The sequence below is a fragment of the Sturnus vulgaris genome, chromosome 5, assembly GCF_052056855.1.
Source record: "Sturnus vulgaris isolate bStuVul1 chromosome 5, bStuVul1.hap1, whole genome shotgun sequence".
Classification (NCBI taxonomy): Eukaryota; Metazoa; Chordata; class Aves; order Passeriformes; family Sturnidae; genus Sturnus; species Sturnus vulgaris.
This window is the reverse complement of record NC_142247.1, coordinates 32,039,812-32,111,900: the sequence shown is the minus strand read 5'-3', so window position 1 is coordinate 32,111,900 and position 72,089 is coordinate 32,039,812. Positions and strand designations below refer to the sequence as shown.

The window sequence follows — 72,089 nt, the reverse complement described above, 5'->3', positions numbered from 1 at the left end:
GCCTGAGATTTGAAGTGGCCTCTGGAGGTCATCTTGTCCCTGCTCTGGTTCAAGCAGGGCCACCTACATCAAGTTCCTTGAGACCATCTCCAGATGAGTTTCAAACATCTCCAATGGTGGAGACTCCACAGTCTCCCTGGACAACCTGTGCCAGTGCTTGGTCACCCTCATAGCAAAAAAGTGTTTTCTGATGTTTAGAGGGAGCCTCCTGTGTTTCAGTTTGTGCCCATTGTCCCTTGTCCTGTCACTTAATACCCCTGAAGAGAACTTGGCTCCATCTTCTTTGCACCTTCCTCATAGATACTTATATACAATAGTAAGATCCCCCTCCAAGCCTTCTCTTTTCTCTGCTGTACAGTCCCAGCTCTCCCAGCCTTTCCTCATTGTTAAAGTTTTGATTTGCCAATTTAAATATACTATTTTTTTCTGTTTTATGACAGAACCAGGAGCAAAAGAGCAAGGCAAGCCTGAAACTTAAAAGGAAAGAGACACAAAGAAAGAGAAAGAAAAAGCAAATTCAAAATAAGATTTACAGACCATTCCCTTCTTCCCTTTCCCAGCTTTCATAACAACAAAACAAACATACAAAAACTACTTCAGTCAGTTCTCAACTTAAATAGTCCTTTTTAGTTCATTTCCGAGAGAGAAGTTTCCTCTTGTCAGGCCATAAGGACTTTTTCACAAGGAGAGGAAAAAACCAGTTCTCTTTCACGATTTGCATCTGCCCGGGAGAAGAACTTATAAATGGTGAGGCTCCTCCCATCTTTCACAAAGCTGTGTTTATGGGCCATGTTAAACTCATGGGGTATTTTCTTTTAAGAATAAACTATTCCAAACCAAAAAATCTCTTAATCTCTCTTTTTCTCTGTTCATGCTTCATCTTTAGAAAAAGAGATTCTCTTTTTCTCTCAGGGCAAAGGATCTTTAACGCAGGTGCCTTTGGTCAACAATTTATCAAATGGAGCACTCTAACAGCCCCCATAGTTTATAGGAATATTCAGTGGAACATCAGTTCATTCCTACAACTTCACAAAAGAATTTTTAGCCAACCTTCATAGCATTTTTTCATTCTTCTTCTATCTAAACAAACTTAGCTCTTGCTTCACTGACTTTGTATCTTTTCTGTTTTTTCCCTTTCATTCAAAGGAAAATTGGAGGTCTATAGGTCTGATCCAAGCACTAAAGAGTTAAAGGTTCACACGGAAGTCACAGGAGCTGGGCCAGGCCCAGGCCGTGCTGGGTGAGGGATGGCTGAGATCTCCATCAGCCTTTCTGGGGCTTGGCTGCAGCACCCACTGCCTATGGCCACCCCTGCTCCCCACACAGGCCCGGCTGCCTCCCCCCCGGGCCATGCTGGGTGAGGGATGGCTGAGATCTCCATCAGCCTTTCTGGGGCTCAGCTCCAGCCCCCACTGCCCATGGCCACCCCTGCTCCCCACACAGGCCCGGCTGCCTCCCCCAGGCCGTGCGGGGCTGGGCGGGCTCGGCCCCTCCAAAGCTGCTCCGAGGCAGCAGCAGGAGCCGGAGCCCCCAGAGCCGCGGGCCCGCGGGGGAGGGAGCAGGGCTGAGGTTTTATCACTGAGCCTTTCCTCCCCACGGCCATCGGGTCCCCTGGTTTGCAAACGGGGCCCAGCGGCCTCTGAGCCCCCCAAGGGAGGGAGCCCGGGCTGGGCCGGTGTTACCTGCTCAGGTACTGGAAATAAAAAAGAGCTTTTCCCCAGGTTACCTCCTCCAAAATGTGTTTTCATGGAGCGAACTAACTGTCTCCAATTAGTTTCTCAGGCTGCAATAACCAAACCAGCCTTCATTGGTTCCATCAACTCACAGAGGAAGTTCTCATAGAGAAAAAACCTCTAAGTCTGTCCTTCCCCAGGTGAAACCAGCACACTCATATGTGTGGCTCCAGTCCCTTCATCATCATAGTGGACTTCACTGGATTCTCTCCAATGTGTCCTTGTCTCTCTTCTATTGGGGAGCCCAAAACTGGGCCCAGCACTCCAGATGTAGTCTCCCCAGTGGTGAGTAGAGGGGAAGGATCCCCTCCCTTGACCTGCTGGCAGTATTGCTCCTAATGCAGCCCAGGATGTCACTGGTCTTCTTTGCTGCAAGGGCACGCTGCTGACATATGCTCAACTCAATGTCCAACAGGATCCCAGGTGCTTTTCTATCGTGCTGCTTTCCAGCAGGACCATCTTCAGCATTTACTGGTGCCTAGGTTCCATTGCAGAATTTTATGAGGTTTCTGTCAGGTCATTTCTCCAGTCTGCCAAGGTCCCTCTGGATGTGAGCACAGCCCTCTGGAGTATCAGCCCCTAGCCCCAGTTTTGTGTCATTGGCAAACCTGCAGACAAGTACACTCTGCCTCATCCAAATCATTAATGAAGATGTTAATTGGAATCAGACCTGTTATTGGCCCCTAGGGCACGCTGCTAGTTACTGGCCTCCATGTAGACTTTGTGTCAGAGGGTCACCACTCTCTGGGCCCAGCTGTTCAGACAGTTTTTGATCACTTTCTGCTCATCCAGCCTATACTCTAACAACTTGTCTATGAGGATCTTATGGGATTAAGCCTTCCTTGATAGCCTTAGGAGGGCCCAGGTAGACAATGCCCACTACCAAGGCATTTCTTTCATCATTGACGTTTTCAGGCTGGTCAGGCAGCAGGTTGGAAATACTTTGAACACTGAACTAGAAATGACTGAAGTAGAACAGATTTTCAGAAAGCATCTGCTTAATACTTCCTGCAAGTCAGTCTTTTATAGGCATCTAAGATTGCGCATTTAAATTAAGCAGTTTAAATTTTATCTTAAATGAAGCTGGAAGCAAATAGCAATTCAAGATGTATGCCTGACTACTGCAGGCAACATCTTTACTTTTATGTTTAACAATCAGGGGAAGAAAAGAGCTGTTTAAGAAAAATCCCTCAATTTATGGTTTTCCTTATTAGCACAGATCTGAAAATTATGCCTTTCTGTGTGCTATTAAGTGCTGATTCTTAAGTGTTAGAGGTCTACATGAGGTCTGATTTAATTATTTAGTATTCCATAAAGGCCTAGTTTCAGCTCCTCCATAAGTCATTGGAAATGTTCCCTTGATCTCAGCGTGTAGGTCCCTCTGCTCAGGCTGAACGTTCAGCCTCTGGAAGGAAGAATTACTGCCTGCTGTGCATTGCTGGAGCTCTCCCAGCCCCCCTGTGAGCTGCCACAGCCTCTCCAAAAGGAGCAATCAGTCCAGAGGAAAACAGAGGAGACAGACCCATAGGGGAGGAATCTCTCCCACCATTATGGCCATATTTTAAGTTGCCTTTTCACTGAGTAAATCTATAGGCTGCAAGAACCTGGGTTTTTGGTAAATCTGTTTTTCAGCCTCTTCAGTTACCCCGTCTCCTTTATCTATCACCTTTAACCACCTGTCACCAACATTTGAGAAGGACTGTGAATAACACTCAGGCTTCTGTTTGTACTTCTCTGTGACCTTCTCCAGATCAAAGTCATTTCCTCATTGGGAGTATCTTCTATGTTGTGGATCTGTAGGAGATCAGATCAGCGCTGTGTTTCCTCTGTATTCAGGGCCCTCCTACTGACTCTGAAAGATTGTGAGGGTTGAATGATATCTCCTCTAAGAAGAAAGAAGGGTAAAAAGGGATGGGCTTCAAAGTTTAAAGGGGAACTTAAATCTTCAAAGATCTTCCATGTCTGGCCAACACCTTGCTGAGAACTGCAAGACAAACAAGTGGGAAACAAACATGAGGAAGGGGACTATAGCAGATGGCAAAGCTCATTTTATTCCCACAAAAGAAAACCCAAAAATGGAGACCCTAACTATTTTAGACCTGTGTGATTATGTCTATATACATATTGTTCTACCTGTACAAATGAATTTTGAGAGCTACAGTCACAAATTTTTGATATTTTGAGATGAAAGGTTGAATTTTTTTAGAACTGACAGCACATTGTTGTTTGGAGTTTCCGCAAAGTGAGTTGATAATATATAAGATACAGTAAGTTTTACTGGTTTTGCATTTGTGATTTGGATGCCAAAATATCAGACCAGAACCAAAAACTGCTTCAATACCTCTGAAAATTTAAGTAGTTCCTTAATATATCTATTCTGGAGAACACTTAATTGAGCACTTACATTTATGTGCATTTTAGTCCTATTGATTTCAAAATGGAATTTAAGCACACACCTAAATGCTTCACCGATTTTTGATATGGGGGAACAAAAGAATTGCATAGTGGAGCAGATTAGAGGTCCTTCTAATAAGGTGTCCAATACCCATCAATGGCCAATAATGCATTTTACTTTTTAGTGCTATACCATGGAGAAATTTCTTCCTGACCTCAGCAGGTAACCATGCCCTGAAGCATGAGAATTGATAGCCCTTGTAATTGTATTTAGCCAGTGTCCTTGGAGATGTTCTTGTTATTTATATAAATGCTGAACTACTTGAACACGGGGAGTGATCCTTCTCAATATCTAGACCAGCGAATATCATGGTTTAATTATACCTTTTGTAAACATCGCCTTTCATCCTCTCACAATGTGTTGCTTTGTAATTTCATTCAATGGCCACCGATTTACTTTTTATTATCAAAAAGGCTGATTAGTAGTGCTTTCTTGGTCTTCCTTTTATCATTTATAATTCTCCATACCTTAATCGTAGCTGCCTTTAGTTCTCAAGTTAGTACTTTCCTTTTTCTGAAGTGTCCTAAAGTGAACTACATTACAGTCACATCTTTGGCATAAACTCCAGCTCAGGAGCAATGCATGGAGAGGGAAATAAGAGGCCTTTGTTGTCAATTATTCTTCACTGTGTTGTTGTGAGCAGGTGGCACAGAGTAATAAAAGGACACTATTTCTTTCCTGTCTCATTTTTCTTTGTAAGTGTGGAGAATGACCACGTCTTTTTTGCCTGAGGCTGATTTCTGACATTCTCTCATATGTGTTATTACACAAGTAGGTTCACTGAAGTCAGTGGAGATCACATCTTGTGGAAGCATCTAAAATTCTCTGTGAGAGGTTTTCTGGATCTGGCTTCATATGGGTTCATCATGTAATGAAGGTACAAAAAGACAGGAGGATAGGAAAGGATAGGAAAGGAGAAAATCAGGTAATCAGACCCCGCAGAAACTTTTGAAATGGCTAAAAGGCAACATGAGGCATTTCCAATTCTTTACTCACTTCCTTCAGTTTTTAAAACAGTGGATAATCTGTAAAACAAGACTATTCTGTTTGATGGTGATATTGTGATAACTGTGGGTCTTAGTGGAATGATTGGGATACAGAAATATCAAAAGTTGGAGAACTTGCTTTGAAAAGGCTTCTGTGCTGGAAGGAGCTACTCACATGCACAGAAAGAAGACAGGCTGATGCTGCTTGGGGAGGAGCTGGGTCAGAGCAGGGACTTGCTAATGAAGTCTGGTCAAGGTCACTGGATGCAAGAAAAGCCTCTTCACATTCAAGGGGTGTTACCTAGTGAATGAGCCCAAGAGAAGAATGGGCTGAGACACTGGGAGACAGGTCTGGGGAGAAAACATCAAGACCCAGGCACAAAACAGATGGGAGAGGAAAAGTGCAGATGCCAGTGGGGCTACAAGGTTATAGGTCAAGCCAGCAGGGAAGAATCTGACTCAGAAAAGAGAAAGGAAAAGCATTTAAAAGGAAAAAAAAGTGTCTTCTTTCTGTTATGTTCAATATGACCAAATTAAATAATCTTAAGCATTTCTAATCTTCTTTTCAATGGAAACTCTCCAAGGCTTCCCTGGCCTCAGTAGGCAATCACTTTAGGCTCTGAAGCATGAGATATGATTACCATTATAATTATCTTAGCTTGTATAGATACACATGTTACTAATGGTCATGAAATTATCCAGTGTGGGCTCTTTTCCCCCTTCTTTTTAGATGGCCTTTGCATTAGTGTCCTTAGCTTCCTAGCACTGTGAATTTTTGAAGAGGAGTACACGCTGCACAAGTCAGTCCACTCTTCAGAGTACTTCTAAATACACAGCCTTTTACAATCCCTGGCCAGCAGCTTCCCTTGGGTTTCTAAAGGATTTTGAATAATGAAAAGTGAATTGGGAAATGAACTATTGTTATGGATGAATTTTATCAGATAGTTTTATGGAAATTGGTGGATTATTTATACATACTATAATTGTAACATGATTCACTAAATACATTTGAGCACTAAATGTACTGCTTATTAATTTACATTTTAAGAGTCCCCTTGTTCTTGCACTATGTGACAATATGAAAAGCACAGACTGATTAGTTTTCACTGTTTCTCATATAATTATGAATACCTCAATCAAATCTCTTCTAACTCCCTTCTTCTTTCAGGCAAAATAGAATAGGGTCTCTTAAATTTACAGATTTGACTTTTGACAAGTAGATAAGTTTGCCTCATTATCTGAAATATTGCTCTGTACTTTCCTAAATTGTTACTGGAAATTTCAACACACTGTTTAACTGCAGAGGCTTGCTTTGATCCTCAGGACACTCACACAGGATCAGTGCCACTAAATCCTGTGTGGGGCAATTAGGACAATGCCACCTCACTCCTCACTGCACAGGTCTTTGGTACAAGCAGATACACAGCCTGGGGCCTGATTTGGGAAACAGCCCAGACGAAGCCAAGGGTTTTCTTCAAATGATTTTGATGGTGATAAGCTTAAACAAAAGAAGGCTTAAATGCATTGAAAGAAGGCCTAAATGACTCCACAAAAATGGCCACTAAGCTTTTAGTGAGCTTTTTAGTGAGCTTTTGGGGAAGGACTGTCTTTTAGTCAGTGCTCCTATGGTTGGAGTGTAGCTAGTGCTGCTGATACCACCATAAATACCATGTTCTTACAGTAGCAGGATTATTAAAGCCTGCCTTAATAGCCCAGCTCCTATACAAGCCTCCCAATTCCTGTACAATTTATTGCTTACAGGACTTTTCATAGACTGCCCACTTCCTTGGCTGCATCATGGGACTTGTATCATCCTCCTGTGCCCCTAATTCAGGAGGAAAGATTGTTGTGCAACAGACCTGCATGGGCAGGCTGAGCAAAGCAGGTAACCACAGAGCTCACTCTGAAACCTTTCCTTCTATGGTGACACTGATTTGGATCTCTTTCCTCTATCCAGACCCGATTCTTACAAGGCTTAGGTGACTCAAATCTCTGAAAACTCCTCAAAGATTGGCTGAAAATAGGCAATGACTTTAGGAGGTGGGAAAGCAGCAGGCAGAAGAAGCATGATTGCATAAGGCTTGTTTCCTCAGGAAATGAGGGTAGTAAATAGTCAGGAGTCTGGCTGAAGGTATCTGTGATAGTGGTAGGAAGCTTAATATGTTTTTTTCCCCCATAGTAGCACTCATTGTAAGACCCTTGGTTTAGGCTTTTCATATGGCTCTAAGTATTTAATAAATCAGACTATCATAAGAATAGGGAGTTATCCTGGCAACTGTTGGATTTCTGCTTGCTATTTCCATGCTCTTTCACTCTTCCTGTAGTAAGGAAGTTTAGTTCTGGAGAGGAGAAATAAACAGGGTATGTGTGCCCAGCAGGGAGGAAAGATCAATGGGCTTTCACACACCTGTGATTCACAATGCAGGTCATGAATGCCACATGCTGGATCAACAATCTTTCTTTCTCAGCAGAGACTTATTCCCTTTGGTCCATCGGACCCTCTAGGCTGATAATGAGAAAATATTATTCCTGGCATAATGCAGCAGATTTCTGCTGAGGAAACTACACCACTGTTTTAGAGAAAGTGCTACAGGTGAAAATGGGCCCAGATGGGGAACCAGATGTGCTGTCCAGCTGGGCAGATGGAGACCCTGCTTTTGGCCCCTTCTGCTTTTAGCTTTGTCCTGGTTTCAGCCACCCCTGCAAATGCCTGTGTGGGCAGAGAAGGTCAGTTTCCACCATGACACTCATTAAAGCTGAAACTCCAACTGTAGAAAACAGGCTGTGAAGGGCTAAAGTTACAGCATTAGCCACCTGTGACTGTTAAATAGGTCTTGCTGCTTTCCTCCTCCCTTCTGCTAACCCTTTCAGAAGATAGGTTCTGTGTGTGCATACAAGAGTGATGGACACCTTGAACTGGACTCTTCCCTGCTGCTGACACCACACTTCTACCTCAGGAAGATGCTGCCCTGGCAGGAGCTGCCAGCCTTCCAGCAAAGCATCATCCGTCAGGTGGAGCATTAAGCTGCTCTCTATGGAAGCCAAGCCTATTAAAAGACAATCCATCTCAGGGATACAGTGGGAGATGCATTGACCAGTCTCAACATAAAGAATAGGAGCAGACTTCCTGTGCTCAGCATTTCCACCTGAAAACAAGCTTGGGAAATTATTCCTTTGCATGCTCCTTACTTTGTCTCCACAGGCCTCCCAGGCTGGTGTGTTTACTGTAACTCCTCACTGCATCCTTAGTCAATTTTCCCACTTGTTATAAAAGAAATAGAAGTTTACCAAACAGACGAATAATTCTGATTAACTATAAATGGCTGGATGCCAGGGGTGTCCCTATGGTGCAATTATTCGCTCCCTCTTTGCTGTAGCAGAAGAGCATCTCTTTAAAATATGTGTCAGCTGCTGCTGCTGCAGTAATCTAGTGCTCTGCAGGCAAACCCCATCCAAAGGCTCTGCCTCACCCACCTCCACATAACCTACTGTAGTGATTCACCTCACAGCTGGGATCTTAGGGCAAAGCATTATAAGCTATTTCCCCACACTGTTTGGTGAACAACCCACCAATCCCTACACTGAATTAAACTCAGAAACACCTCCCTGAAACTGTTGAGTTTCATAAAGACCAGAATATGTACATAGAGCCACAGCAGCTATGCTTCAGGACTTGAATTTTTAATGATGCTGCTCTGCTGGAGTGGTGCTGCTTACAGCTCACATTGCATCCCTAGTCAGCAATTCTCCTGCAAGCCAAAGGGCTTATGAGCACTAGGTAACCACAACCTGGCTTCCAGCCTCCATTCCCCTATCTCCACTTCCCATTTCCTCTATCAAGAGCTTGACTGTCTTTTTCACTGCACAAAGGCAGCTGTGCTGGCTCTTCCATACTATCCCGTTCATCACTAACAAATCTTCAGGAGAGCGTTGTTACTGATGTCTCTGCTATGGCAAAAGCTTCATTTGAGTAACAACTTTTCCTCCTGCATACTCAGATCCTTCTTTTTAGTTTCTTGTCTTTCATAGAAGGGTATTTCTAAAGGAAATTAATCTCAGGAACCTTCTCCACTCCCTCCTCAGATCAGGATGTTCAGCCCAGACCTTATCCCTGGGTTACAGGATACTCAATAATTATGCTCCCTCACAACCTCTTCTTGATTTGTTTCCTCTACTAGGACACACATTTAAATATTCACCAGAAAAAGATAACTCTCTGTTGTGGAATCCAGAAGCAATTGGAGTTTCAATTTCTGCTTCAGTGAGTTTTTACACAAAGCTCAGGTGAGAAAGAGAAAACACAAAACACAATATAAGCCTGAAAAGCATAAAAATAGCCCATACATAGGAGCAATCAACAGTCCTTATGCGCAGCCATATAAATGTGCATGCTGTCACATGAATTCACTAGAATTTGTTTCAGTAAAAATCTTCACAGAACCAAAATTCAGCATTTGACTTCTTCCATTCTTCCAAAGAAAATGTTTAGCGTTACTTAGGAGCTCCAAGTAAAACCCTCCATTAAAAGGTTTTATGCAAATTCAGGAGCAGAGATTCTCTTCCTTCCCCCAAAATGCTTATTCAAGCTTTTAATTTGAGGAAAATTTTATCTTGAAATTTATTTTGTTCTTAATGCAAGTTTAGTACATTTTAGCAAAAATCCTTTTGTCTAATTATTCAGAAAAGTAGGCTGTGTTTCTTCTTAAAAAACCCACGGACCTCAAATTAACTCTGGAGTGTTGTAGGAGGTTAAATTTAATACCATCTCTCTGACTTGCATCAATTGGCAATGCAGCTATTTCTGCTGTACGTTTTCTTTTTTTCTAATGTCATTATTATTTGTTTTTTTTTAAATGTGGGTGGATCTATCTATCCTACCTAATTCTGAACCAGGACTCTGCTGTGCTAAATGTCGTACAAACACAAAAGAATCGCATGGCTCTTTCCCTGAGCAGGCAGGGTTGCAAGACAGTGGTGAGGAGCTCAGTAACCACGGCCAGAGCACATGCAGCAAGTGCTCGGCCAGACTCAAGGTTTTTGGGGGGAGTGTCAACAGCTTTGATGGCCTTAATGTGACTTTGGAGGAAAATAATGCAAAGGTAATTGTGGGTTTTAGTGGGAACCTTTTGAAGGGTGAAGGTGCCATGCAGCGTAAAAAGTGCAAAGGTGTTTATCAGAAATAGTAACATAAGCAGAAAAAGCCCACTGAAATAGCAGAGACTGTTACCACGCTGCTCATTTCACTTTAACTCTGCCACTGCTGAAGGAAATGTTGTTCCTCCGATTAGCTCAGGCACATTGTAATTATTTCAAGAGTTGCCATGAGGATGCAACATCAGCACATAATGAATCTGATACATTACCTGAACCAGTATAGATAAGATAAATCTCAATATCTAGAGGTCAAAATCACCACTAATAGTAATAGCTGAAGCTTTATCTACATCAGAGACTCAGCACAGGCTCAGCAAAATCCCAGTTAAACCCTTGGATTTTACAGATGACGTGTAACTAGGAAGTGTAGTCATGCTCTAGGTAATTTTCATGCAAGTGTGTATAATTCTGAAGATATTAGCTCTCTGGGCTCCCAGTGCCCCAACATGTACTCTGCTTTCCTTGCTGATAAGCTGAGAAGCTACTCTGATACTGCAGACAGCAGAACGGCTGTATTTATATCCTGCTGGAGTAGTACTTCAGAGGTTTTGGGAACGCCTGTAAAATTTGCAGGTCAGCATTTCACAGTAATGAGTAGATGAAAAAATGTAAACCACTTCCCACACTCAAGTTATGACATCTGCCCTCTACAAGAGTTAATAGTCAGCTTTGTTAAAAAACAAAACAAAGCAAAAAAGCACCAAAGAAAAACAAAGCTACAGGAGTTTTTTACTTTACAGTTGCATGTGTACAATCCACTGATGCTTTCCCAAATTTGAAAAGGATGTTCAGGTTCAAGGGAGCAGATTGGAACAAATATCTGCTGGGAGACAGCAGCAAGCCTCCATTCAAAAGAACATGAGGAATAAACAGCAAAATAGTAACACAATGGGTAAAATCAATCCTGGCCTTTTTGAAATTGAGACTGTGGTAATTTGTACGATCATGCATGGAAATACCACTAGACACCCTGTGCTGGACATTGCTCTGCAACAACACACTTAGGAGATCCTTTGCTCTTCTCCTACACTTGTGCTCCTGGCCATGGGTACTTCCTAAGCTGGAGAAGCAGTTGACAATGAAAGGTCCTCACTGATGCTTAGAAGACACTTGGAGTGTTAGTGCTTCCAACTGATCCCAACAGGATCAGTTCCAAAGCTACAGTAATACCACCAAAAATGAAAAACCAAAAAAGCAACCAAACAAAACCTAAACACAAACAAAACAAAACACCCCCCCCCCCCCAAAAAAAAAAATAGCTGTAGTCACTTTGTAAGGTAAAGTAAGCCAGTTCAAATGATGCTCCCAATAGATATACTAAAACAAGAGGAAACATGCAGGAGCTCCTTATACTGCCTTCATCTCCGTGAATCAGGCCCAGTCTGTTTGTTTAGTTATTCCCCTGATTTATATACCATCTACTGCCGTGGCAGATGGGTGTTTATTTACACATACAAGAACATAAATTCTGATAAATTCCATAAAAGCTGGAGAACGAGAAAAGCTTAAGAAAAAAATCTCAAACCTCTAGCTAACACTAAACATATTGAATTGCGTTCTGAATTACTACACGGGGACAATTTTGAGCTCCAGGGTTTCTAACAGAGATGAGTGATATAAATAAAGAACTACATGCATTTATTTTAAGACATTGAAATAAAGGTCAATGGACAGTTTCTCAAAAGCACATATGTGATTTAGAAAATAAGGTCTTATTTTGAAAGACACCTAAGGATAGAATATTATCAGCACTTAGCATCTCATTGTGATGAAAACATTGAAAATTAGATAGTTCTTGTCTTGGGGGGGTCTGGGTCTATAAAGGTCTTGTGGCCTTTCAAAGTACTTTAGCTTTAAGACTTTAGGTCTAAATTAGTTTTATTATTAAGTTTTAGATTCCTCAATTATTTAGATTGTGTAAAACTTTATTGGAAAACCTAAATGCCTTTACAAATCTGAACCTTGGGAAATTAATGTCTCTTGACACTGAATGAGACTGCAGGTCTGCAGGGCACATTCACTGAGACTGAAGTGAGTGAAGTGCTTCAGCTCTGCAAAGGGCCTCAGGACCACTTGTCCAAGGAATACATTTTCAAAGGCACAGAGCATTCCCAGATCCTTAGTGTTGTCTGATATGAGTTAGGAGGTGAATTTCAGATGAAGTATATTAATATGAAACTTAGCTTTCTCAGAGGAGACAGAGGCTTCCAAATCAGACAAACTGTGTCTTCCAATTTCCGTCTGCTGTTAAGGAAGAATTTTAACTATGAGTTTACTCAGCCCTCAGTAAAGTTACAGGAGAGTTCTTTCCAAATCTCTTAGAGAACAGAATAGTTCTATGACAACTTGCAGTACAGAGGAATTCTATTGCAACTCTTTGCTATCCTTACTGCTAAAATTTCTCTAACACTATCTTGCTTTCAGTTTTTCACCATTATTTCCCACCTTATCCACCACGGACATAGACAAAACTTGATTCTTTCCTTTGCAGCAGTTTTATATTTCTTTCTAGAGACAGTTATGTTTTTGTTCATTTCTCTCTTTACAATACATAAATCAAATTGTTTCAATATATTCTTGAAGAAATTTAACTTTTCACCTTATCATCTGTGCCACAGATGATGGATACAAATCAGTTATAATGGGTATTTAAGATGGATGTCGTCTGCACTGGCTTGGGTTAACAACAATGTCCCTCAAAAAATGCAGTAAAAAACTGAAATGCAGACTGAGTGAGAATCAGTGGCTGAGGTAGAGCATTATTGTTCCTTTAGTCTGGTCTGCATGCCTAATGCTTTTGGCAGCAACACTTTTGGTAAACTTGCAAGTAAGGTGAACCTATGAGGCCTAATATTTATGTAAAGGGAACAAAGATAAGCAATGGATTTAATTTTTTCCCTGAGACTACGGAAGTGTGGGAGCTCATTCCCAGTTTCTTCACAAGCTGAACCTTGCTGCCTTCAAAAAACAGAGTGTCTGATTCCATCAGTATCATTATCAGACTTCTTGTGTCAAAAGGGATGGAACTGAGTTGAATCAGCTCTCACTATACAAGAGAGATGCAGTATGAGCTGTGTGCAAACCTTCAGGGAGGGTTTTGGTGAGGAGCTCTGCACTGTGAACTTGGGCTCAGTGTGTTGAGTTAGGGGTGAACAGCTGATAGTACTGGCTGTGGGCTGGATGACTTTGTCAACAACAACCGAAATAATCTTGGGGCGTAGGAAATGTGATTTAGTTTCAGCCCTGTGGTAAGTAGGGAAGTATACTTGAATGCAGTGTCTGAGAGATGTGGTAGCTTTGAACCTGTTCTAGTCAAACAATCGATGAGAAGAGAAAAATATTCATCATCATTTCAGGAAAGATGTGGAGTAGGAAGAGGACAATTAATGTATTGCTTGAAATACAAAGTTTTAAAACTGTGTATGTGCTTTAACAAAGAGAAAATATTATGTTCCATGATTATTTGAACAGGGAACATAATTTATTAGATGCCTTGCATTAAACTCTTATTTTGGCTAATAAATACATAATGCTTATGTAAAATATTATAGCACAAAAATATATTTATTGTTAGTGGGGAGGCTGTTTGTATTAGGAACAAAATTACTGCTTCAAAGCTGCCATTCAGTGAAGGTTATCAAATCTAAACGAAGTCTATGGTCCTGGAGATTTTCTAAAAGCACTGCTGGAATTTGGCACCTAGGTGGTACACATAGCTGCAGCTCTTGAGGTTGGCTTACAGATTCCTCTGAGTGAAGTGGAAGGATTATTTCCTGGACTTGGCAAACGATTCTTTTGTTTATCCAGCTCAGCAGGATATTTGCCTTCTCCACAGCAGCAGGACACTGTGGATTCTTGTTCAGTTCGTGATCTGCTGTAACTCCCACATCCTTTCCTACAGAGTTGTTGGATTTCTCTGTTCTGTATTCATTCATACTCCACACATGGCTGTTCACTTCCATGTGGCTTCCTCCCTCATATCCTGTTCTTGTTAACTTGTGATTTTGCCATGTGTTCACTAATCTATTGGATACTGTTCCTTTCTAGCAAAATGCACCAGTATACTGTGAAGAACTGTGAGGCTCTTGGGTATCATCAAATTGTTTTCCTCCTCCTGCCCTAAAAAATAGACTGTCTAATTTGGCAGAAGTGGGATCAGGAGAGAAGTCTTCCTTTATTGTCAGGATTGGACTACATCTGGCCCTTAGGAAAGTCCACAGAAGAGGCCGGGGATAGGAAGAATTGAAAGATATCTTTGTTCACATGTGATGTGGGCAGAATCAAGGCACAAATTGGTTTCCTGCCACAGACAACAATGGCTACTGCCTGTGTCCTCTCTGTTTGTGTTAGCAGGTCCAGAGATCTGCAAATCTGATCTGGCCATTCCTTGTGCCTTTCTAATCTGATAGCTTTATAATTTACCTGCCCACTAGACAGAGCATCTGCTACCACAAAAAAAAAAAAAAAAAAAAAAAAAAAAGGCATTAGGAAGAAAAAAAAAAGAAAAAAGAGAAAAAGAAAAAAAGAAAAAAAATCCTCCAACAGCCCCTCAATCTTAAATTTTTCTGAGGAAGACTGGAAAAGGTTTGAGGCCTCTCATGCCCTCTGACCATTCCATCCAAACTATTTCCTTATCTACAGTTCACTTATCTACAGTTTTTCAGGTTCAGAAGATACTTGTTAGGGAAGTATAGAAAATCACACTTTCAGATAGATTGGCATGAAAAAATTACCCAGAAAGACAAGCATCCAAGTGCCTTGAGACAGCACTGAGATGGAAAGAGGTTATAAATAAGGAGACTGGTGAGAGTGGCTTATTAAGAATTCTGTCCTGTGCCTCCATGTAGAAGGGCCATATTCCTGGCACCAAGGGGAGGGCTGCCTGCTGCTGCCATACCTCCTCACTAAATGTGTGATCACTCCTGTGAAGATATGCAGCCCTGCAAGTGCTCAGTGCCATGCTGCCATCCACAACACGTGTGCATCTGAGATGCAGCAGATTATGGGCTCACCATGGGTGCCAAAACCACCTGCAAACATTTTTTTCTCTTTAAGAATGAAAGTTTTATCCCAGATCAAGCAGAATGTTACATTGTGGAGTTAAACCTGTCGTTTTTTAGGAAAAAAAATGCTAGGAATTTTCCAAAAAGAGAATATTTTGGGGAAAAAGAAAGTTAAGAGTTTGGTTCACAAATTTGCCAAAACATACTGCTTCAGCTTTCTACTTCTGTGTTCATTTTCTCAAGTTATTTGGTGGACAGTGAAGTCAATTGAATCAAATCAACAGGGAAAAATAAGAGACGGTACAAATGAAAAATATGTCTGTCCTACTCCAAATGTAAGAATATATTTTCTACTTTATATACGGCTTACCTTGGGGCTGACATCAGTTTCCCTAGCAGGCCCAGCTCACCCCAAGTGTTTTACTGATTAGGTACCATTTTGCCTTTCCCTGGTACTCTCAAACACCTTTCTTGTGGCATAATTTTAGAGTAGATACAATCTTAAACCACCATAGGTCATACTGTTTTCTTTCTATTTGTCCCTTTTCACTGATTTTTCTTCCACTGCATCTATTTCCTACCTATATATGTTGGTTTTTTTCACATATTGCAAAAACATTTTTTCCTTCTCTCCTCCCCTCTATATCTGCTCTTTTTTTTTTTTTTTCCTGGTCCTCTTTCCTAGAGTCCTGGTGTTTTGTAAAGGAAGTCTCAGTAGTACATTTTTTAATGGTGCAGTGGTTTTACTCTCTCTTAAGTTCTTTCAGAAGCTCACTGCAAAACAGTGAGGGTGATAAACAGCCTCACCACCTTTTTATACAATGGCAGAAGTATTTCTGTCTCCTTACTGGGGATACTGCAACTGCTGTATCACAGAATCACATTTATTAGGCATGGTTACCCTGTGACTGATTTATCACATAGGTCTGCGTCATTTGCCATTGTTCCCAAGTGATGCATTTTCTACTTCATAGGAGATATTCCTCAATGATACTAAGTTGGGAAATATTGTCATATACAGGAGAAGAAAGCAATGCTACAGGGACAAGTGGCCAACGTTAAGGACTGAAATAACAGAAATAGGATGACAGTCACTACCTTAAACTACACCATCATGAGCCTGGGGACTAATATGAATTTCTGCTTCAGAGAGGAGTTTGTCAGTTGGAAACAATGTATTAAAGGCAACCCAAAATGAAAGCTTTTCATTAAAGAAAAAAGAACACATTTTCTCTGGAAAAGATAGTTTATATGAAAAAAATTAGCTTGTTTACTTGTATTTCTTGTTAAGAGGATTTGATTAACAGTGATTCTCTAGGCAAATATTCTGGCTGCAGTGAAAATAGTGCTTTCCATCAAAATTTTTCAATGATAAAGTTACCCTTCTCTATATGTATCTGCTACTTACAGCCCATTTTTTTACCAGACAGGTAGATGTCATTACATCATTAAATTAACTATTTATCTCATTTATTGGAGAAGAGGCAAAATATCTTTTCTAACTCTCAATAAGTTTCTGGCTACACAGAACATGATGAGGGGCCACAGGACATTCCCACAAAAGCTTCTCAAAGGGTTCTGCCATAACTTCAAGGCCAGAGAGTAGTGGCTTTAGCAAAACTGATCCTGAGCCCAGACAGCCAGACCCCAGGGAAGATTTGGGGTGAACTCCATGCAATAACAGCTTTTTCCATTTCCACCACACAGATGCTCATTTCTATCTTAGATTCTCAAAATCCTGTGCTTTCTTAACCTTTTAGTTTTTTTCTTTCTTTTTTTTTCCCCCTGAAGTTGTGTCTGCTTGTGTGGAGCTCACCCTTTTCCTTAAAATCTTCTTAATTTTCATTCCTTTTGCCAAATAAAAGAGCGTTAACTCCAGGAGAACAGAAGGGGGTAGTCTCTGTGGCTGTTCTGTTAAGCAGCCCACGAGAGATGGGTCAGTTCCATTGATCTTGCAAACTGTACTGCAGGATTTTTTAAGGCCTGACACACATTACAGCTCACAGAGGGCCAGGGGAGTAGAAGGGTACATCAAAAGCAGCTCAGAGGTGGGTGCTTCATAGGGCATCTCTCCATTTCTTTGTGGGTAGTGAGCTAGATCCTAGGTAGACCAGTGATAGTGGCTTCATTTCCCTGTGCTCCTTTCAGATAATCCACTAGCCAGACTCCATGGTTCTCCCTTCTACCTCTCCCTTTAAGTCATGTCATATATCCCTGCCCAAGACCTGTTTGAACTACTTGTGAACAGCACATTGCTCAAGGTCAACCAATTCACTACACTTGACTGATACTGCCCAGCAGCTCTTTGAACTGTAAGGTTAGGGAAGGAAATTTTGGAGTGGAAATGTCTCAGATGGATGAGTCGCGGTACAGATGAAATCTGTCTTTGAGGAAAAGGTACTATTTGCATGCCCCTCTGAACTCTTCAGCCTTTATTGAATTTTCTCCCTTGAGGCTCTTTCACCTTGGTGCTGAATTCCAGAAATTCAATAGCCAAGCCATTCCCATTAATATACTGTCTCTCTCCTTAAATGTGTTTCTTACACATCTCTATAAATAGATTTAGGCACTACACTTTCACTGTGTTCTTTAAAGATGTGAAATTCTGTTACCATAGAGATATTTTTAAAAATATTTAGCCATGAAAGTACCAATATTAGACTGTAGGTTCTTTGGGTAGGGAATTCCTTTCTGTCTGTGTATTGTCTTTTGCCAGACATATTATAAACAATAGATATTCTATAGGTAGATCTGTTTTACAAGCTATTTCATGGACATGAAACTTTTCCATCCTCTGAGCTTCTTTTTCTCTAAGGTAAATGAATCCTTTCTATAGTAACAGATAAACAGGTGGTTAGCTTTGCATCATTGCTTTTTCAACAGGCCCTTCTCTTACTGGAAGAACTGAGCCTTTGTCTGCATGGATCTTTTCTTTGCTTCTGTGAGAATTAGGTCCAGAAGAAGCCATTTTGCTTCCACATAGCACCAGTCTAATCTGAATGATGTAGGGATTTGCATACATTTACCTTTGGTGCTGTGAAAACCACTGCTATCATCCGCCTCTAGTATGGCAGGTCTCAAGAGAACTGGAAGACATCTGCATTATTAGGACTAAATTAAACATTGACTTCAATTGCTCCATCTTAATAAACCCTCCACTAATCATAAAGAGAGCCTTTATCAAGCTTGAGTTTGCCCTTAACTTCTGGAAGCAAAAGAAATAACTATGTTCACCCCTTTTTTACCCTCCTCCCTTTGAGGGGATGCTGGGAGGGGTATCTACACAAACTTTCAGACAACTCAGAAGTCAAATGAATCATTCTGTGGGCGTAAAGTTGGAAATCATCCTGTGTTTTAAAAGAAAATGTAATCGACAGGGTTTTAAACAAAGGAGACGCCACAGAAGCAAAGCTTGTCACACCATGTCAGCATCTGACTGGTCTCATGTGTTGTGACTTAAAATGCTCTGAGGCTTGGGCAGTGGATAGGGAAAGGACAAGTGAAAGAATAACTCTGCTGCTCTGCTAAGCTCAGTGACTCTAATGAAGCATTTTGTTGAAAGGGATCGAGCTGTTGAAGGGGAAATGTGTAAGATGTGCAATACTCAAACTTAGTGGGATTGGTGGCAGCTACATTTTTCACAGCTGGAAAAGTGCTTAAATCCTGAACAAGTTCAGAAAGCATGGGGAACTGATTTCCTTTCTCCTAGCTCCAATTACAGCTCCTCTGTCACAGCAGAGTTGGGTATATGTGGCCTTCTCTGACTCTAGAGAAGCCTTGAGTTGTTTTAACTGGAGAGTCTCTGAGGTTGTGTCATGAATTAGTGGTTTAGGTTGCTCAGAGAATCACCTGCAAAGGTATCAGCAAAAGCAGTTTTAATATGAAAGTTAAAGCACAACGAAGTTGTCTCAGTTTGAGGTCCAAGGATTTCACTTAGGACCGTTGTTTATGGGTTTGCAAGAGATTTGGCTTCAGTTGTAGCAATTTTCCATCCTGGTCACAACTCAGACCAGTAACTCTCTGAAAGTTCAAAATTGTTGTTCCTCTTGCATTGTTACTCAGGCAAGAAAAATAAGTTTCCAAGGCTGTTTGTTAAGAAATAAGAACTCATTGGACAGCAAAGTTCCTGGGAACAGACACTGTACGGATAAGCTCAAGAGGAGCTTGGCTCAAGTGCTGCTGTTGAAGGCTGAGGTCTAAGGAACATTTCTGAGATTGTAGTGTAGTGTGGGGGATGCACCACCTAATGAAATATTTCTTCACAAAAAAAAGTTCAACAGAGGCAGTGGCAGCATGCACAGCTCCACTGTGGACTCTGCAGCAGCCTTTGCTCTGAGGATGAGAAATGGCTGTGAGTGTGCAGATTAGGGTTTTATACATAAATAAGCTGAGGGACACAGAGGTTAAGGCCTGTGGGGTAGTAAGGAAGATTGATTGAGAGGTAGGCACAGGACTAAGACCTGGCTTCTCATCACCTTGGAGTCCTTCCAGTCAAAAGTAAGAGATGGATTGTCTGAATTCCCTCCTGGAGGTACTGTCTTGCTAGTCATTGATTACAGAGTGATTTTAAGGCAATAATATTCCAGGCTTTAGGGACCACAGCCAGCATCTAACTACCAGTGGGATTAATCTGTGCCTGGGAGGGAAGAAAAACATCAGTCCACTCTTACTCTTTTTTTCTGCCTATTTGCCTGTTTTACAAGGAACCAATTTTACTTGTTCTGCACTGCAAAACAATAAAAAGTGATGTGCTTTTTCTGTCTCAGTTGCTTTAGGTCTTTCTTTTCCTTCCCCTTACTTTTTCCCCTTCTTTGTATCTGTTGCCATTATATTCTATACAATTTCTTTCATATCCTACTGTTCTTGTATTTAATCTGATTTCCCTATGATACTAAACTGTTTGAACACATTTCTCTCAGTATCTTACAACTAGCAACCTGTCTATTTGGGCTGATTTTTTGCATTTTCTATTTCCAGATCTCTTTTGCTGCTTTGTTGTCTATTGTCTTTGTTTACTTTGTTTACTCTACTTTACCATTTTCACCTGCTCATCAGTTCAGACCTACACCTCAAATTAAAAAAAAAAAAATCCCTTTTCTTGATTGGAATCATACATGTTTGTAAATACATGCTGGAAAGGGTGAGGGGCAATTTTCAAAATCATGCACTCCAGTCCCTTCAGCTGGGATGACTGTGACTTTGCTTCCCAGCTTCAGAGAAATGAATGTGATGGACCTTTTCATCACAACACTTTACTCCTTGCCCCCAAGTCGGGAGAGCACCCAGGGAAACCTGGCAAATGATGTTAAGGTCTCCTGAAAGATGCCATTCAGCAAGAGCAGATGGCATTTTCCACAGTTAGGAATCAGTGTTAAGGAGAGCAGAACAATCTCCTCTCCACAAGCCTGCCATCCCAAGGTGACAGTGTGACTGCAGGACCACTGGATATGGTTAGTTCCTGTGACTGAACCCAGGACTTAGCTGACATATGGACAGCAGAGAGGAAAATACGAGCCTTCACTCCCAGGTGATGTAGATTCTGGGCACCTTCTCCTCCTTGTTCTGGTTTCTTGAGGACAAGTGTGCCGCAGGCTCCATCTGGCTCTGTAATAAAGGATAAATTATTAAAATAAATAAAATATTGATGAGATCTTCTATAAAACAGAGGGCCTTTAAAGTATTGATTAAGAATTGAGAAAGTCATAATGAGTTTTATCTGCAGAAATAATTGGGAAATAAGTTTTGTGTAGTACCTCTTTTGATGGAGCAGGTAAAAGGCAGTATTTAATCCCTGGACTTGACTGTCAACAGTACAGTTTATACACCAGCCAAACACAAATTTTTACAAGGTCATTGTCTTGTCCACCCAATAGCCTCGTGGCACCTCATACCAAGTAATAAAATATCACAATAGCACTAAGAAACAACTAATCACCACTATAGTAAGGGCAGGACCAAGTAGGAGGATCAACTTTCCACATCCTGCAGTGTATATTTCACCTGATGGCTTTCAAAACCACTTGGAATCAAGAGTGAAAGATGTGTAAAGGCAAAAATACTGATCTCTTAAATGTTAAGAACAGCTAAATAGTTCTTCCTTAAATAAAGAATAAATACCTCTTATTGGTTTTGGACTAGAAAGGTTTGACCTATTCTAGGTTAGTTCTTCAGAGTCAGCTGAAACACACATGCTTAGTAATAGCCATAAAACTGCCAAATGTACATGATGATTTTGGCATTCATGCAATCCTTGTAATCTGCTTCTAGTGGGAATCTCATCAGGCTGGTGTGTTTAGGTACTGCAAACTGACATCATGTGCTTCCCTCTGTTGAGATATAACTTCTCTGGAGCTTCCCTTATCATGACTTTGTCTCACAGGAAAGCACCACATACTCTGACTCCGCACCTCCACACAACCTTTCCCAGACTCCCATCATGCAGGCAACTTGTCCTCAGGCTCAGCTATTTGGGACAGGTTGCAGTAAAAATCGATTTTGGGTAGACCCAGTTCTCCCAGATGTCTTTTAGTCCCTTCTAAAAGACAGAAGGATCTCTCTACCACTTTTGGAGAAAGGCACCTTCAGGGAGTGAGTCAGTCTTACCTAAGATCTAAATCAAAATCTTGGCACTTCTAGGGGGTGAATCAGACCTTAGCTGGGCTGAATCACTCCCTGCAGCTGTCTATCAATCTGACTAGCTGGCTAACTATGGTGCCTCTGAACTGCCTCTAGACTGGCTTCTTTTGAGCTTAGTTAGTCTCACAGTTAATCAAAACTTCACCGATACATATAGTGCATATGCAAATGCATATACTGCATTTCTCCTTTCTGTCTCTCATCCAAAGCTTAGTGGTCTGCCTGTGAAGCACTTTGCTTTGTATATCCCACCATGGATTCCTGATTCTTTGTTTTACTGCTGAGGTTTTCCAGCTGCCTCATCCATCTGCATAGCCATGAAGGAACTTGTTCTCCTAGTAGGTTTCAGTCAAATAATTCTCTGAAGCTATTGCCAGTTGAATAGGTTAATGACTCACTATTGCCTTACCTGGTAGATCCATGGAAGGCCCTGACAATTTTTGGTATCTTTCTACATATTGTGGTGATTCCCAAAACAGCAGTTCTTTACTATGACCCACAAAATAAGCAGAGGCTCAATCTACGACTGATTTAAAACTTTAAGACTTTCTATGAACCTGATGTCTCTGCATTCACGTATAACATGTCAGAATTTACTTCACCCTCTTCTCTTTGTAATTCATTAGCTCCTTTCTGTGGGTCACTATCTAGAAATGTGTTAGAACATCTGTTAATAGTGGCATTAATACCCTCTCTATAACGTGAATGGGATATTCCATAAAGCAAGGTCTCAGATTTAGAGGTAATACAACACTCCTGAAATACTGGTGTGGAGGTGTCAAGATCCATGTAGCAGGATAGGTATGTCTAGTTAGGATTTTCTTTTTTTAGTGTTGCAAAGCCTGGGGCACAGATCCACGAAAGTATTTCCACTGCAAACACTGAACATTGCAGTGCCTGGCTTTCAAACCCTTCATTCCTGATTTAACGACACTTTGGAGGGTTGGGTGCTAAGGAACAGAATTCACTAGAGCCAGCATGCTGAGAAGAGAGCTACTTAAATTAGCCAATAGGAGAAAACAACAGGAGGGATGAGTTTTAAATCACATCTCTCTTGGGGATTGAATGCCTTAATTTGACTTCATGGAGATTAGTTTGCAGGCTGCATTGCCTATGCAGGGAGGAAAGTGTTTGAAGGCTCTTTAGCAAAGGCATGACGAAGCCCAATCGTTAGAAAACAGGAGTAAAAAATCAAACTGGAAGCAAAGTGCATGTTTTAAAGAATCAGGATAATTAACTGCTGAATTAGCTTATCAAGAGATATAAAATATTTTCCACCTACTGAGTGGCATCTTGCATTCTGAATTTCTCCGTCAATACCAAAAACAACTAAAATGCATGTGTATGGTTCAGGAATTACCGGGTGATAATGTTTGTCAGGAGCTTAGTGCATATCACCATAATCTACCATCTCCTGTCTTTTAAACAGATTAATCTGCTTTGACTGGGGCTAAATTTGGCCTCACTCCCATTGATGTGTGCTCAGTGATGTTTTGATACAGAATAACATGCGTTAGAGATTGTATCAGCTTGTCTTGTCATCCTTCTGCAGCCATTGCAGGATTGTCCTTTATTTTTCTGTTCATTAGTACTTTGACCTGGGCTTTTAAAAATATATTTCTGTTGTTTCCCCTGGTATTATTCAGCAGTATGTTGGAGCTCATTTCTAGAATATTTTCAACGTATAAATTGTCCTTCAAATCCTCTGCTCATTTGCCTGTGATTTCTTTAAAGACACACCCCATATGTATCCAGCTCTCCCTCTCTTTTTGCTGATTATGTTTTGATTATGTTGGTTAGAGATACACTAGCCACGGATAGTCAATCTACACCTTTTATGCAATTCAAATTCACCTCTCATTCTGGATCTGGGAGCCTGGTCCACATTCATTTTTGGGCTTGCAGTGCCACAACAGGATCCCTGGGAAACCCTACCACCAGCTGTCTGCCGTCCACTCTCAGCGCTTCCTCATTGAGAAGGTACATGTGCTGCTGACTGTGACCACCTGGAGCTTTGAGTTATGTGTAATAGAGGATCAAGAAAATTAACAATGCTTGGTGGATGCTACTTTCCCCACAGTTTAATCAAACTCTGTAAGTTGGGGCATGCATTTGGGACAAAATGAACCCCATCAAAATCAACAACCTGATTTTGGCCGAATTAGATCTTTTAATCTTTCCTGCATGATTGCATAACCTCAGGTGGAAGAAACTTAATCACATCAGCTTTTCTCTTCAGTGCATTGCATTGCAGACTCGTAACTCATTTATTCATTCCCACCATCCATCTCTCACCAGTCAGCTCTTCAAGTATTTCCCTTTCCTAAAAAAAATTTAGATTCAGAAGAGTTTTCCCCTGTGTACATTTCCCAGGCGGAATCTAATTTTGTTTTATTTTCAAACTCTATTTCTTTCTCAGCTTTGACAGTTATGGGGCAAGTAAAAGAAGCTACATGGAATTAAATGCAATCTACACTACTTCTCTGTTCTCCTTGGGATTTGCAACAATTTCTGGTTTTGTATCACCTGCGAATGTAATTAATCTTTATTTTGGATCAGGGTTATAACTGCTCAGTGAAGAAGTGGCCATGGTGAGATCTGAATAGATTTAATCCCTCAACTAAGGGAGGGATTATCTTTCTAATAGGAAATTGTTTTAGCAGTATGTTTGTTTATGTGAGATTCTTATGTCTATTTTTATGTCATACAACAAAATTTTCTGTGTGAGCTGAGAGCAAACTTTCTTCCTTTTATTTTTTTTCCAGTAATTTTGCCTTGAAGGGAGTAGTGATTAGATTTGCAAGGCTGATGCACACTGTAAAATGCTGTAACAATGATTTCTTGTGACTTTGTTATCAGATTTGTGCTTTCAGGGTTGCTGGTTTGTTGGGGGTTTTTTATTTCTCCCTGAAGTGGAGGGTGGGTACAATGCCAGTGATGCAAGCAGCTACTCCTGCAGCCATCCCCTGAGACACCAGCTGCGCTGAGCACTTTGCCCAGAGCCACCAGCAGCTTGGTTTTGCAGAGGTGCTGCTGAGCTGCCGTGTCAGAGCCAACAGAGGGAGCAAAAAACATTGTGTTCCGGAGCTGCACTTAGGGTTTTGTTCATTAAGTATCATCTGTTCAAGTGAAAAGTTTTCTTTTCTACTCTCAAACGGATCCTTTTCTTGTTTTTATACTTATACTAGAATTGTCTCACCAACGAACTTACTGCTCCTTCCATAGGACTGTCCAAACTTTTAAGGCTCTAGGCTGTAGAAAATGAATCAGCTGCCGTGTCCCGTCTCAGGTCTGCGGGAGCAACATGAAATGGAAACAGTGCTGCAGTACCAGTAATAAATCTTATATGGCAGCTGCTATGGAGCAAAAATACATGGAGATTGGGAAAGATGAAGACTGAGCGTACTGCAATGTGCAGCGACACGTCTCACGTTCTCTTTGAAGTTTCTTAGAACTTTGTGTACATCAAGTGAGCTGCACAGTGCTGAAGATTGCCGAGACTCCTTCTGCACACTCGACTTTCAGTAGCTGGGGACAGAGGCAGCCTGCCAGTGCAGCACTGGGCCATACCAGCAAACCGAGTGGATGTCCTGTGTTTATGCCTGCTGACACAGCCACGACAGCCTGGATTTGATCTTGTGCTCCCTACTGTGCATGTTGCAGCCACTTGTTTCACATCCTAGACAGCTCTCTGAGCAAAGGGTCACCTTGCTGCCTTAATGTGTCGTGCTGAAGGCAGCAAGATCCCTATACCTAATGGGGAAATAATTATTATAATTAAAGCATCCAATCACCATTTTGGTTACCCTATCAGTAGGTCAGCCTCTGAGCCCGAGAGTCATGGTGGTCTCGCTACTAAGTAAACTCATTTACTCAGTAAATATCTTCCCTTTGTTCTTCTACTCATTATGTGGCATGAGGCAATCACAAATATTTTTCCTCTAAACTTTTCAAAAAGTTCATTAAAGAAGCATGAAATCAAACCTGGTAAAGTGCAAGATGTGTAGAAGTCTGCAAATAATTACTTTAAAATTTATTATTTCCCATTCAGAATTCTGTATGCAAATGCTGTGTATATACTTTAAATTTATCGCCTTTCTTCTAAATGCCATATGCTATTGATTGGAGCCATAAACATAATAATTGGTCTAAACGGAACCAAACAGGCCGTTGGGATTCCCTCATGAACACAATTTCAGATTTTTTTCACAGAATTAAGAAAAGCCAAACATTTCATCAATAAGTTAAGGGGCCATTTTATTCATGGTGGAAGAATTTCTGGTAGAATTTAGGAAAGCTGACATTGGTTAAAATAGATATGCCTTAGAAAGGTATCCAGAAGAAAACCTGGCCTTCTGTATGAAAGGAGAAGAATAGGATGTCATAATAACACAATATTGAAAAAGGCTGTTTGCCTTCTAGTGATGACTTCCACTGTACAAATGAATTTCTAAACCTACACCTAATGAAGTTAGCAAGGATGCTGAAAGATGACTTGAAGAAGACTTCTGGAACCAAAGTGCTGGGTCCTGACTGCAAGTTCAGGTACCTAAGCAAGGTAAATGCCTATTTGATTACAGATCACCATCATCATCCACAAAAAGATTCTTTTCTACATCTGCAAGGCTCTGCAAAATGGCAGAGAAAAAGGGAAGATGAGGTAGAGATCCCTATATTTAGTTTTAAATTCTCTGGTTTTGTCACTGCTTTTCTGTTTTTCTCAGGATTACCCACTTCTCCTTTGCTGAAGAGGTGTATAAGGTGGAATATAAGATGAAGAATGCAAGGTGCTGTGAGAGAAGAGTGGTAATTGCCAGTCAAGCATGGCAGTTAGACATTATTTGCACAGAAACTGTATGGAATAATCTAGTCCCTGAACAGAGAGACAGCAATAGAAATAGCAAATGTGAAGTGAAATCCAAATGTAATAAAACTTTTGTCATCCTTCTTACATGTGGGCATTAAAAAATGTGCATATGCCCCACTTCAAGGAAAAGCTACATTAAATATGTCACAATCTTCAGCTTTCCAGCATGCATTTAAAGGATGGAACTGAATGAACATGGTCAAAGTACAGAGTGCTTGGCACAGAAGTGATTAAGGTAGGTTTTTCTTAGTTTCTGAAAATGTGAAATGTGTGAGAAAATAGGAAAATGAACACTTTAACCTCCACAGTCCTCCTGGAAAGCACTTCAAAAATTATAGTTGTAGTATTAATAAAATTGATCTAAGCTAGATCATGAGTAGACAAAATCAAATTAATAAGATGAAGATTTCTGCAGCCAGTCAGACCTCTGCATTTATAGAAATATGGATGAAGAAGGTTGAGGATCATTTCAATTATCTCTAAAACAGCTAGAAATCTTGACACAGTAACTGGAAAGAGAACAAAGGAGAAACAGCTGTAGCTTTCAGTCTTTGCCAAACATACCCAAAGCTTGATTCCTAAATTCATCTAATCCTGGTTACTGCTTAGAGATAAATAACACAGGAGAAAAACAATAATAAAATCATAGAGTAGTTCGGGTTAGAAGAGACCACCAAAGGCCAGTGCCTTGGTGCAATGCCCCTGGAATGACCAAGAATATCTTCAACTAGATCAGGTTTCTCAGAGCCCCATTCAACCTGACCTTGAATGTTTCTAGGGTGGGGTATCCATCCCTCTCTCTGGGCAACCTGTTTTAGTTCAGCTCCGGTACAACTTGGAGCTTCTGGATTCAGAAATTATCAAATTCAAAGCCAGCAAATCAGTTCCTGTGGCCCTGAGTGTGGAACTACTGTGGTCTGACCACAGCCACTAGCTCTTGAAAGTTTTCTGGGTTGCTGCCTGTCACCTTTCACAGCACTGCACTTTGGACTGGTGATGGTGAGATTTAAAAACCTGTGGTATGGGCCACCACGTGGAGTCTAATGGGATGAGGATTTCATTCACACTGTCTACACGGTGTTTACAAGCCTGACACCTGCTGAGCATGCTTGAGCAAGCTTTGATAGCGAGTATCAGAAATGACTGTGCCAAATAAACACACACCTTTGTGGTGACTGTTTCACACAGACACATTCCAGCAATGAGAGTCTCACTGCCTGATTCCCCAAGGTATTTAAGTGCCTTATTACCACTGATGTCAATGTGAATCAGAGGAGAGGACATTATGAGAGGACAGGGCTCTCCCTTCCTGCTGCTATGGAAGATGGAAAAAAAGACAGAAAGGATTTGGCAATGATGACTTCAAAATTATTTCCTGTGCCCTGTATCTGTAAAACTACTGAAGGTCTTCCTGAGACTCTGCTCTGTGATAGAGCAGATCTGTGGCTGGTCTTGCCTTCCCCGATAGAGATCATGAGACACAGGGGTGACCTGTAGCCCACAGTGAGCCATCCCCATTCCCTGACACTCAGGCTGGCAAACCTCCTTCCATATTAGCTCCAAGATACTTGTCAGGAAGTGTGTTTGGATTCCTGAGACCTGAAAGGTCAAAGCCATTCAGTGCAAGTGAGAACAGGCTGCAATGTGACACAGGCTTATCTCTGCATGGGCAACTAGGCGCAGCTCTGGGCTGCAAAGTCTGAATTTTGAATCTAAATTCTTCAATATTTGAAATATGTCTTCATACCCCATCACCTACCACAATTGTGGCACTGATGAACATTTCCACTTGATTTTTGATGTTTATATCCCTGCTGTGTGCCACTTTTATGATTATTTTCCTGTGCAAGCCTTTTCTCCTTTCAGCATTAAGTCTCTCATCATGCCAAGCCCTTGGGCTGCCTGTGTGTGTTGGACAGTTAAAATTCCTGTCAGCCTCTTGCCTTCTAACCTTTGCTGTGGAGTGCCACAACAGCAACAGGCCCTGTGATTTAATCTTTACACTTGCTTAAAATTCACATGGGCTAAACCTAGTCACAATGCAAGGTTTTGTCTTCAAATATATTAAAATATTTAAAGCCACCATTGCTGCTAAACTTCTCAAATTTCTGGAATATGTAATTCCAGTTGAATGAAATGATTTAAACAGACTGTGCTTTGGGATTGTGGCCCATAAACTTTTAAAGAATTAGAAATCACTACAAAGCCGTGGGCTCTCCCAGGGATGCACACACATATCAACTCACGCACATGCTCAACCAAGCCTGTGCTACCAAGGGAAAGGAAAATTTGAAAAAGCTTTAAAAGCTTGTTCTTGGAGCTGGTATAGAAGGTCATGAATGGGAGGCAGAACAGAAAACCCGTGGTAGAGATTAAAGTTCATTATAAAACCTGCCTCTGATTCTTGCAAGAGGCTCAATGCACATCACCATCCACTGCTCAGCTACTCTCTCATGAGCTGAAAACCAAGTACTCTAAAGCCAGGAGGAAGCAAGAGGTTACAAGGATTATTTACCTTAACTAGACTTTCTAATTTCCATAATTTCTGCTGCTTAGATAACCGACCCCTAACTCTTTTTCTTTACCAGGATTGAGTGTCATTATCTCTGCAAGTAAAGAAGCTACAGAGGTACATTTGGAATGCAGGTTCCTTTGAATTATTGCTAACAGAAATATTGAGGAGCTCTGCTAGCTTTGATCTCTTATCAAATTGTGCACAGAGCTCACTCTTGTCTCTTTCTCCCTCCCTCTCCCTCTCCAAGCATGGCTACTCCCAGCGTCTCTGTGTGTAATCAGATGTGTCACACCTCCACAGAGGTAAATTTGGTTTACGTAAAAAGGAAAATTAAATTAAAACTGGTTAGGTATATTAATTGTGACTGCCTTGGATTAATCTATCATATTATACTATTGTTGGCACATCAGGGCAAAATATCAGCTAACTCAGTTTTTAGAATGTAAGGGGGAGGGAGCAGATTCACCTGCACCTAAAGAGACAGCAGTAACTTTTTGGAGAGATGTTATTTACTCTAACAAAGTTCTTATTCTTTTGAAATAGTGAAATGTGTTTCATCAGCTGATCCTTTCAACAGCAAAATCTGTCATTTCACTTATGGAAGGACGCACCACATTTCATCTATGCCAGCAAAAGGACGTTATAAATTGCACATCTGGCAAACCCATGTGAACTTAGATAAAGTGGTCAACGTGCCCAAGTCAAGGAGTTAACTATCTCCACTAAAAGTAAAACCCACCAAATCACCGGTTATAATAAATAGATATAAGATAAATAATGTTCCGTCAAAGTGTTGTGAAGGAAAACACCCCCGTTATTTCTGACAAAATGGTTGCTGCAAAAAGAAAAATATTTTATCCTCATAAAGGCATCTCCTTTCTATGCCATAGCCAGGGTCTTTATGATACACTTTTTAATGACAGATGAAAAATTGTCACTTCATGGGGAAATGTAACAGCTCAGGGGAAACTCAAATTCACAACTGGATAACAAAATATTTGGTGAAGTAATGAGAAAATGAAGTCAACATACAGTCCTTAGGGTGGAAATTGTTAAAACTTAAGATCAGCCTTACTGCTTTAATTTGAAAATCATCTGTTCAATGTATCCCAGTTCCAAAACTCAGAATCCTGACAGGAAAAAAGTCATAGTCCCTTGGTTAAACATATTTTCCAGAGTCTAATCCCTTTGACCTAGTTTGTGTGGTCTTAAACAAGTCACCTTTCCAGATATCAACTTCCACACCTGAAAAGCAGATTTGATATGCTTGCAGTGACACCACAAGCATGAATTCACTGCCGTGTCCCTGGCTTGCTCCAGATATCATTGCCACATAAATACAGAGCTCTGCCTGAAATACTGATGCTACTCTGGAAATGGCAACACCAGCCACTTTCTCAGCCTCTTGTATCCATAAGTACCTGGATCGGAGCAGGGATTTTAGGGTGGTGGTAACAGCCCCGTACTCAGTGACCAAATGCTGAGCAATGATTTGGAAGGACTGTCTTAATTACAGCTGAAGCACAATCTCCATCCCCTCCAGGTGACAGAATTACCAGAGCATGGTGAGTGGCAGAATATCAGCAAAGAACTTTTCTATTATTAGTGAGGCTATAATAGAATAAAGCAGCCTTTATTCATGACAGACAATAGGCAGACACTTTTGTTCTAGGGAGAGGATAAGTCTCTTTTTTCCACATAGGAAAATGACATTTTAGCTGCAGCCTTTAGTCTGGAAACAATAGTCTACAGCAATGAGAAATAAGAAAATGATTGTACGGAATGTCTTCAAAATTCTCTGCAGCCCAAGTGAAATTCTTATATAAAGCTTAGGAAAGCGAGACAGGAAGAAGCCACTGGAAAGAAAGAACATAATTTAATGCCATTTAGAACAAACATAAGAGGTCATGTTGTAGATACTCACTCATGTAGTCCAGCTACTGATAATCTATATCTCTCTAACAATTGAGTGTGGAGGTACCCACACAACCCACCTTTGGAAAATTAGGTCTGTGTGTGTATGTTGGTGGGATTAGAAGTTTTGGACTAGTAGTAAAAAAATGTTTAGAAATGTGTAGGTGTACAAAGCTTTAAGGTGTAAGAGTTTAGTCTTACTGTTTATCAGCTGGTTTATTGCTGACATTATGTCCCGAATGTTTATTTTGCTGACTGGCATTTAAGTACCTGTCATTAATAAATCAACAAAATACTTCAATCCTGATCTGCCCTAACAATTTGAACTGTACAATTCTTCCCTGCTACAGCAGATGTCTTGTGATTGGGGGATTTATTATACACAAAAATTGCAATCTGTGTAGATAAATAAGGGTTAGTTCTTGCAATGAGAGAATTTTTGTCTTTAGGAAAATCTGTCAATTAAATCTGAATAAACTGAACCACAAAAAGAACAGAATGAGCTTCTTAATAAAGTCTGGATGTACATTGATGTAGTTATCCAAATTTAAAAGAATATTATAAACTTTGCTTTGAATCTGACTGAGCTAAACTTGAATGTGACTGTGACAAATTAACTTTGGATACAGTCCCAGAAAAGAGTCAAAATTGAATTAGGGTCTCATACCTGATTAAAATGGATTTAATGTCACCCTTGAAAAGAAGATAAAAAAAGCTGGCCTCTGGGCTTAGCTGGAAGAGATGAAGATACTTATGCATCCATGAGCCTCAGTAACCTCGAACTAAAATTCATGATATTTTCAAAATAAGGCAAACCAATAGAATTAGTGAGTGTTCCCCTTTAAGATACCAGCTGAGTTATATTCTTGGTCCTCTGCCACATCAGGTCACACGAGATGTTGATCCTGGCCAAGGGGAATAAGTAGAAAGAATGGATGAAATTAGAAGGGGCTAATGACACAACTCATTTTGAGATCAGTTCAGATCAGCTGAGGGGGCTGGATCAGCATTTTTTGACCAGAGGCAATCAGGGTATCTGCTAGAAGAAGGTAATTAGACATCCTACAATCATGAGTTGCCCAGCTGGAAGCTAATGAGTTATGGAACCCAAATGAAGGAGAAACAGCCTAATTAGGCTAAATAGGAATTCCTGGAGGAGCAGGGAAATGTCAATGAGTAGACAGAAAAACTTCTTCCAGTAGTTTTTAACCAAATCTTGATAGAAAAATAATTAGGGTGCTTTTTTAGAATTATTATTTCTACTTTTATTGCAAAATTGAAATCACCTTCTCTTTCTGTTTCCCTCAGCTTCTGTGGCTAAGTCAGTGCTCTCTTCTTAATGCAGAAGGTTTGTCAGTAGTTTTGCAGTTGAAGAAGGCACTCTCTTACCATGGAGGCAGGAAGGAGAGCAATGCTGGCAGTATCAGAAAGGTGTGGCTTTACTTGAGTGCACAAACCTGAACTTTATTACCCCTGAAGGGGGTCCCATACTAAACCATGAAAAACATCTTACTTGGAACTATAATTCTGCCTCCACACTTGATAGCGTCTTGGACTCTCACCACACCCGCTCCATCACTATTCACTGCATAAATCTAGACGGCTGTGAAACTTGGAGGAATTTTGTTCCAAATGGCTTAAAGAGGAGATCCAGGGGCCCAAATAAATCTTCCAGATGCACGTTGAGTTTTGTATTTGGATCAAAATTACCTCCAGTCCATGCATATATTTAAATAAAGAAGCCTAAAGCAGAAGCTGCACTCTTTGGGAATCTACCCACTGTTCTCAAGCAACAGTTTTTTTAGTAGACAGTGTCATCAATCTGTGCACAGTGGTTACCTGGGCTATAACTGCATAGGAAGAAAGAGGAGAGCTGAGAAGCCTCTTAGAATGCTGCCAGAGATGCTTTCAGCTGTGTTGTTGTGATGTATCAGGCTGAAAGAAGGTTGAGAGACAATGGCAAGAGAGTAGCAGCTGTGTCAACAGACAACACTTGTATTCAAGGATGCTGAGATTTTCAAACTGGTTGCTTAAAGTGAAATATATAAATAAGTGGCCTTGATTCACTTCTTCAGTAACAGATGTTCTCTCCTATGTGATGTATTTATTGAGTTAGAGTGACTGGAATTAAGAGCTAAAATTTGGTCACTGGCTTTTGAAAGGTAAAGATTTTCCCTGTAAGACAGTATGGCAGAGCAAATGAAGAGTATCTGGTATTGTGTATTACAGCCTGTCTCACCAAGACAGGATCAGGGAGCAACCTGGGTCAGAAGTGACTCTTGAATACTGCCTGATCCAAGACCCTGCTCAAGGAAGAGCTAGTTTCCAAAGTAGATCAAACACAAACCATAAAGGGGTGGCTTCTGCTCCCCTCCCCAAAGGCACACATGTCTTTCGTGTGGGCACAGTGCAGTGCCATGGCTGCTGCTCTGATTTGCAAGGAGTGGATGAGAGATTGAAGAGAGCTGGACTTTTTCAGTGAAATTGGTAAACAGCACAGACAAATGGAAAATGACAAAGCTTGCATACAAGAGAAGACAAATCCTTTCTCAGAGCTGACCTTGCTAAAAACACAGACATAAGGCAGCCCAAACTGTGAGAAATTTCATGTTGCATATACACCTCCAGATGACTCTTTAGACATTCTTGACAACAAAGAAAAAAACCAAAACAAAGACAAAAATTAACAAGAGAAGCTGCCAAGAAAGTATTTTGAAATCCACAGTGCTCTGGGGGAATGATGAGGAAGGAAAGGTTAAGAGGGACAAGAGAGAAAACTGAGATCATAATTCCCTACCAGATAAAGCCCATACTGGCAGCCAGTACCTTCCTCCAAAAGTTTACAGCCTAACTGGACAAGACAGACCAATCTTGGACTGCCTTTCCAGTGTTTCCTCCCACCAAGAGGAAATATTTGGCTAGACTGCCTTCATGGCTACCCTCAGACAGATATTTTGGCATTTCTGCTTGCTGTTCCACAGGTTCAAAGCTGGAGGAGGAGTGATTGCATCTCTTGGGCCTACCCATGCACACAGTCCCATTGAATCAAGGAAGAAAGGGGTGTTCCTATTTTCCATTTTACAGTTCGAAAATGGAAACCAAAGGAAACTCCGCAGCTTTTAGCAGACTTGAGTACTCAGCCTATCCTCCTGGATTAGCAGTGCCGTGACTTAAATTCAGGGTCAGTCATGTTATCCTCTTGGTGGGATAGCGTTAAGACATACAAGTGGATACTTGTATCATTGGACTTGTAGGGAAGACCTGCAGTAAATGTGAGACCTATATAAGAGCTGTTCTGTTATACAGCTTAGGAAGGGTGATAAGAATCTCCTAATGGAGGCAGGAAAGAGATTTGCTCTGCTCTGTGATGTGCAAACTCAAAAGGATGTTCTTCCATATGAAAGTCAAATGTAATTTCTTTCCTGGGGGGGTGTGTGGGGGGGTGTGGGGTGTGGTAAGGAGGAAGTGCAAAGCTCATAGCAGTCATCTTTGGTGAGGAAGAGACTACTTTGTGGCTTTTCTTCATTCTTCTTCCTTGAATTATCCCACTAATGTCTCTCTTTTCCAGTGGCTATTCATTCTATTCATCTTTCTTTGCCTCCCCTTCATGCATCTCAGTACTCCCATGCACCAAATTCAAACTCTTGACTGGCCCCATTGCCTCCTCAAGGCTCATGGGCTGAAGCCTATTTTGGTTGCTCCTCACCCACCAAATCTATTCTCTCTTCTGCCTTCACATGTGAGATATCATCAGTATTTCTTGGATGCCCACTGTGTGTACAAACCTGTCAATCCCCAAACATGGCTCAGTCACAACGCCCCTCTGGAGTTTCCAAACAGCAAGGAAGCCATCCATGAGCGGCAGTGGGAAGAAATGTCAGCCTGGCAGTGGGCTGTTGGAAATCACACGTGGGAAGGAAAAAGTCAAAGCAGAGCTCAGGGCTGGATGACACTGTAGTGTGAACTACAGAACTGTTCCTACACTTATCCAGGAGGCACCAGCTGTCTCCTGTGGGAGCAATAACACTTCCATGTCTGCCTGGGCTCATAAACTTATATCTGCCCCATCACCAGTCTGCTAAGTGACTATTTGAACACTATTTTCTCCCTAGGAATCCCAGCCTCATACTGCAGAGAGGTCCCTAGGTGTCATTTGCCAGATGGGAACATTGCACAAATTGGGCTTTACCCCTGTGAATGAACCAGCATTGAGACTGACTTAACATCAGTGATGCAGATGAATACCACTCATATTCCAACCTGCAACCAACGTGGTCTATTCAGCCTGGGGCAAAGGACACTGAGGGGAGACCTCACTGCAGTTACAACTTCCCTGAGAGGGGATGAGGAGGGGCAGACACTGATCTTTTCTCTGTGGTGATCAGTGACAGAACCCGGGAAACGGCTGAAATTGTGTCAAGGAAGGTTTAGGTTGGATATTAAAAAAGGTTCCTCAGCCAGAGGGTGACTGGGCTCTGTAAAGCTCCCCAGGGAAGTGGTCACAGCATGAAGTCTGACAGAGTCCAAGAAGCATTTTGACAATATTCTTGGGCACATTGTGAGACTCTTGGGGTGTCTTGTGCAAGATCAGGAGTTGGACTCAATGATCTTTATGGGTCCTTTCCAACTCAGCATACTCTGTGATTTTGTGATTTTGTAAATGGAAAGATGCACTTCCTTTGCCAAAAGCAAATGCTGATAGGCCAAATGGGGACCTGAAACATTTTGGGAAAGCTTAGCTAGCTTCTGCTATCAGATTTGCTCTAGGTAGCTCTGTGTTTCACCATCATCAAATGCAGACATGCCCATAACCACACATTAATTTATTTTCAGTTGCTCCCTTATCCTACTTAATTTTTCCTGGATATGCCATAAAGGAAAAGAAAAAAGAAAAAAGAGTGAAAACACTGTAGAAAGACAGAGATAAAAAGGGAAGAAATTACAGAAGGTGTGAAATATTTGAGCCCATTTTCTCAACCACCATTTGCTTTGGACCTATTTTTGTCAGAACAAAAGGTAACAGCAAAGGAAACATGACCTACTAAATTTGAAATAAAACTCTGGCAATTGAATGTCAGTGGGCAGTCAAAACAATAACAGTTAAGCAAACATGCAGGGATATCTCTGGGTTCATATCTCTGGAACTACACACATTTCATATGGCACTCTGTCTCCCTCTCATGGTATGCCTTTCTTTCTAATCAGAGAAATCCATAGACTGGCTGACATAAGGGGTCCATTGCTCCTAATGTGATGTGCCTAGAAGGATCAGAACGACCTGGGACCAGTATAGCACCAGCTCAGCAGCCTAAGTTAACACACTGAGATGGTACCCCGGGTTATGTTGGATCCAGCAGCATCTTAACTGTATATAGGAGCTGCTGCTAGAGGTGCTCTGAGCAGCACCAGGAGCTGTTAGCACTGTGTGGGGCACACCTCTTCTTTTTCCATGAACCCTGCAGACTGCTGAAGTCATATTCTCCCCACCCAGGTGCAACCACATCTTCAGTACCCTTATTCCTCAGGATAAGGATAATGTGATTTTGCACATCTTTTCTACATTTTTTGATTAAAGATAGCAAATGCAACATCAAACATTTTCATTCCTACTGTTTTTTCCATCCTTTCTTTCCCTATCTGTACTCTACTTTTCTCCTTCTCTTTTTTCCTCAGGTAAAGCCTGCTCTTTCATCTTCAGTGTCACAATAAGAATCCAAAGTAAAACTGCAGTCAGTGAGCAATGGATGTACAGCACACAGGGTCTGTAGGGCAGAGCCTCCCTTCTGCACGAACTTTTTCTATTACAAGCTTTATATCAAAGTTTTAAATGCAACCACATAGGTAAGCAGTGAATCTGCTAAGTGAAGATACAAGGATTCTTTCTTTTTCTTAAGCATACAGACTTCCCACCAGAGTTATTATACACTTTTCTTCTTACAGAAATTCAGGAACACCTCTACATATTTTGAAAAAGGCCCAGTGAAACTTTGAATTTTATATTCTATGTATTTAGGGATAAAAGTATTAATGCAAGTGATTTATGGATTTTGAACATTGAACATTGTTTTTCCATTCTCAATTGAAAAGATGAGCCTAACGTATGCAAAGAGCAGCAACATTTTCCCACTCAAGTTGTATGAATATTTAACTGTAAGAGGTTTCTTTTTGTGTAATCTGGAAAAGCAATAGAGGCAGGGGGGAATCTACAAGGACTTGCGACTCCTGAGCATGATCATGCAGTGCATTCACTCACAGGATGCTCCTCCCACCAATCCCTTGAGAATTATCCCTGGAGATGCCAATCTGGGGGCAGGTCTGGGGAGGGCCAGTTGCATGCTGAACACAGAGAGTCTGAGGTAAGTGTGATGTTACAGCTCTGCAGTTATCCCAGAACTGCACTGAATATGAGATGACATTGAACAGGTTATCTGCTGAAATTGCCAATACTGTATGAAATCTTAGTACTGTTCAGGATATACTGAACACGTTCACAGAAACAGTCTGTTCCTACCTGTGCTGGCCACTGGCTGGGAAGTGTGGAAATATGAGCCTCAGCCACCTCTGCTTTTCTACAGAGTTTCTCTTCCCCTTTTCTAATTCCTGTAGCTACCTCTGTCATTTCCATCCTTCTCTTCAAGCCCTGCAAAAGGGCCCAAGGTTTTGGAAGTATGTCCTGTTAGGTGATGAAGAACAAGACTCAAAATACAAAATGCATTAGAGAGTGTGGAGTTGGAAAGCTTCCTGCCCTGTCAGGCCACAGGCAGCTGTTTTGAAACAACTCTCAGACCCAGATTTTACTGCTGATGACATTGACAGCTAATGCTGATGACACAAGGGCTGGTTATTACTGGACAACAAGGAGCGAGGCTACTGCTGTGGTCCAAACAATTAACATCTCAGAGGATTCCAGAGATCAAGCAAGCTTATTAAAGTACCAGGGAACCAGGAGTTGGTGGCAGTGGCACACACAGACATCACATGAAGCTTGCACAGTCCTTTGATAAAGTCTGAACAATATAATCTTAGGTTTGGCATGTTCATTTTTTTAACCACACAAGCTACCTTTGATATTCTCTGTGTTTTATGTCAGATGATCAAGTTCAGCTGTGACAGTTCATCTTAATTCAAATTACCAGAACTTCTTTTGTTATGCTGGCCTCTAACTTAATATACTGTTCCCTATCTGATATTAAGTTGCTTATGCCAAGCCAGTCTTGTGTCTCTTCTGTGTGTAGCACTGTTTCTGAAGCTCCTCAAGCTCAAGTGCCAGATACAACTGTACTCCAGAGACCTTGTTAATAAATATCTGTCCCTTTGCTGTTCTAGTCTTCTGACTCTGTCAAACAAAGCTGCTTATTGAAAAAAACAATTTTGTGATTTGTTCTAGTGTTCAAAACTTTTGATTATGTAACTGAAAGGAGGAAACTACAAAGGAAAATAGCTTGAAACTAATAAAGAAAATATTCTTGTCAAAACATACTTGAAATTTTCCTCTGCACCGAGACAAAACATTCAGTAATGATGATTTTATTTGAACCTGAAATGGAAAATGGGGAAATAATAAAAATTTTGTTCTACTTGATCTCAAAGCACTCTTCAAGATTAAAACAAACAAAAATCAAACTTCTGTTAAAAATGTTGAATTGAAACCCTTTAATTTTACCCACCCTCCCCCTTACCTATTTCTTTTATTAATTTTGGCTGAAACAGTCTGCAAATCCAACCTGGATTTGCAAAAAACTTGAGTAATTTTCAAACTGCAATTTTAGTTATCAAATAATTATCCATTTGAGAAATGCCTATGGCTCAGGCTTTGTAAAGAAAGACTAAACAGGAGACACCAAGATCATGTTTATTTATGACAAAAATCTTTCCTTGGGATTCTTGGCTGCTGTGGTCAGTATGCTTCTCTGGGCCTTCTTTACTCTTCTGCCTTTTCTGGCTACTTCTGAATGAAAGGAAAAGGGAAGAACAAGCCTTTTAGTGAATTGGGTGCTCTTGTTGCACTTCTTATAGCACATTCTCTTTTGTGTTGAAGACCAGACTGTTCTCAGGATTTCTTACTGCTTCTGTTTCATAGCCTATCAGTTTCTTTTGTTTGTCTCAGCATTAAAAACTATCAAAGTGTTTGGTGCCTTTTTTAAAGGATGAAAAGGAAATAAACCCTAGAGTATCAAGGAAAAACAGTGTTGGGAAGATAGGAATATTCAGTTTGAATGTTACGAGTTTAGGCATTTGATTAAAAACCATCAGAATCTACAAAAGGAGATGGGACTGGGAAGTGGAATGCAGAAGCAATGGCTGCCATCCATGGTGCTAGTGGGGAAAGAGGCAGGTGCAGATGGGAATTCATCTCTGGAAGGTGACAGAGAACCAGCTGCCTGCCATTCACGTGTGAACGAGGCTTCTGTGTGCAGAGCTGGTGCAGGAAGGCTGTGGTGCCTGCACACAGTGCTGGGTGCTCTGCAGCAGGGATTTGGGAGCAGACACTGTCTTGGCAGGATTATAGCCCACCCAAAGCAGAATGGGAGCCAGGAGACTGCAATACTGTCCTTGTTAGGCACAAGATCACATCTACTTCTTAAGTATCCTAAATAGACTTTTTGTTGTGTGTGTCAGTGTACACAAGGATGTAGGCAATGTTTTAATAGATCTGAAAAACATCTGCAGGTCAAGCTAAAACAGGGACATTTACCTTGGCCTTTGGAGCACAGAAGGGTCCCTACTGTAACTGACCAAAGGCTGGATGGTCCCAGTACTTTTTCACAATAAAAACTAGTGGGTGTTAAACAGATGGACCAGTGGTGATTATCACATGAGATTGGGCACAATCAAATCCTCATAATTGGTTAAGGAGGCTTACCTGCTGGATTAAACACAAAAACTTTTTAATTTGTTTATCTGCCTCTAATAACTTTAAGAGAGATGTGTGGAGGTCTCCAGAGCAGGTGGAATATCCTCTTGGTACCAGCCTAACATTCAAACAACTAGACAGATGTAATGCTGGAGTATACAAGGCAGTTTGGGCATAGTAAACTAGGAGCTGAGCTGTCCCAGAATAATGTTCTTACAGAGCCATTCCCATTTAACAATTATAAGCTGGGAAGGATGGCAGGAGAAGGAATTCATTCTCCATTTTGCATCTAAAATTATTTCACTGCCTTGTCAGGGTCAGGAGAGCACAAGATGAAACATGTATAAAATACAGTGATATAAGTTTGAGTCTCTAAAGCCCAGTTTGTGAGGACTTGAAAAAACAAATACAGCCTTTTCAACCCATCTTGTGAGAGAATTAAAATAATGCTTTCCAGAGTGACTGTCAAAACCAGAAAAGACTGATTAACTGACAAAAAGGTAGTAGAAATCCATAAAAGACCAAACCATGCAAGAATAAAATTATGCTGGGGTGCAAATTGATATTTTACTATAATGGTTGATCTTTTTTGTAACACTTACTTGTTATCTGCTGTACCACATATTTAAGAGCTTGCAAATTCTCTGTGATCATGTAACCAATATAATACATAGCTATGTTTTTTTTCTTGATCACCAAAATGTTCAATTTGCATGTTGAATCCTGGAAGCAGTGCTTTGGTATAGCTGCCAAAACTAGATCCAGAAGAATAAATAAAGCCCACAAGGGGTAATGGGCTCAGCTGCAGTACTGGTGTGGAAAGGCTGACACTAACAACTATTTTTCTGCTTATTTTTCCCTATTGACAAATGGGAGCTACCTTAACTCATCTAATCCTCAGCATAATGCAGTGGTTACATAGGTTAATATTCATTACACATTCAAGGGATGTAGAGTATATCAAGCTCAGGTCTGGAAGCTTCTGGGAACAGTGTTTGTCTTTCTGTTGTGTGGCAGCACAACACGCAGCAGCAGCAGAACTCCAGGAACAGGGCTGGGTTGCTAGGCAGTGTGTCCATATAGATATTGAGTCCTAATGATATATCAGCAACATATGTCTCTGCATGTTTAGAATGCATTTGTTTCAGCGTGCGCTTAAGTGCTTTGCTGAACTGAAGCCATAACTGCTAAATGGTGAATTTGAATGGAAAAATGCCACAGGAGAATGGTCTTCAAAGAATAAAATCAAATTATTCTTGGGAATTATAAACAAGCATATATAAAATGAGCCACAAAACCAGTTGTTTAAGGCTGTGAGTGGAGTGCAGATAAAGGATAGGAAGTTATAAGCACTAATGCAAGCTCTGCTAAACTCAGTGGATATGAATTTATTATCTATGAGGATTTGCTTAGATCTGGACCTCCTTTTCCACTGATAAAAATGATTCAATACTCATGGGGCACCAGATACCACACTGCTGAGAGCAGCAACAGAAATCCATCCCTTTCTAAGCTGAGTGCAGAATGCAGAGCTGTTAGGATGGGAATCCAAGAGTTTAACCAGGATGGCCAGGTGTAACTCAGGGAAAGTCCAGGGAGATCGACCTGGCTGTGTGTCTCATGGATAATTAAATGTTGTGGGGAAGGTAAAATCCCATTATCACTTCTATTTCCATTAAGTGTTGCTCTGCCAAGGTGTGGGGATAGAATGGGGGATGCAGAGCTACTGTTCAGGATATAAAAAGGAGGGAAGTAAAAGGCAGCCCCAGATGAAATGGATAAGCAGCAGCAGAATCCTGACTTTGACTTCACTGGCAAAGACCTATAGCTATTGCCTACACCAAATCACTCTTTCAAATTTGCAAAAAGACTAAATAATATTAGATTATAGATAGTACTTCATTCCTAATATGCACTTTAAACCAACTCTTCTTTCCATCTTTTTGCCGCTTCCATCTTTTTTTTCTCCTTTTCATCAACACTAGAAACTCAAAGAGGGGTAGCTACTACTGAAAATTAACCAGAATAGAAAGGAGGTCTGACAGAAACAAAAAAGTCTCTTAACCCTTACCATCCCCATCCAGTCCTAAGCTTATTCATTGTTCCAGTCTGAAAATTAATTGCAAAATGTAAATGAAGCAAAAAAAAAAGATTATGGAGATGACTGAAGTATCTTCAGGAACCAAAAAATAATCTCCAGAAAGTGGGGTTTTGACAGTGATTGAACCTGCAAAAACGAGAAAGCTGAAAGGCTCACAGGAAGTTGTTAACTACATCCTAATTACAGTATGAATTTCTATCTCAAGCTTAGTAGGAGGTCAGGGAAAAAACCTCAAATGCTTATTATTTTGATTAAATACATAGAAAAAAAGACAAACATCTGATGTTTGTGCTTTTATTGGACCAGGATAAGGATGTGCAGTGAGAGCAGTGAATACCTAAGCAGAATGCAATTAACAGCCAAGGACAATTCAGTAACTACCTTTAGTGGATTGCTCTCCTTGCCCTGCAGCATGATCAGATGTCTTTAAGCACAGGTATGATGTAGAATACCTTGCACAAAACTGTTAACTCTCTAATTGGGCAAGCAAAAAACAAGGGAGGTAACACTGATAATGATAATTGTAAGAAGTCACAAAAGCCATTGACATCTCCCAAGAATGTGGCCAAAATTCCAAGATCTACTCCTTCAGACATCTTTCCCTGCCAACCTGCTTGTCAGTTGAGGGAAGTGGTAGGAGAACACATATCAGGCTTATTTTTTCTTGGTTCTCAGGCCCTAATGAGTATGAAATAGCAAGAGTCGATGACACAGAGTTTTGGAACTGCAGTGTAAAATCATGTGTCAGGAAGGAATGAAAGTCAGTGAAATGTAGAACTTGCTCCTATGCCTTGAGCAGCAGTCATATTCTAAAATCAGCAAATATTTAGATATTGAAGGGCTTTTTTAAAGAATTCTGAAAGTTATCTAAAATTAATTTATATTAATTTTACTTCCTAGATATGAGTGCACTAGAACTTACTTTTACAAATCATTAGTTTTACATTTTTGTGGAAGGATACAAAACAGGTCCATTTTAGTAGCACTTCTGCAGAGTGTATATTTTCTCTGGGTATTGGCAACAGTCTTCAGAAAATATACAATTTCTTCTAAGATGGTTAGCAGAATTTGCTCTCAGATCCACTGTATTATGAATTGTCAAACATTTATGCCACTAAGATACAATCATTATCTTGTATTTTTGTGTATCTTTCACTTTGACCCTACACAGAAGAAACCCTGAGTTGGAGGTGGCAGCTGGGGCAGGGTTCATTCTCTGTCCCACACTGGAAAGCACTCATAGTACATGTTTGTCTCTCTCAAATTTCACCTTACTTTCATCCTCAATTCAGTCTATCTGCTTTCTGCCACTTAGAGAGCTCTTCACAACCTTTGCTGATATTTCTATTTCTATGGAAACAGTCTTTCTTACTTATTCTGTGGCAAATTTCAAGCTTTTTCTTTTTTTTTTTTTCTTTTAATTTTAGGTCTCCTTTCCTTTGCCTCTTCTCTCTGCTCCTTCAGTACTTGCCTACTTTACTTTTCTCTCAAATTTATGCGTCTTTATATTTCCTACTCCTTGTGGCCTCTGAATAGTCTGCTATAATTTTTTCCTTCCACTCTTTTTCTTTCCAAAATCTCTTTCTATTCCATTTTGTCTTCACCCTTTCTATTGTTTCATTGTACCCTCTTGTCTCTCAGATGTTTCACCTTTTTCTCCCTACATCATACATCATCACTCCCTACATTCATAAAGTAAAAGATTTTTTACATGTCCCTTTCTCAACACGTGTCTATTCCTTCATTTCATCTTCCACATTTCTATGAGGTTCCAGACAATCATTTCCCCTTGTCCTCAGCATCACTGCCAGTTTTTGCAAAGGGGGAAGACTTTTCTAAATTCAGTTGTGGATTTAAAAAACTGTGAAGAATGTCCCACAGAAATTAATGAACACAGTTCATGGAGGGGCAGAGGTGCCATGGGCTTCTTGTGGATATCTGTGTAAGTCCAGGAGTTAGTCTAGCAGGTGGGGCTGATGCTTAGAGCTGCAAACTAAAATTTTACATTAACAAAACTCTAAAATCCTGTGTGTCATGGTGTCATCCTTTCCATTTTGTCAACAGCAGTAGGTTAATGATGGATATTGTAAACCTTAATATCTTCTCTGAACTCCAGAAAATTTTAGCTCAATCTGTCTCTTCACCTATTCTAATAAGGAACTTACTCTTATTTATAGTAAGGCACTTCCAGAGCATTCCTGCAGTTGTTTTGAGACCCTCCTGTAAATGACAGTCATTATCATTAGTGGATAATTAGGACCTAAACACTCTTGCTGCAATTTCATCCTGCATCCCAGGACATTGCAGACTATTTTATGAATGGTTAAAATATCGCAGAAACAATAAATTTAGAAAAGACCTTTTAGATCTTTGAGTCCAAAGATTAAGCCAGCACTGCCAAGTCTACCACTAAACCATGTCCATAAGTACCACATCTACACATCTTTTGAATGATTCCTGGGATGGTGATCCTGTCACTTCACTGGGCAGCCTGCTCCAATATTTGGTCACCTTTTCAGTGACGAATTTTTTACTAATATCCAATCTAATGATATTTCTTTCTGTTCTTTTAGGACATTCTTTGAGTAGACCTACATTATAGAAAAATTGAGACTATATTAAATGCTTGGTTTTCTTTCTACATTAGACTATTTTGGAGAGCTCTCTCCTATCTGTGATTTTGTTGGCTGGGATAGACAATTTTCTTCACAGTAGCTGGTATGGGACTCTAGTTTTGTACTGGAAACAGTGTTGATAGTTCAGGGATGCTTTAGGCACTGCTGAGCAGTTCTTACACAGAGCCAAAGCCTTTTCTGCTTCACCCCACCAGTGAGAAGGAGGCTGGGGGTGACAACAAGAAGTTGGGAGGTGACACAGCCAGAACAGCTGACCCCAACTGACCCAAGGGATATCCTACAGCACATGGCATCATGCTCTGCCTATAAAACTGAAGGAAGAAGAAGGAAGAAGGGCATTTGGAGTGAGCGATTTTGTTTATCTTCCCAAGTCACTGTTATGCATGCTAGAGCCCTGCTTTCCTTGGGGTGGCTGAACACCTGCCTGCCCGTGGGAAGTGGTGAATGAATTCCTTGCTTTGTTTTCTTTGTGTGTGTGCAAACCTTTTGCTTTACCTGTTTAGCTGACTTCATCTCTGCCCATGAGTTTCCTCACCTTTACTCTCCCCCTGTCCCACTGGGGAGGAATGAGCAATTGCCTACATGGGGCTGAGTTGCCAGTTGGACTTAAACCATGGCATTATCACTTCCCTCCTAACCAAATTAATGGATCTAATTCTTTTCTGTTTCATCCCTATTTGAAATATTCTCCTGTGATTCTAATAAGTTTCATATCCCTTTCTCAAAATAATTTTTGTTTTCTCTCATGGTCTCTTTAATTGAATTGACCAAAAATAAATGTAGTATTCAAAGAAAGGACATGCTGTAGAGCCAGTTATATACAATGGCATTTTATATAATTTTTTCTTTGCTATTCACCATCTCCTTTCCCATGCAGCCAAACATCTTATTTGCTACTTCTTCATGCACAGCAGATGTCTTCACTGAATGATCTGTAATGATGCCTGGAACTATTTTCCTAAGAAATAACAGCTTATTCTGAATCCATCAGTATATATCAGTATTTTAAACTGTTCCTTCCAGTGCTGGTTACCTTGCACTTGTCTAAAATAAATCTAATCTGTTATTGTGTTGCAAATTTCTCTAGTTTGATTGATCTTAGATTTTCTCCCTTCATTTCCACTGCAAGATTTTATTCCTCTAGGCAATACTGCAGCTTTCTTTGGTCATGCTCTGTTCCTCTTATTTAATATTGTTTAATATTTACACAGTGGGATTGATTCATCTCCTGATCAACACCTGACATACAAAGGCCTGTTTGGAGGTGGTGTGAGAAGTAAACCAGTCTTTTCTGCCACCCTAGATAGTGAAGGGATGTCTGTAATCACACAAAGACAGTGCAGCTGCCTCAGGAAATGTAATTAGGAACAATTCTCTAATTAATCTCTTCTCTTAACTGAACTGCTCCTGCATTATCTTCACGAAATCCAGAGCAGCTCTGCCCTGGAACAGCTCTGCTCAGTCCCTCAGGGCTGAAAGTGTGAGGGAGCTGCAGTATCTGTAGCCTGGGTCTCTGTGCTGTGCCATTTCCTGAGTGTTGACAATTCTGATTTTCTGATTTTCTCCTGTAAATTTTGACCCCAGAAGAACTCTGTTCCACGGAAACTGTCTTCTCGTTTCCTCATGTGAAGATCAAAACCGGCCAACAAACTGCTGTAAGAGCTTCATCTCCAAGATAGTAATGATCCCATCCTCTCATTGGGCATCAATAACAGGACAAGCACATACAGAGATGGATTTTACCCGTGAGACCCTATGGAGAGCATAGCCATAAGGCAGCACAGGTCCTGGCTGCCAAGGCCCATCCACAGCTCCATTCAGAGCAAGACTCTGAGGACAGCCCAGCTCCAGACATTTGGCATCAAACAGGGACCAGGGATGGGCAAGGCTGGGCACTCAAATGGGATACAAAACTGTGTTTGGGGTATATTCTGGTACAGTTATAGCCTAAAAGCACCTGAAAAGTTCCTACACAAGAAATAGGACTGTACATTGTTAAATGATGGAAAATAAAAAAATGCATTATTTTATAACTGATCAAGTTCCTGACACTGGGATTTTTTACAGAATATTTATGGCAATATGAAAGTCTTGATGTCCTATTATCTGGGACATTTAAAATTAAGCTGATCAAAACCTCAGCACACATTCACTGTGGGAAACACTCCAAAGATAGATAGGTAACGCAGCGCATATATGGGGTTTTCAATCTCTTATTATGATGAAATTATAGCTTGAATTGCCCAGCAAGAAAACGTTGCACAGATTCATCACATGCAATTTAAATCTTTCAGTTTTGTTACACACACAAGGAACAAATTAAATCCCAACACAATATCACCATACTGTGCCCATGCCATACAGCTAAGGATGTATGAACAGCATGTAGTCATGTTCATAATGAATAAGAAATGGAACCAAAGCCTGTCACTTCTGCTATATTGGCCTTTCTGACAGCCAGAATGACATATGCCACTATTACTTTAGACATTTTAACCTGTTTATCCACAAGAAAGAAAAAAAAAATCTCTTGGTGGACTATTAATTACAAATGGGCTTAAAATACTTGTTATCACTAGTAATATAGGGCAAAACCTTGCCCTGGGACATGCAGCAAAAATCCTGTTGTCTTCAGAGTGACTTGCAAGTGTATATCCAAGGGCAATGATTAGACTATTATTATTTGCTCAAAGAAATAAGCCAGGTAATAATGAAGAAGGACATTCTTAGTCTTCATCCATAACACTGCAACCTCGAGCCACATATACTTTCAGATTTAATCTGGAATCTTTTACAGCATGCAATTAGCCTGACACAATACTGTTTCAAGTCTCATTCATTAAGAGATTCCTGAGGGCCTTGGTATTTTGCTTTAAAAAAAAAATTCAGAAAGTACAAAGTAACTTTTCAACTGAGAGTAGACCCTGAAAAATGAGAGCGGAGGGAGGGAGGGAGGGAGGGAAGGAAGGAAGGAAGGAAGGAAGGAAGGAAGGAAGGAAGGAAGGAAGGAAGGAAGGAAGGAAGGAAGGAAGGAAGGAAGGAAGGAAGACAAAACATGCATTGAGGTTTGTAAAGCTGAATCTCTGTTTTTATTTGCATCAGTGAAATGCACTCTTGAAGTCACACACGAATTATACTGAGAAACTGGAAGGCTCTTATTTCTAGGGTGATCTCTTGGTTTCATTTAGGGGAAGAGGCCTCCCAGATCTACTTGAAGATTATGTGAACCAAGAAATTTGTGAACTAGGCAACTTACTAAGATGTTGAAATATTAATGTAAAACAGGCCTTAGAGTGTAGGTATTAAGACTTGAGAAATGCAAATGCTTTTGGAATAGTTTCTAATCCCTGAATAAACAAATCTAACTCTTGGAATCTGAGATTATATTTTCAGAAGGAAAACATCTTAAAGCATTTCTGACAAGACCCGAGCGCTGGTGATTTGGAAAACTGGGCCCTTTAAGGCATCTTAAGTTGGACACACATTATGATTCTGCCTGTTGAAAATTTACTTGCTTGAAGTTTACACAGCTAAGAATATTAAAGACAGTGCAAATATGTTAATTTTCAGCAACATTCCTTCCAGTACAAGTGTTTATAAGGTATTTGCAAACGATCCATTGCATATTTATAGTATCATTGATTATGATATCAATGCCACTATTAATATTATTATTTATAATAATAGTCTCAATTTATTTGTTTGGAATAACCTTTTTGTGTTCTGTCCAGGTCTGCTGAACAAGAATCCAAGCGGACTCTGGCATGCTTTTACATCAGGCCCAGTGTTCCTGGTCTGAACTGTAAAACTCCTCTTGTCTTCAAGGTTTGAGGAAACTATTTCCACAGTACACAAAAATATCTCTGGCAACAATAGTAGCAGTCACTCCTTTGCTCATCTGCAAGATTAAATGTTCTTCTGTAAAATACCAGGTAATGGTAATGCAGCTTTTGACCTTCATCAGGGAAACTCTCATTGCTGAGTCTTGATCTTGGGTCTACATGCTCTATTTCCTTTGAGAATGCCTAGATACTTACTGGAAGCTATCACCACAATGACTGCTTTGAATATGAGACAGCTGCACTTTTGCTAATAGCTCTGCCCTGCTGCAGTTCCCTCACATATGGTTTTTCCTATGCAGGATTATTATCAGCAAGAAATCTGGCCTCATTGTCTCAGGTAGATTGCATTTGCTTGTTCAGTCTTTGTTGAACAGTCTTCAATTGCCATCTTTCAATCTGAATTATTTTTTTTTACCTGCTATGTCATGTTCTGTTGTGTTCAAAAGATTCTAATAGCTATTACAGGAAAGCCACAATAGCATATTAGATAATCGCTCATTACATTTTATGGAACGTGTCTAAATTACTACAAAATATTTCTTCACTATGCAACCTACTTGGATTCTAGTACTGTGAGGATTTACTTATGTGCTAATTTGTGCCTGGTGGTTTGAAGTTCCTCAACAACAACAACAGAAAAAATAAGCCCATCTTAAGTATTTCCAGAAGGGCACTGAGAAACAGAGCAACTTAAAATCATTATTATTCATCTTTTTTTTCCTTTCTCCTCTTAAACATTAAAAGACCTGATTCCTGAGGGATTAGTTAAGTACTTGCTTAATTCCAGTTAAGTTGCTGTCAGACCTGTTCTTAGCATATGAAGTAAAGAAGTTAAAGACAGCTGTGGTGTCGGTACAGAGTAGCACAATAAAAATAAAGATAAAAATGTATCATATAGACTCCAGAAAAAAAGCACTGCTTTCCTAATTACCTCTGAAGTCTGAGATTGACAAGAAAATATATCACACAGGTCTTTGTTGAATGTGGAAAAAGACAGCCTTCACATGAAAAGAACAGAGGAAACCTCCTGCAGCATCTTCCCATCTTTCTGTCCTCAGATATGAATGTTATATTATTATAGATCACCAGGTCTTACTTCATTTATTAGAGACCTGATGCCAGGCACTGCATAGTAGGTGCCATCTGCTGTATGTGTAAGTCTTAATTTTCCTTTAAACTCTAAGGAAGATGCCAAATCATCTGGACCTCACTATACTCGACTTGTTCAAGAATTTGTTATGTCTGAAAAGCTCTGATCCCAGCTTCACTAGCTCTGGATGTTACCTGTGAAACCCCACAGCTCAGACTGAGACATATTGACAGAACACAAAAATCAAAGAGTAACATGCCCATTGTCAGCTTTTCTGCAAAATTATTCTTTCTAATTTTCTTCTCTTTTTGCAGTAGTGCTTTGGAAAAGTCACAAACTCTCCTTCCCCCTTCTGACTTCTGATGTTCTTTTTTGGTCAACATAACCCCCACCTCTCTTTTTGTGAGTTTCTCAATGCAGACCTATCATATACACAGGTCACAATGAATGATGAAAATTGATGCATAGACACCATATGGAAAATCTTCAATAGGCACTAGAATTCTATGACACTTCAAACATTGTTCCCTGAATAATCCTATCCTAATTCCTAGCTGGAGGTGTTTCTCAGACATCAGGCAGGTGAGAGCATAAGTATAATAAGGGATTCAAAATCTAAAGAGTATTTTGAATCTTAAAACCATTTAACTGTCTGAAGCTATTTCATCTCCTCACAATTTCTTGAATTTTGCAATTTCTTGATTTCCCCCAATTTTAGTGAACTAAGAGATAATGAAAAGGAAGGCTTTCCCTCAGGTTGCTGCTGGGGTTATGTTTTCACACCTCCCATTTCTGATGAAGTGCTCGTGAAGCTTATCATGAGCCATTGCAGTTTATAGCTTGATTTTGCTCTGCCATAAAATGTCAGGCTTTAGGCTGTGCCTATAAATGGCAGGAAAAACTCAGTTGTCCATTCTGCCAACCCAGAGCAGAAAGCTTGGCAGCCCCTCCAGTGTTACTGACAAACACAGAATTTCTCATCATTTTGTTTTCGTGAGAAAAGCAAGAAAAGATAATGTCAGTGTACCCTTAAGACTCCAAAGACCTAAAATGACTCAAATGGTATAAAAAGCAAATCAGGATTTATAAGGTAACCATGTCATTTTAGTGTGTGTTTTTTTGATTTACAGGACTGGCAGCTGGGGTTAGGCACAGTTTGCATATGAGACTCAGACTGATGGATTTCACAGACACAGGAAAATCCAGTGTTCTGGAGTTTGGCTGGTATGTACCTGGCAGGACTCTGCACAGACAGAGTCACTGCTGTCTGTGGGCAGGTGAGGACCCCTAACTAAGCCTTGCTCTTTTTCTGGGGCTGGGCTCACACAGCTACAAGCTGGTTTGAAATCATGAAGACGGCACTAATGGAGGTTTTTTTCCCAGTGGCAGCAAACTGCTTTGGCTCAGATTCCTGCTGTCCCAGTGGGGTGGTTATAAAGCACTTTCATGCTTTGTTTCTGGTTCAGATAGCCCCTGGCATCGATGTGAGCACCCTCCAGGGCAGGATGAACTGCTGTGACCCCCTTCTCACATGCATGCCAGAGTGTGAGAGGCAGTCAGGGTAATGAGTAACATGGCATGAGCTGTATCTGTGGGAAAAGTCAGCTTGCCTTTCCAAGGGGAATTTCCCAGGGTTTTCTTCATTTTAAATGCAAGCACTAATGCATAAAGGGAAGTGGTGGGGAGAGCAAAACTGTACACCAGTGCACACTGCTGAATATAAGAGAGGGAGCTATGGAGAACACCTTTAAACTTGGAACATTAAGACTCTTAGAATAAAGATATTTTCAAGGTGGAAAACCTATTTTATTTTACTTTCTGTTGAGAGGAGTGAAATCACAATGCAGTTTTCACTGCACAGTTAGGGACTAGCAGCCTTTATACACTGTACAGCCTATGGGATAGCAGAGGAAAAAGGTGCTTTCTTTTTTCTGAGGTTTCAGAAAATAAATTTGAAACAAATTACCAAGAATGAGCCTTCATGACATCAATCACATGTCTCCAAAAAAGATGTGTGCCAGCAGACACCCAGCTATCTAAAAGGCTAGAGAAGGTGACAAAGACATGTAACTTATATAGACTTGCTGATGAAATATGTCATGAACCTTGTCCACAGAATTATTAGATATCACAAAACAGTTTTGATATGCCTTTTCTGACAACTTAATTTTTAAACCTTAGGGTCAATGTGAGTATTATTTGATGACCATAAAGACTTGTTGAAAGCTTGGCTTTTTAAGGAAATGTGACTGAAATCTATGTCCATCAGTCTCTTTGCTTGCTCTTTGCTCTCTCACCCTCTTGACCAAGCTGGCTGGTCCTACCAGAATCAGCAAAAGGGCAAAATGTCTCAAAGTTACAAAGGTCTGACAAGTTTCACAAAAAATGACAGCTGAGAAAAAATGGAAGACTCAAATTAATACTGTCACTGAGGCAAAAGCTTCTGCAAAAACACAAGAGTCTTCAGCATGGACTGAAGTAACCACAGTAGATGAAGAATATGAAGTTATAAACCTGGAGTTTGGTCACATGTGAGGGAGTTGGGATAGGCAGAGGACTAGCTGAGGTAATTGCAATAGGGGCAGGCAGAAAGATGAACAGATGTAGGATGGAAGTAAATAGAAATCCAGTCATTATTAATTCTGCTGTTACCATAACTACTTTCTTTTTAACACAAATTAGAATTCCAAAAAATCACAAACATCCAGGAGCTGCAGAATAAAGTCAGACACCAGGTTTCACAGCACTTGCTGCACTATATCTGCTAACATTGCAGTGCTAGAGCTCATTCTTACCTTTCCACAGGGTCAACCAAATGATGAGTGGTAATACTGACCTCATTAAAAGCAATTTTCATGAGCAGTCTTTATGCTTGGTGTAAGGACCTCATTAAAGAAAACACAGCTTACTAATATGAGGGTTCATTGAAGGTTAGATTTGTCAGCAGAAACAGACCAACTTTTGTAATTCTGTGACACAAACACAACTTATCTTTTGGAGATGAGGGAAAGGATTATCTAAAATGCCAGTGATTTTAAGAGGCCTCTCAAATAAGCCCAAAATTGAGTCCCTAGTATCCAAATAATTAGGGCAAAATCTTTTAGAATAAGAAGCATCTATTGTTTTCTTTTCTAACATGGATTTCACTTTTGGAGGACCAGTGATCCCTAAAGATTTTTAATTTTTTCACATATTTGTAACTTTGTAGAATTTAATATATAGTCTTATAGTTTCTAGCACCTTCTTACCCCTTTTTCACCTTCTTAGCCTTTTTCACACTGTAGAACAATAGCTAACACTTTCTAAGACATTATATCACACTCTTGAAATTTTGTTTAGTGTTATTTTCAAGAAAATAATTTCTAACAAGGACATCTTGTTTTGCACCAGCATTTGAGAGACAAAATAAGATGTAAAGAACTCCCTGGAGACACTCCAAGGGGTAGGCCCAAGGGTGAATCACCAGGGCAACTGCTCTCCTATTGGATGTACCTGCTAGATAGACTAATTCATTAACCTTATAAAAATGGTAGAAATCCCATACCACGCACGCACATAGCTATTTTTGTGCACCTGTAAGCTCTCATTAAAGAACAGCTCTTTATATTACCACTTTAATATTGTTTAGAAAGTTTTTCTTTTGATTCCAGGCAACAGTTGCTGCTTTGATTGAAAATTAATATGTTGATATAAAATCCCCCAAAGGATGTGTTTTTCACCATCCTCCAATCTCACAAATATACCAAATATTTCAGCAGCTTGGGAAGAAAGTCAGCTGCTTATAATTCAGGGGGGATCTCAGACTTAATCCTTGTTTTTCAGGGTCTGGGTAGGAGGGAGTTTTTTCCCGGTAAATTGCAATTTTTTTCTCCCCACAGCACAATGGAGTGGTCAAAATGGCGGCGCAGGCACCTGAGAGGAACCAAGCCCAGTGGAGCGGCAACGTGACCCGGCTCGGCCAGCGTGCCTTCCAGGGGTTTGTCTGTCACTGTGTCCATTGTTTGGGGCTGGCAGACACTCACCACCCGGCCTTTGTTCCCGCCACACCCGTGTGGTGTGTCCTGTGGGAGCCGTCGCCATCTTCCCTCTGTCTGGGGAGGCCAGGGGGCGAGGCCTGTGGGCGCGGCCGCCATTTTGGTTTTGTTCCTGGCGATGAACAACTTTTGGTGGGTAAAACATCTTCTCTTTTTAAACACTTTTGTTATTAATGTTGTGGTTGTTATTGTGCATTTCTTATTCTATTGCTTTGTGCTTTCAGTAAATTATTGTTTCAACCCATAGTTTCTGCTTTCGTCCCTCCCTTACCAGAAGGGGTAGGGGTAGCAGAGTGGCTTATTTTGAATTTAAATTCCTGCTAGTGTTAAACCACTACACATGCACACACTGAAACTTCTGACTGTGTCCCTTTTTGGTCCTGCTGTCTATGTATTCTTTGTCTTCAAACAAACTGACTTGACTTTTTTTTGTGGTGCACCATAATCCTAACCTGCATATTCTCATCGTGCTTTTGTCTGCCTGGTACTGAGGATCATGACTATGCCTAAAGTCAGGGATGTCCTCTGTATTGAAGCAAAAGTATAGCTGATTAAATTATTCCTTGCCCCATCCTTTTTCCCTCACTGTTTATTATTGAATTGACTGTCTTCCAGGCATTACTTCTCCCTCAGCTCCCTGAGCTGTGCCAATAGCCCACACTGCCTTCAGTCACAATTCAGGCTAAACTAGCTGATTTTGTACTGAACCAGGCTGTAAACTCTCATACAACCTCATAATGCAGGATGGCTACAAGACAGGCAGAGGCTCATAATGGATAGCCAGTAGGCAGAAAAATCTTAATCTACAGCAAGCTATTTCCAACAGGATTGTATGTCTGTATCATTATATATGTATATATTATAGTCATATAGACTAAGGCCAGAACTACAAAGTATTTTAAAGGGAAGCAAAGCTCCAGTCTATCTCTTATATAGCAACCTGGGTGGCTTCCTTAAAGACAGACAGGGAATCTGTGATGGAACAGGAAATTTAATTAAGAGTCCCAGGCAGCAAGTCTAAATTGCATTTTTTTTCAAAGTTGGAAGTCAAGTTAGAAAAATAATTTGCAACTAAGCACTGCACAGCAATGGAATAAGAAAGAGAAGTTTTAGTTTATTTAAAGTATAGCAACTTCTGTGAATTGCAGGTGTTACAGATTAACACTATAATGGGAGCCACATGCATTGCATCCTTGATGTCTGACTCCAAACTCAGGTTAAGAGATGAAATTGTTTTGACATCTAAGGAGGACATGATGTTCTTTCTGAATATAGATCAAGCTGTCTGTGACATGTAAATGAAACTCTTCTGAGTATTTTTTTAAAGAAATGTGATCAAAAAGAAAAGGTGGAGAATTTTTCATGCTTATATTCTATCCTGGGAGTCCAGTTCTAATTACCGAGTCTCTTTGGACAATGGCAATGTTTTAATCTTGTTTTGCTGAAACACTTAAGCATATACTTAGGTAAGGTTGTTTTCAGAACTGCATGTGAGTAATACTTAGATCACAATGCTTTTCCCTGGTGCTGACTATAATTTCCATTCATTGATTCTGCCAGTCTTGTCTGGTCTAGTTTTTAGAAGATGTTTACATATATATTCATATACCTTACCGTTAGTGTACACTGCTTTTCCCTTGTCTGCTTAAATGTGTGCCACAGACCTCCCGTATGTCTAATGAAATATTTCTAAACTGGTTTCACACTGCTTCTACGAATTTAAATTTTTCTATTTTTCTTTTCAGTCTGTTCTCTCATCAAAGAAAAAATCATTCTGTACTCTGGAGTTTTGTGTTGGAGACAGACATCCTAAACTGTATAAGGAAGCAGAAGATGACATGTCATGCAAATGGACCCAGACTCCACTTCCTTTCAACAAACATGACATTCCCTTAATGACATTGCCACTTCACAGAACCACAGAATCAAAGAATCATGGAATCGTTTAGGTTGGAAAAGATCTGATGACCTCTAAGATCATTGAGTCCAATCATTACCTGATCACTGCCAAGGCTACCACTAAACCATATCTCTTAGTGACCCATCTACATGTTTTGAACACTTAGAGGGATGGTCTCAGACTCTGCAAACCTCTGCAGAGCTATGTAATGTTCTGACTCTGTGCTCCCTCTTCCTTTCACATCAGAGTGGTTTGCTTTGCATCTTCTGTGGTAACATGCCTCTTCTTCTCAGTGTCAAGCTCTGTCTCATGCTCTTGCACAGTCATTAATTACCATTAATCACTATTTGATCCTATCCATGCTTTTTTCCCCCTCTATTGCAACAATCTGTAACTGCACAGAAGTCATGGACTCAGATACTCACATCTATTTGTACTGCATTCTCTGTCTTATACAAATCCCTACATAATCAGCATTTATGTATTTTTCCTTGTCTGCACAAAACAAGTATTTATTTACACAGAAGCCACATGAAGGAAGTTTGACAATAATTTTGTATACGTTCACTAATTCAGTTTCACATGAATCGGAGTGCAAGAAGTAGCAACATGGGAAGTTTTGTTTTGAAGAGGTTTTGTAACTTTTCCACTCATAGTTTAGTGATACCATCCTTGGGCATGTGACCTTGATTCAGAATGCCATGCATAAAGAGAGGCACCTGGTTTTGTGCTACTTCATGGAGTAGAGGATGGAACATGAACAAGTTCCAGAACCTGGTAAGACAGAGATGCTTGATTCGATAGGTACCTTCCAGGTGATGAAGGAAAAGAAGTATCTGTGTCTTGTTCTTCTGAGTCTTTATGCTGTGGTTTTTCTATGAGTAGCTGGCACCTAATTCCAGGAGCGTTGTGTTTTCTGTGGCTTTTTTTTCTTTTTTCTTTCTGTCCCATTTACAAGGGAGCTACAACAGCTCTGACAAGATATTCCAGATGTTCTGAAACAGAAATGCAGAGGGATATACAACATTCAACATTTAACAAAGTTCTGTTCTGCCTTCTAATTTCTGTTTAAAGAAGAAACAAACCCTTAAAACAAGACTACTGTTCTCATTATTCTCTGCTTTCCCTCAGGCACATGCTGTGTGGGTGGGAAAAATTACACCTCATAATCTGATGCTGGTAACTTTCTCTCTTTTAGCTTGCCTCCATCCTTTTTGGGGGTTTTATCAGACTAAGGTGATAAATCAGGTAGAATGATCCTGCCATCAGCTTTACACTGGAAATCTAAATTGTGTGACAAGGAGATAGAAAGAGTTTGTGGAGAAAGCATCAGTGACCATGGAGATTTCAATAATAGATTCCTTATTCTGTGTGAGAAAAGTGTCTTCCAGAATTGATATGCCATTGTTCACCCCTCAGTCCCTGGCAGCACATGGAAGCCAGGTCACCATGGCATAAAACAATTTCCATTCAAAGCATCTAAAAATCCTGGCAAAAGAAGACATTATGATTTACTCTGTCTTCTCTTTATTCCTTTGACAGCCTACTAAGTGCATAGCTATGCTCGTGGCATTCAGGTCAGTCTGACCCACTGAAGCTAAATCCGTAGATGAGACCTTCTCCAGATAACAAATGACAGGATGAGAAAATGGCCTCATGTTGCATCAGGGGAGGCTTAATTGGATATTAGGAAAAATTCCCTCACTGAAAGGTTGGTAGAGTATTGAAACAGAATGTTCAGAGATGCAATGCAATCACCATATCTTGGAAATGTTCAACAAGTTGAACAAGTTGCCTAGTTGTGGGAGCTGGGTACAAGATTTAGTGGTGAAGACAGCAGTGTTAGATAAATGGTTGGGCTTGATGATCTTGGAGATCTTTTCCAACCTTATTGCTTCTATGATTCTATGACATAGTGGAGAACAAAAGTGGTCAACGCCTGAGTGTATCCATGAAATTGAGAGCTCTGCTGATGTTAGCAACAACTTCTTAACATGCAAGCTCATGCTAAGGTAAGGAAAATTTGTCACCAGGCATAGATACAAATGCAGCTCGGATCAGAAGATGTTTAATTACTGTTGGCAGGTTTAAACCCTTTCTTTGGACTTTCAAAACAGGAGAAGGTATGCCCCATGTTTGTATCCTATGTTGTCCTCTCCAGATGAAGAGGGCATGGACTGTCTAAGATACCTGGGATTTATTTAACATTCTGCTGCTGTTAGGCATATCCTCTAACTTTCTGCATCTGCAAATAGGTGAGTCTGGAAGGTGAACATCATTATATAAATGACCAAGGATAACTCTGTGAATCTGTCTTGCACTTACAGGAGAGAGATTCTGCCAGGAAACAGCTAGGGAAAGCCAGCAGATATCACCAGTCCTAAATCTTCTTTGAATATCTTGCACCTGAATTTTGGGACCAAAATAAGGTGAGGTTTCCTTTTATTTGACTTTCTGGCACTTAGATTTCATAAGCATATTTTTTTTCTTCTCTTGTTTGAAAGCTATCTAAGATGACAAGAAACTAGAGTATGCTACTTATAAAATCTTGAAACTGGGAATTGCAACATTCAGTCTTAATGTCACTCTATTGACTGGGGACAAGGCAGCTTTTATGTAAAAAAAAATACCCCACAAAACCAAACCAGACTAGAACCAAAACCGAAACCAACAAAACCCCCCAAACAAAAAAACCCGCAACAACAAAACCCAAATTATAGGATAATTGTGTCTGATAGGAGAATAAGAAAAAAGGACCCTCAGGATAGCCATCATCTCTGAAGAATTTTGTTCTTGTTCCTGCTTAGCTCAAGCCAAATCAATGTAAGGGTTTTGTCCCAATTCCAATTAGTCCATCGTAGGTCAGTATATCTGGAAAGTCCTAAAAAGATCTGTGCAGTTATTTCAGGAGACAGAGTAGCCCAGTTTCTGTTCAGCTAAATGTCAGCTGAGCATACCTGGCACTTTGCAAGAATTGTTTCCCTGAAAAAGATGAAGGCTGACTCTGACAGAGAAGTGGAGGGTGAGAATGGAGAGAAGCAAGCAGCTGAATCACTTAAATGTTCCTAAGCATCATTAAAAATAAGGGAATGTAAATGTACAATACACCTAGGTCAAAACTTCAAGTGTGATTTTGGTGCAGCATTTCTAGCTACATTAGTTGGATATAGGTTGAAACAGAAGAATTTGAAAAGTATTTACAATATCCTGAAGGTATTTTGACATCTGTTCATTTGGATGTTTTAGTTTTGCATGGAGGGGATAAGGGCAGAATAATTCCTGCTTTAACTTTACTCACTGGAAAAGTAAAATCCTTGCTTTTGCCAATGAGAAAGAATAACTTTGAACAAGTTCTGGCCAAGTTCATACCAAAGGTGCTGAACTGTTCTCTTTGAAGAAATATCATGTAGCAGAGATCATTTTGTACTGCATGCTGATATTTTCTCCAAATTAACTTAAACTGGCATTCTGCCTCAAAAGCTGAAAAATGTTAAACCTGACACTCTGCTTGTTTGTTCTTCAGAATGTCTACAGCTACCCCTTTTGTGACTTTTCTGTTGCTGCTGGGTTTCCACTTAGATTGCTTAGATGTCCTTTCTCAATATTCTCAAAATCTCTGCTGGCCCCCAAGTGACTCCTACACTGTGACTCACGGGCCTCTTTCATCAGGAGGCAAACTAATGGTCTCCTACGACACATGCTGGATGTGTTCTGCACAGCTGCAGGGTTTCTGCTGCTGCTAATGAGATTTTTCTCGAGGGTTGGGAAAGATCATTAAGGAATGGTTTCTGAAAGCCCAATATTAGTTTTTCAATGTTTAACCAGGGGTGCCTCCTCACTGTTCAATGCTAATAATGGCAGAATGATTGCTTTGGTAGCAGGGCAGTCAAGGATCAGCTCACTGGTGTCAACACACAGGTCCATCTGCTAGATTGGGTGTTTTTTAACTTTTGGAGTGATGAAAAAAGGAGCAATGCTTGCAGGTTTATAGCAAGGTGAGTTGTGGAGCCGAATGCTAAGTGAAAGACTTGTCATGGTATAACCTGGCTGCACACAGAGGGAATTTCTACCTCAGTTAGGTATCCAGTCCAGTGAAGAAAACAGAGTGAATTACTAGAAATATTTACTTTGAGAACAATCCCTGTCCTTGAACAGGGATGGCACTAAGTGGTGGTGGGTTGAGGAAAATGAAAACTGTCCTTGGGAGACAGCCCTGTCAGCTGCTGATTGTGGGATTGGTTAGAGAATGGGAATCATGGGGAAGAAAACATTGGATAGTACTAGAAGACCTATGGGGCAGATACACATAAGCATTTGAGAAAGAGAAAAGGAAAGCTCCCTAAGATGCTATTCATTAGTACTCTAAGAAAGGATTCAAGTAGATTGTGGATAAATACTTGACCAAAGTAGAAGGTACATGTAGTGCAGGGAGACAGAAAATTGCATAATTTAACATTTTTCAGTTTCTCTAGACAACATCCTTTACTCCCAGTCCAGAGCTGAAAAAGGTCTTAGGTTTCCCTATTTGCTGCTTTGGAAGATAGCATGACAAGCTTTAATTCAGTGATCATGGAATGTTGAGATACAGGGTTAAAACACCACTGAAGTAGCTGAAAAATTGAAGAAAGGAGAGAGGCATCACTGATGGGGCATGCTTCATAGATTTTTGCAAGAGCAGGAGAAAAGATCACCCTGATGGGAGCACCTTTAAAAGGACCTTGGCAGGAAAAAAAATTAATTTAAGAGGAAGCTTAGGTTTGGACATGCTGATCTATTAAGCTTCAAAAACAGGTACTCAGGTCACAGAGCTTTACTGAAACAGTGGCAGAACTGTCCAAAGGCTTAGTGCCAAGGGATTTCTGAATACCACATCTGAAACAAAGGAAAGAACTGTCCTTCTTTGTGAAGTGCAGCAGGTAAAACCACTGCAGAGCTAAAACACTGAGATCGTACATGAAAGCCACAAGAAGTTTGAATTCTGCTCCGCTTTACATGAAGTGGTGGGCAAAAGATGATAAAATTTACATGGTTGCTGTATTTTTGACATTTTGTCTGTCAAATGTCAAACATTTATTGCTTCTAAAATTTTAGTTGAAGGGATGGCTAATTATTAAACTGTAGCAAATATGTATATTTTCATATGTTAAAAATAAAATGGATAACTGTAGGTTTTACCTAAAAATACAACAAACAGGTGAAAGATTTCAAGAGGATCCAGGGTCAGAGATTTATTTTTACAATTTCTGGGAATTAATGATGTTCCTGTTAAGATATCAGATCATAATTATCTAGTAAGAGGGATAAATGTATAAGAAATCATACTGGCAATAGCAGGAGAGCAGAATAGTTACACATGGGGATGGATGTCTTTAGGGAACAGAGAAGCTCTGAGTTTAGATTAGAGTTGAAGGATCCCAAATACCCCGTCATTATTGGTCTTGAGACTGTTTTCTCTCCTCCTGTAAACCCAAACAGTCCTGGAAGGGTTTTAAACTCAGGTAAGCAGAACTGCTGACAGAAAGGTTATGTTCACATTAGCCAAAAAAGGAGTAAGTCTCTTCTTTGGGATTTACATCTGCACAAAAAGGAAATTTCCATTAAAATGGAAACACTTCTCATCAGTTAGAGATCTTTTTTCTTGCTGACATCAAATATTTTCTTGTCCTCTTGCTGTGTCTGCTCTGTTTCTGGCCTGAATTTCTCAGGGCACTTACATTTGCCTACATTTAATTCTTGCCTTAGGATATGGTTTTGGCAAACTGTCAGTTGGCAAGTGTTGGGAAGTCAGGGCATTTCCCTGGGAAACATACTCTCCAGTAAAATCTGTTCCACACTGATAACATTTAGATCTGAGGAAAAAACAGGAGAAAAGTATGGCCAAAGGCCTTTGGCAACTTCAGAGAGAGCCACAGTTCCTGCCTACAGCTGCTCAAAAAAGCCTAAATTAACTAGAAAAATGGGAGCCTTTCTGGAAGCCATTAGCCTTAGAGGAAAGGTAAAGTAGCAAGATATTCACAGGTAGCTTGAAATCATCACCTGCAAGCCTGCAAGGACAGAAAAGGTAGAAAGTGAGGCAGTTGCCACAGAGAAACTCATCTTTAGCCTGGATACATTTATCAGCAATTTGAGAGTGATGCTGTATGTGCACAACAGAGTAGGGATGCAAATGTAAGGGGCAGAGAAGGGGCTGGAGAAGCTGAACTGTTTGGAGACTCTTTCCAGACCTCCATGGGTGAGCAAAGCTGAGTCTGCCTTCAGCAAGTCTTCCTGTGAGTGGCAGATCAAAGGCGGTCTGCTTACTGTAAAACTTTCTGGATTGGTTTCTAAAGGTGTGAAGGTCAATTGACTTTGCCTCTTTAGAAATGACACCCTTCACATTTCTCTCCTCGGGATACTAACAATATGTTTCTCTTCAAGACCATCAACAGCAGTTTAAATGAGCTTAAAATATTTCAGGTGAGTTTTCCTCTGGTAATTTAGCTGAAATCAGCCAGAGTTCAAAAAATTAGGAATGTTAGATGCATGGAGAGAATAAATAAGTTGACATGCTGAGTGCAATTGCACGAGCATGGTTGTCTTCACTTCAGAAAGCAGCCTAAAATCTGTTTGTTGGCAGATGAAAGGCAGACAGTGATTGTCACCACTGCTGCTCAGGATGAAATCCTGAAAACAGTAAGAGTGACTATTAGAATAAGAAGGCTAAGACAAGACATAGCCTTTCTTTCAGCAGTGTAGAACACAGCTGGCAGATGTGAGATTCCTAAGGTCATATAGAAACAGCAAGATCACAAGAAGTTACACATATTGTTTGCCAGTAGAAAATTCAAGAAAGGGGCTAAAGACACCTTTATTCAGGGCTCAAAATCAGTGATACTGAAGAAACACAACTGATAGTTTCTGCTTTCTTTTCTGAAACAGCCTTTCTTTGCTCACTGCCTGTTGATCACCAGCTAAACTGTGTTTCTCTTTTCCTTGGGTTTAGATATTGCAAATATTTAAGAATTTGATGGGGCTCTGTGAGTAGGGAGCTCAAGTGAATATAGTATTCACAATTTATTTTTTTCTCAGAGTAGAGTATTTAATATTAATCTCTTAAGACAACGGAACAGCTGTGTGCAGTTCCAATCCCAACTACCTACCAGTTTAATAGTTAACCATATATTTTAGGCCAATGGTGGTTAATGGGTAAAGCTTACTGAAAGTGAAATTAGCCCATGGCTAATTGGCAGTAGGACTAGGAATTGCATGACTAAAAAATCATGACTTCTGTGCTGATGATAAACATACAAATTCTGTAGAACTCCTCAACTCAATCAATATCCAGTCAGCCTGTATCTTTATGATAATTGATTTGGAGAAAATGAAACCTTCCTTCACAACACACTTTCCTTTTCCCTAAAGATACAGGCAGTTCAAAACTAAGAAAAGTAAGAAAATAAGAATAAGAAAAATTCTGGTTTTTTTGGGCTTTTTGGTTTTGCTAGATTCAGCTTAACCATTCTGCAATAGGTGGAACCTTATTGAGTTATTTCTGAATACAATTTAGAACTTGTAGCAAAAAAGGTTTATTTGTTACGATATTAATGAAAACACCACGTAATTTGAAAGGCTGAAAATTTCAACAAACTGGTAAAGTTTTATTCTGGGGAGAAGAAAATTTAAAATGTGTAACAAATCTGAACCATCTCTTCCAGGCAGAAGCTGGTTCCTAAAAGGGCTACGACCATTGCCCAGAAGTGGCACTCAGTTCCCTATGATTGCTTTGCCTAAGGCTTTGGACAGTAGGGTGGGGAGTGGATGCTCATTTTGAGGGCAGCCAAATTATTTCTAAACTGCATCATGAGGTCTTGCTTTTGATTAAAGCATTTTAGCATTTCATGGAAGTGGTCTTCCCTGCAGCCTGCAGTTGGAGCTCACTGCCCAGGCAGCCCCAGCCTGTCACATCTCTCGGTGCTTGCCCAGACTATTGCTTCTCTCCAGGGAGTGAGTTGAGTGTTGGCAATGTTTCTTTCCCTTAAAGGGCATGAGAGTGAACCCCTTGGGCTCAGTAGGAGCTAAATGCCCAAGTGTGTTAGCAGTGTTCAGCAGCACTGTACAAATGTACAGGCGTAGACCAGTGGCTTTTGAACAAAATACAACAAAGGCAATGGGAGAGCAGAACAAGCTGGCTGAGGGGGCATCATCCCATTACTCTAGACTTCAAGGGACTTACCAAAATCAAGTGTGTATTGCAAACGTGTAAGCATAGACCATGTGAATTCATGTTATGCAGACACAGAAATACATCAGCTGCAACAAATGGTCTTATAAGTCTCTGTAACTGCTAGGAAAGTGTCTGGATGACGGAAGCCCCTCACATGTGTCTGAGTCTTGCCCTGGGGACCACAGACTGACTAATGAACTTGTCAGTAAGGCTGGCGGGGCTTTAGAATTACAGCAGAGTTAGAGTTCCTATCCAGAATGCTGTAATGAGAGTGTTTTGTGCTGGCTGGATAATACCTGTATGGATCACTCTTTTTATTTCCATGCCCTTTCCAGCTTTTTGTGTTGATCAAAAATCTTGTATCTCCAAAATTGCCTACCAGACAGGCCCTATTAGCTTTTTTCTCTTGCAAAGTCCCTTTATGGATGAAGACAGTTCAGGCTGCATTGGGGGTTCAATGTAGATCTTTCACCTTGCAAGTTGCTTTAGCTGCTGTCAGTTGATGTATTTTAAATCAAGTGTCATGTTCTCAATATTGTCTATAAGTTTTACACCGCACTTCCCTCCCATACCCAGGATAGGCCCATGAATCCTGGTCTCCAATATCCTCCTGCTGCCTAGCAAATTATAATTTAATTTACTACTCATGAGACAAATCTCTATTTGACAACGGTTTCCTGGTGAAAGCAACTGTTTTGTCAGCAATTCAATGGCAGAAGCCTCTTCTTGGGACAAAAGTCCTTGACTTACACGTTTTAAAATATCTATACTGAAGACAGTGGAAATTCTATCGTCTATAACTCACGTGACCTATTTTCCTGTGAAAGGGAGAAAACAAAGCAAAATTAATTTATTAAGTACAGATTATGAGAAAAAGTAGACTTCATAAGGAAGCACTGCAGTTGGCAGGTATCTAGTCATTGTCATTTAATAAAGGCACCCTACGTTTTCAACACTCCTGTCCTGTGCTGACAGGTTCAAAGGTCCAGTGGTATCTTAGTAATAGGCACCAGTGGGCAGCCACAATTGCAGGAAGGCAGATGGCACTGCAAAGCCTGCCTCTGTTTGAAGCTAGAATGAAATCAAATTGAAGCCTGCCCAGAAAAGCTATTTATTCTGTCTTCATTATGGGGCTGAATCACAAAGCTCTACCCCTGGGTCCCTGTTGCTGCCTGAAATCAGTGTGTCACCAGGGGACTGTCTCTTATGACAACTGTCATCTTGACTGGCACACTGTAAATTGAACCAAGGAATCACTGCCCCTAAACACACAAGTTATCACAGCTTGTGTTGGTGCATGAGCACCAAGCAGGTCCGTGACCTGAGAGGAGCTGCATGCTCTGTAATCCCCCTCTGAGCCAGGGGCTGCAGAATCTACAAGGAACTGTTTTATTTCACAGTGTCAGGGAACCTGGGAAAATAGCTGGAAAAAGGTCAGCTCTGAAAAGATGCTTTTACAGACTGAGGCTCACAAATGCTGAAGAAACTGCACAGTCTGAGACACTGAATTGTCAGAAGTTCCATTTGTACTTTTAGAGGTACTGGCTCTATGGGAGGTGTGAGTTCATTCAGCTGGTCACTGCACAGCCGGCAACTGAAATGTCCTGCAGATACCTGGCTAGAGGGGCTGTGCTGGGAAATGTCAATCCTGTCTAAAATAGGAAAAAAGGGAGGTGCTGTGGGAGAAATTCTGACTAAAAATAGAGTGTTTTCCCCCTCATTACAAAATACAGGTAAAAATAAAATTCAATGCTTCCAATCTTAACTGCATCTCTGAATAACAGCCAGGTATGAATTCATGGCACTTCTCTCACTGCTAAAAAAATGCAAAACAAAGGCAACTTCCACATTTATTTTTAGTTCAGTTTGTTAAATTCCATGGTTCATAATAGGGTTAAATTTGGTCCTGGGAAGTCTGCTGTAATTAATAACCCATGTATGTTCACATAAATACTTATTTTTAAAATGTATATCAGATTAATGGGTTTTCATTGTGAAGCTTTTTCCAATGAAAAGTGATTTTTCACCCAAACAAGGATTTTCCTTTTTGAATAAATTTCTTAATAGTAGCAGAAGTTGTAGTAGTAGTAATAATAAAAATAAAAAAAAAAAAAAAAAAAATAATACAATTTTTGTTTTTCAAAAGGAAAAAATGGGTATAACTTTATGGCAATAAAGTATCTGTATCTTTAAATATTTATTTGATCTTGTTCAATTTTGAAAATTGAATGCATATCTTTTTCCTTTAGAGATCTCCAACGATGATGTTTCAGGTTTTGTTGGGGGTTTTTTGGTGTTGTTTGTTTGGGGTTTTTTTTTTTTCTTTTTTAGTTTATTTCTAAAACATGCCTGTGAAGAAATTTTAAAAGTCCAGTAAGTGGGTGTTATTGTTCTATGCTTTCAACAGAATACAGTTGCTGGCTCTTTTGTTTCATTAATTCCCCATACAAATATACATTGTACCCAATTTAGATCCCTGAAAGACAGAGGGATTAGAAACCTATTTAGCCTGACTAAATCCTTTGGAAATTTAAAATGAAAAATATTATCACAGTTTGAGTGTTAAATCTACCAAAATTTTGTGCAACCAGTTAATTATTTGCTTGAGAGGATCCTAAATCTTCTTGTGAAAGCAGGGAGCTTTGGCAATGATGCAATCCCCAAATCAGAAAGGCAAGCACATGTTGTCATGCGGAGTGTGGGAAAATGCAAAGCAGCTGAGGAATTTTGAAGGTTTTTTTGTTAGAAAGGCTTTGCTGAGAGGACAGGTACACCCGTGGAATTAAAAGGAACAGCTCAAGAAGAGAGAATTAAGGAAAACTCCAGGGAACTGATCAAGTACAAAGCCTTGGTATAAAAAATGTGTCTAAAACCAGGCAAAAATGCCTCCAGAGAAAGTGAAAGGGAAGGGGGAGGGAGTGCGTTGTGAGCTGGTGCACAAGAGAATGGCGGGAGCAGGTGAGCAGATAAACTCTGCTCACTTCCTCCTGCTTCTAAAACAGCAGGACTGTGATGCATCCCACCGTAGTTACAGGAGTGTATTCAAAGACCCTCATCATCTAAATGTTTCATTTCCTGACAGCAAGAACATGCAAAACTCTGGTATTTTGGACTGGCAGCTGAGGCCAGGAAGTCATGTTATTTTGTGATGGGAGCATCAAACCATGGTGTTAACTTTGCAGGAGGAGGTGGGCAAGGACAGATCCTTTTTCATAAAAATAAATCTGTGCTGCCAAATGTAAATAGGATGGATAAATTTTCTGCTCATCTGACTTAGTAAGATGCTCTCTATAACTCCTCAGTCAGCAAAAAAAAAAGTATCTAAAATGTGATAGCGTGGAATCCCAGAGAGCTCAGGCTTGAGAAGTGACCACTCAAATGTCTTTAAAGCTGTTAAAATTGCTAGGCACTATTATGGTTTCAGATGATCTTATAGATTTTTTTCTTTTTTTTTTTTTTTTTTAAGAACTCTTTTTTTCTATCTGAAATGGGACCCTAGTAGCTAATTTTAATTTATTATGTCTACCTTGATTTGTCTGGCAGCAAGGTGGGGATCAAGCAGACTCTAAAAGAAGGGTCTTTTATGGTCAGACAGTAAAAGTCATGAGTGTGGAAGCCAAAAGACTTAAGAAGAAAGAGCAGAAGGATAAAGACCAGTTAGAATAAGAGGTGTGAAGACGTCACAGCTATTTACCTATCTGTCACAGCACATCTTCCAGTCACCTCTGCAGGACCACATGATGTCTAAAATATGTGAAGCAAAAGTAATTATCCTGACTCAGTAGCTCCAGCTTTTTATAGAAACCAGTTCGTTTGAGGCATTTTCTGTTCAAAATTAAATTAGAAGCAGACTTTTTAAAAAAACAGCTGAACTACTGAATGTCTCAGTATGATGCTTCCACACACATGCATGTGTTTTCGGCATGCAGCTGGCATTTCCCCCAGCTTTCCTGAGATGAATGGCCTACTTCTGGGTACCTTTTCCCTTCAAAATCCCACCTCAATACACTACAGTGTACAAAACAGTAGTGTTTTGAATTTCCAATTAAATCTTTTTTTTTTTTTTTTTTTTTTTTTAGGTAGGTCTCTGAATTAATAATACAACCAAGTATTCCAGAAACAAATCATTTTACCTGCTGAGGGGAATGATGGATTGAGCCAGTGTAGATTATTGTTTCTGAAATTTGGGACTATCTTAATGTATACATTAATACAACAAGCTTTAATAGGGGGAATATCCTTATTACATATCTGTCATCAGAATGCAATAAAGGATTAGCAGGAGACAAATGTATAAGCAAGAGTAGAGGAAAGTAAAGAAATACATGGGTATCTTCTCTGTATGTGCTTTTCAGCTCTATGTATTGTGTAGTTCTGTGTCTATTTAACTATCATACAGCATGCTCAGAAATACGGACTGACAGAAATACATACCCTGCAACTCCTTTTCTTCTCTCTCAGTTCTGGGATGATGGAAGGATTTCAGGTGCATGAAGGTCTCCTCGAAAAAACAAAACGAAGTACCAGGTTATTGTTTTGGAAATGGAAATACACCCCGCAGTAGGTAGAAACCCAAATTCCTTTGTTCTGCAGTTTCCATAACAGGAAAACAGAGTTCTGCATTCAGGCTGTCCTGGTGTCCCAGCATGGCAAGAGTCTGATATATTTCAAGCTTATAATTTTTGCTTTTCAAGTGTTTGTTTTTTCATTTCTATGTGCTTTTCCCCTCTGTGTTGGGCAGATGATGGTTCTTACAAAGGGTCATCAGTATTCCTGGGAACGAATTCACGGGGGTAGAATAAAAATGGGAAGTAGATTCTCTCTTTCCCTGCCAGTTCTGCCTGATTAAATAAGTGTGCTTCTGATCATGAGACAAGAGAGATATCGCTCTGCCATGCAGCCAAAGCCTCCACACTGGGGCTACGTCTGGCACAGTCTATGAATTGCTCTTATTTTAAAGAAAATCCTTTGCTAGCCACTTATTTTTCAGATGCATCACTGCAGATGCAAAATTATAGATTATGTCTGGATTTTTGCAGTAGGATTTCCTCTCTGCTCCTTTGCTGAGGCAGAGTAAAAGTATTCTTCCTTTTTGAAGTAAAAGCACAGTGCACGACAATTTTCCATGTTTCTGAAATATTTGTGAAACTTTAGCATAAAAATGTGGAAGGCTACTATATATTCCTCTTTTTTAATCTACTGGGGCTGAACAAGAAAGGCAGGGAGAGGACAGGAAACAGAGGATAATTGCTCTTTCCTTACAATCTAGAAGTCACCACTTTGGTGGAGGTAATTGCTGAAAGAGTCTTTCCTGCCTTCTCCACAAGTAGAGGTAGTAAAATCAGGCATCAGTACTTGAGGGGATGCTAGCAAGGAATAAGAACTGACGTTTGGATTGAGGTCTCTATAAATGGCAGTTTGTCATTACATTGATATGCATTGTTAAAAATTTTGTATATGCCTCCAGAGACTGCAAGAATTTGACATATTGGTAGTAATGAATGAGCCTTCCAAAGTGGATTATACAAAGTACAATATTTCAGGTTAATTTTGAGCACTGTGTTTACTTTGGAAGCCCTTTAAATCCGCCCTAAAACGGTTAAACTAGAACTGTCTGCTGAAGCATTTTAGGTTTTCTGAAACAGAATTACATGAGAAATTGCTTTTACAAAATGTCAACAAAAATATTTTGCTCTGCACAGAGTAGAAATACTTACTTACTGCAAAAACAGGAAACAGAAACAACTTCATAGTTCAGACAGCACATATGTAGATGCTTTTCCTCAGCATCTTCTTTAAGGAGAGATCATCCCAGGAATTCAGTACCACTTTCTAAGTGGGACCTCTAGAAAAACAGTTCCAGTGTTACACTGCCAACAGTGACTGATAACCAGTCACTAAACCAGGGACTCCAGGTGAAGGCACTGGGACTGTTGAACTTCCTTGGCAGCTCAGAAGAATTGGTTTATTTCAATTTCCAGATTGTATAACTCTTTCCTTTAATTTTTCTCCTTCCTCTACCTTTCCCATGAATAAAGGTTAGGTGAGTACCTCACTGAAAATGTTAGGAAATGAAAAAACTTAAGATCAGGATTGGTGCTGGCTGCATAGCAGTAGGGAAGAGACCAGAGCAGCTGGTGCTGCACACCAGGCACCAAGGGTCCAGGCAAAAGCTATATACAGAAAACCCACCCATTGCCTCCTTGCTGTCAGGCAGGCTTTTGTCAGTGCTGACAGCCTGTCCCCTTCATGAGCATCAAATTAATTCCAGCACTAAAATAAATCTCAAATTGAGCCATGGCTGATAAAGAATCCACAGCATGTCCTTGTTACCTTCTATGTGTGTCTGTCTCCTGTCTCTGCTGGAAGGGCTCCTTAACCATCTCTGCGTGAGCAAACAGATGGGAAGCAAGTGAATCTAGCAGTTGTCTTTCCCTCTGGTACCTCAGCCACTCTAGACTGTGACACATGGAGGCTCCCAATAGTGGGATTTACATAACAATTTAATTTTAAAGAAAGAGGACATGTATTTTTCTGGCAGTTGTGTAATTAGTGTAGTTCCTCAGCAGACCCACTACTGTTCCTTATGCTTTTTACTGAGAAAGTTAGAAATGGCAGACAGGTTTTAGCAGACAGTGGTTTTCTTGGGTGAAATTCGAAGCCCTTGCTGGAGTGCGTAAAAACTCATCAAAAATATTATTTCAGCTTAATTCCCTGCCTTCACTCTGACATGTCCTTTCATTTCCACACACAAAATTTGGATGTGCACTAAGGACAAGGCCAGGGAGCAAAGATACAGATGGGAATGCGATCTGGGGGCTCTTACTTGTGGATTGGCCTGCATATTGATCATACTTATGTGTAGTTCTGTTTAAAGTTGTATTTGTTCTGTTTTCATCTCAAAGCTTTATGCCTTTATGGTATTGATCTCATAAATACAAATACTTCAGAATAATTGCAGAAAACTTGAGAGAGGACAAGAAAAGGCCTTGCATAATTTAAAATCTCCTCTAAGTTTTTCTATTCTTTATGCCATGACTTTTGAGGAATGCTGGACAGGGTCGGAAAGATCTCCATCTCAACCTTTGAAGAGAGGCAAAGAGGCAATGAGAATAAAGGTAATAAGGCAGAAAAAGTATTTACTCTAATTCTGTAAAAATGCCAGAGTAACAGAAATTACATCTTTTCTTAAGTCTGCAATGGATTTACCTTCTCTAAAGTCATGGTAATCAAACAAGCACCAACCCCGTTGGAGAGGAGTAAACATTTTGTATTTCAGAGGCTTGTGGCCATGGAAGACATGTTACACTGAATACCATTGGGTCCCTAGTGCTCACTCCAGACTGATGAAGTGCTTTGCTGGCCACAGGTGGAATGACCACAGGTGACAAACAAATACACATTCATTCAATTCATTTGGGCCTGAGAAATCCTTCTGAGGAGGTTAAAGAGAAAACAGAGAAGTGTCTTTGTGGGTAAATGCTTTCATTGCACCTCAAACAGACAAAACTCCATACATTTACCCAGGTCATGGTTCAGACTACCCCCAACTATCCTTGCCTATCTGATTCCATTGGAAGAATTATAGGACAGAGGGTAAAGTTTGGCTACAGGTGAGGCAGATTTCTTTCTGCTGTTCCTACTTTCGTGCTTTTTTCTTCACCCTTTTTTCTTTTTTTAAATTGAATTCTATGTTGAAACTATGTGTCTCTCTGCCTCTTTAATCTTCCACTTTGAATTCATTTGCAATGTGATAGATTGAGTTTGTGTTTCAGGAGGTGTCAGTAGGACCATGATAATGCATCTCAAATGGTAAAGTCTGCATCTTAATTGATTACCCATGTTCCTCCTTGGCCATGTCCTCTGCTGCAAATTCAGCATAAGGGGGCACAGGGAGAAGGGGCTGAGATTGAGGAGGGGGATGGGAAAAGAGAAGGCACTGAAGAGTTTTAAAAGGATTTGTGTTAATTCCTTCAAGACGTCCCTATGTGATGCTTCTCAGTCAATAGGAGATTAGATTGAAGAGAGGATAGCCACTGTTAATCCTCTTCTATCCATTCCCACAATGGGTATTAATATAGGAACAAAACACAAACAAACTTTTAGAGGATTTTTTTTGTTCTTTTTTTCTTTTCACTGCGTGTCAAAAAGAGCACTGAAGATCAG

The 72,089-nt window shown here is 40.3% G+C and overlaps 1 long non-coding RNA gene across 1 annotated transcript; it reads right to left on the bottom strand.

Moving 5' to 3' along the window:
- Positions 1 to 20,821: 20,821 nt before the first annotated feature.
- Positions 20,822 to 68,648, bottom strand: LOC148223648 (uncharacterized). Its single transcript, XR_015804176.1, has 3 exons — positions 68,358 to 68,648; positions 56,529 to 56,715; positions 20,822 to 20,935 (listed from the first exon to the last, which is right to left on the bottom strand). It is a non-coding gene; the product is annotated as an uncharacterized LOC148223648 (long non-coding RNA).
- Positions 68,649 to 72,089: the final 3,441 nt, after the last annotated feature.